General features: G+C 52.5%; 1 protein-coding gene across 2 annotated transcripts; it reads left to right on the forward strand.

Moving 5' to 3' along the window:
* Positions 1 to 308: 308 nt before the first annotated feature.
* On the forward strand, positions 309 to 37,717 carry DLG4 (discs large MAGUK scaffold protein 4). Of its 2 annotated transcripts, none has more exons than XM_075262071.1 (17): positions 309 to 427; positions 24,062 to 24,231; positions 26,788 to 26,924; positions 27,795 to 27,939; positions 28,020 to 28,158; positions 28,385 to 28,541; positions 30,681 to 30,783; positions 30,864 to 30,984; positions 31,091 to 31,261; positions 32,387 to 32,431; positions 34,924 to 34,943; positions 35,147 to 35,194; positions 35,284 to 35,385; positions 35,996 to 36,168; positions 36,248 to 36,357; positions 36,628 to 36,719; positions 36,879 to 37,717. In XM_075262071.1, exons 2-17 carry the CDS (start codon positions 24,171 to 24,173, stop codon positions 36,983 to 36,985), a joined length of 1,731 nt encoding a protein of 576 aa, XP_075118172.1. In that variant the 5' UTR covers positions 309 to 427; positions 24,062 to 24,170; the 3' UTR covers positions 36,986 to 37,717. The 2 variants fall into 2 exon arrangements, with proteins under 2 accessions (XP_075118172.1, XP_075118173.1); XM_075262072.1 differs by having other exon boundaries at positions 32,387 to 32,417; positions 34,916 to 34,943.
* The last annotated feature ends 14,614 nt before the right edge of the window (positions 37,718 to 52,331 follow it).

Here is a 52,331-nt window from a genome sequence, read left to right on the forward strand (position 1 = left end):
TACTATTTCCCTTCTTTCTGTCCACTATTTCCCCGCTCTCTCTGTCCACTATTTCCCCGCTCTCTCTCTCCACTATTTCCCCGCTCTCTGTCCACTATTTCCCTTCTTTCTGTCCACTATTTCCCCGCTCTCTCCACTATTTCCCCGCTCTCTCCACTATTTCCCCGCTCTCTGTCCACTATTTCCCCATTTCTTCTCATTTGCCTCGGTCTCCTCCATATAGTAACTCTGTTCCCCAGTATGGCCATACTTTCTTGCCTGTTACTTATGGGAACTCCGCCTCCCATGTCTCTCTTTTTCAGGGTAACTCAGGTTTGGGTTTCAGCATCGCAGGAGGAACCGATAACCCACATGTGGGAGATGACCCCAGTATTTTCATCACCAAGATCATTCCAGGTGGAGCAGCTGCACAAGATGGCCGACTCAGGTAGGTGCCGTTTTCCGTCCGTGCCTTCTGTGGCCCTTGTGGCCCCTACACTGTCGTGGCTTTCAGGGCCCTTTATGGTTTGCTTGCAGTCTGATAGTTTTATTGCACTGACGTCCGGCCATACACCAATAAGGTGTCCATGAATTGGTGGAGGAACATTGATGGAGTATAAAGATGTCTGACCCCATAGAGACCGGCCATGGAGAGACGTCAGCGTTACCGGAGGTTGTCCCAATGTATGGTTACCCTCTATAGAGACAACTCCTCCTCCTCAGTGTCCTCAGGGCAGTCTTAGGGCACAGCTTTCCTGCTTCTCGAAGGGTCTGGTTCCTCCATTACAGGGGTGCGGCAAAGATCCTCAAAATGTAGAGATACATATAGAAAAGTCCTATAGGAGACAGAACAATCTCACCAGGACAAGAGATGGATTAACCCCTTCCTGCAACGGACATTTTTCGATTTTCGTTTTCCACTTTTGACTCCCCCACCCCCTACCAAAGCCCATAAGTTTTTTTATTTTGGGGATTAATGTGTGGAAGACAAATTTTTCTTCTTGATGCTGCTATAATAATAATAATACATTTTATTTATATAGCGCCAACATATTCCGCAGCACTGTACAATGTGTAGGGTTCAGATACAGAAAGATACAAAACAAAGAACGTCATTTCACACAATGGGACTGAGGGCCCTGCTCGCAAGAGCTTACAATCTATGAGGTAGAGGGGGTGACACGAGGTAGCAGGGGCGGCATTGCTTATACAGGGGTCAGACAATTCTGTAATAGAGGTGACTGTCATTACACAGACAAAGCTTTATGGGCCGTCACCAGTCGTGTCCTGTAACATGTGGATGGAGCTCGGACAAATATGTTAGGCTGAAAAGGCATCAAGAACGGAAGGGTTAGCATTAGGAATTGTGATCGGCCGCTCTGATAAGATGCATCTTTAGTTTGCGTTTGAAACTGTAGAAGTTGGGAGTTAATCTGATTGTCGGGGGTAGAGCATTCCAGAGAAGTGGTGCAGCTCGGGAGAAGTCTTGTATACGAGCGGGGGAGGTTCTGATAAGAGAGGATGGAAGTGTTAGGTCATTGAGTGAGCGGAGAGCGGGGGTTGGGCGGTAGACAGAGATGAGGGAGGAGATGTAGGGAGGTGCGGCATTATGGAGAGCCTTGTGGGGGAGGGGGAGAACTTTATATTTTATTCTATATTGAATAGGCAGCCAATGTAGCGACTGGCACAGACCGGAGGCCTCGCTGTAGTGACCGGCACAGACCGGAGGCCTCGCTGTAGTGACCGGCACAGACCGGAGGCCTCGCTGTAGTGGCCGGCACAGACCGGAGGCCTCGCTGTAGTGGCCGGCACAGACCGGAGGCCTCGCTGTAGTGGCCGGCACAGACCGGAGGCCTCGCTGTAGTGGCCGGCACAGACCGGAGGCCTCGCTGTAGTGACCGGCACAGACCGGAGGCCTCGCTGTAGTGGCCGGCACAGACCGGAGGCCTCGCTGTAGTGGCCGGCACAGACCGGAGGCCTCGCTGTAGTGACCGGCACAGACCGGAGGCCTCGCTGTAGTGGCCGGCACAGACCAGAGGCCTCGCTGTAGTGGCCGGCACAGACCGGAGGCCTCGCTGTAGTGGCCGGCACAGACCGGAGGCCTCGCTGTAGTGGCCGGCACAGACCGGAGACCTCGCTGTAGTGGCCGGCGCAGACCGGAGGCCTCGCTGTAGTGGCCGGCGCAGACCGGAGGCCTCGCTGTAGTGACCGGCGCAGACCGGAGGCCTCGCTGTAGTGACCGGCGCAGACCGGAGGCCTCGCTGTAGTGACCGGCGCAGACCGGAGGCCTCGCTGTAGTGACCGGCGCAGACCGGAGGCCTCGCTGTAGTGACCGGCACAGACCGGAGGCCTCGCTGTAGTGACCGGCACAGACCGGAGGCCTCCCTGTAGTGGCCGGCACAGACCGGAGGCCTCGCTGTAGTGACCGGCACAGACCGGAGGCCTCGCTGTAGTGACCGGCACAGACCGGAGGCCTCGCTGTAGTGACCGGCACAGACCGGAGGCATCACTGTAGCGTCTAGCCTGATAGATGAGCCTGGCCGCTGCATTCAGAATAGATTGTAGAGGGGAGAGTTTAGTGAGGGGAAGACGGATTAGTAAGGAGTTACAGTAGTCAAGGCGAGAATGAATCAGAGAGACAATAAGTGTCTTTAGTGTATCTCTGGTAAGGAAAGGGCGTATTCTGGAGATGTTTTTGAGGTGGAGGTGACATGAACGTGCGAGTGATTCAATATGAGGGGTGAAGGTAAAGGTCTGAGTCACACATGACCCCGAGGCAGCGGGCCTACTGCCTAGGAGTTATAGTAAGGCCTGAGACTGCAATGGATATATCAGGGACAGATCTGTTAGAAAGTGGAAACAGTAGTAGCTCAGTCTTAGAGAGATTTAGTGTCAGATAGAGCGAGGACATGATATTAGAGACAGCAGAGAGACAGTCACTGGTGTTCTGTATGAGTGCAGGGGTGATGTCACGGGAAGATGTGTATAATTGGGTGTCATCAGCATAAAGATGGGACCTGAAGCCAAATCTGGCGATGGTTTGTCCAATGGGGGCTGTGTAGAGAGAAAAGAGCAGGGGGCCGAGGACCGAGCCCTGAGGAACCCCAACAGCAAGGGAAAGAGGGGAGGAAACAGAGCCCGCAAATGATAGACTGAAAGTGCGGTCTGAGAGATAAGAGGAGAACCAGGAGAGCGCAGTGTCATTGAGGCCGACTGAGCGGAGCAGAGTGAGGAGGAGATGATGGTCAACAGTGTCAGAAGCTGCAGAGAGGTCCAGAAGAATAAGAAGAGAGAAGTCACCATTGGATTTAGCCATTAGGAGATCATTGGAGACTTTTGTGAGAGCCGTGTCAGTAGAGTGCAGAGCGCGGAAACCAGATTGTAAGGGGTCAAGCAGAGAGTTAGCAGAGAGATAGCGGATTAACCGAGAATAGACCAGGCGTTCCAAGAGTTTAGAGATGAAGGGGAGGTTAGAGACAGGTCGATAGTTAGCAGCACAGGATGGGTCCAGGGAGGGTTTTTTCAGTAGCGGGGTTATAACAGCATGCTTGAAGGAGGATGGGAAGATTCCAGAAGAGAGAGAGAGGTTAAATATTTTAGTAAGGTAAGTAGTGACAGCAGGGGACAGAGATTGGAGAAGGTGTGAGGGGAAGGGGTCACTGCTGCAGGTTGTGAGGCGAGATGAAGAAAGTAGCTGGGAGACTTCCTCTTCTGTAACAGGTTCAAAAGATGAGAATGGACAGTCTGAAGTGCGGCTGGTGAGGGGATCAGTACTATTGTAGGTGGTGGGATCAATGCCACCTGGGGCTTGGGCAGTAATTTCCTGACGGATCTTATCAATTTTATCATGGAAATACATGGCCAGGTCATCAGCACTAAGGTCTGTGAATGGCGTCTGCACCTTGGGCTGCTATTTAATATTCTGTATAATGTCCCGGGAAGGTGGAAAATAACCCAGAGTCTGTGTCCCCCCCCTGTATTCTGTGTCCCTCCCCCATTCTATGTGTCCCCCCTGTATTCTATGTGTCCCCCTGTATTCTATGTGTCTCCCCCCTGTATTCTATGTGTCCCCCTGTATTCTATGTGTCCCCCTGTATTCTATGTGTCCCCCTGTATTCTATGTGTCCCCCTGTATTCTATGTGTCCCCCTGTATTCTATGTGTCCCCCTGTATTCTATGTGTCCCCCTGTATTCTATGTGTCCCCCTGTATTCTGTGTCCCCCCTGTATTCTATGTGTCCTCCTGTATTCTATGTGTCCCCCTGTATTCTATGTGTCCTCCTGTATTCTATGTGTCCCCCCCCGTATTCTATGTGTCCCCCCCGTATTCTATGTGTCCCCCCCGTATTCTATGTGTCCTCCCTGTATTCTATGTGTCCCCCCCCTGTATTCTGTGTCCCTCCCCCATTCTATGTGTCCTCCCTGTATTCTATGTGTCCTCCTGTATTCTATGTGTCCCCCCTGTATTCTATGTGTCCTCCTGTATTCTATGTGTCCTCCTGTATTCTATGTGTCCCCCCCTGTATTCTATGTGTCCTCCCTGTATTCTATGTGTCCCCCTGTATTCTATGTGTCCCCCTGTATTCTATGTGTCCCCCCTGTATTCTATGTGTCCTCCCTGTATTCTATGTGTCCCCCTGTATTCTATGTGTCCCCCTGTATTCTATGTGTCCCCCCCTGTATTCTATGTGTCCCCCCTGTATTCTATGTGTCCTCCCTGTATTCTATGTGTCCCCCCTGTATTCTATGTGTCCTCCTGTATTCTATGTGTCCCCCCTGTATTCTATGTGTCCTCCTGTATTCTATGTGTCCTCCTGTATTCTATGTGTCCCCCCCTGTATTCTATGTGTCCCCCCCCTGTATTCTATGTGTCCCCCCTGTATTCTATGTGTCCCCCTGTATTCTATGTGTCCCCCTGTATTCTATGTGTCCCCCTGTATTCTATGTGTCCCCCTGTATTCTGTGTCCCCCCTGTATTCTATGTGTCCTCCTGTATTCTATGTGTCCCCCTGTATTCTATGTGTCCTCCTGTATTCTATGTGTCCCCCCCGTATTCTATGTGTCCCCCCCGTATTCTATGTGTCCCCCCCGTATTCTATGTGTCCCCCCCGTATTCTATGTGTCCCCCCCGTATTCTATGTGTCCCCCCCCGTATTCTATGTGTCCCTCCCCCATTCTATGTGTGTCCTCCTGTATTCTATGTGTCCTCCTGTATTCTATGTGTCCCCCCCTGTATTCTATGTGTCCCCCCCTGTATTCTATGTGTCCCCCCTGTATTCTATGTGTCCCCCTGTATTCTATGTGTCCCCCTGTATTCTATGTGTCCCCCTGTATTCTATGTGTCCCCCTGTATTCTGTGTCCCCCCTGTATTCTATGTGTCCTCCTGTATTCTATGTGTCCCCCTGTATTCTATGTGTCCTCCTGTATTCTATGTGTCCCCCCCGTATTCTATGTGTCCCCCCCGTATTCTATGTGTCCCCCCCGTATTCTATGTGTCCCCCCCGTATTCTATGTGTCCCCCCCGTATTCTATGTGTCCTCCCTGTATTCTATGTGTCCCCCCCCTGTATTCTGTGTCCCTCCCCCATTCTATGTGTCCCCCCTGTATTCTATGTGTCCTCCTGTATTCTATGTGTCCTCCCTGTATTCTATGTGTCCTCCCTGTATTCTATGTGTCCCCCTGTATTCTATGTGTCCCCCCTGTATTCTGTGTCCCCCCTGTATTCTGTGTCCCCCCCCCTGTATTCTATGTGTCCCCCCCCTGTATTCTATGTGTCCCCCCTGTATTCTATGTGTCCCCCCTGTATTCTATGTGTCCCCCCTGTATTCTATGTGTCCCCCCTGTATTCTATGTGTCCCCCCCCCTGTATTCTATGTGTCCCCCCCCCTGTATTCTATGTGTCCCCCCCCCTGTATTCTATGTGTCCCCCCCCTGTATTCTATGTGTCCCCCCCCCTGTATTCTATGTGTCCCCCCCCCTGTATTCTATGTGTCCCCCCCTGTATTCTATGTGTCCCCCCTGTATTCTATGTGTCCTCCTGTATTCTATGTGTCCCCCTGTATTCTATGTGTCCTCCCTGTATTCTATGTGTCCTCCCCTGTATTCTATGTGTCCCCTCCTGTATTCTATGTGTCCCCCCTGTATTCTATGTGTCCCCCCTGTATTCTATGTGTCCCCCCTGTATTCTATGTGTCCCCCCTGTATTCTATGTGTCCCCCCTCCTGTATTCTATGTGTCCCCCCTGTATTCTATGTGTCCTCCTGTATTCTATGTGTCTCCCCCCTGTATTCTATGTGTCCTCCCTGTATTCTATGTGTCCCCCCCTGTATTCTATGTGTCCCCCCTGTATTCTATGTGTCCTCCCTGTATTCTATGTGTCCCTCCCTGTATTCTATGTGTCCTCCTGTATTCTATGTGTCCCCCCTGTATTCTATGTGTCCCCCCTGTATTCTATGTGTCCCCCCTGTATTCTATGTGTCCCCCTGTATTCTATGTGTCCCCCTGTATTCTATGTGTCCCCCTGTATTCTATGTGTCCCCCTGTATTCTGTGTCCCCCCTGTATTCTATGTGTCCTCCTGTATTCTATGTGTCCCCCTGTATTCTATGTGTCCCCCTGTATTCTATGTGTCCCCCCTGTATTCTATGTGTCCCTCCCTGTATTCTATGTGTCCTCCCTGTATTCTATGTGTCCCTCCCTGTATTCTATGTGTCCTCCTGTATTCTATGTGTCCCCCCTGTATTCTATGTGTCCCCCCTGTATTCTATGTGTCCCCCCCTGTATTCTATGTGTCCTCCTGTATTCTATGTGTCCCCCCTGTATTCTATGTGTCCCCCCCCTGTATTCTATGTGTCCCCCCTGTATTCTATGTGTCCCCCCTGTATTCTATGTGTCCCCCCTGTATTCTATGTGTCCTCCTGTATTCTATGTGTCCTCCCTGTATTCTATGTGTCCCCCTGTATTCTATGTGTCCCCCCTGTATTCTGTGTCCCCCCCCCTGTATTCTATGTGTCCCCCCCCCTGTATTCTATGTGTCCCCCCTGTATTCTATGTGTCCCCCCTGTATTCTATGTGTCCCCCCTGTATTCTATGTGTCCCCCCTGTATTCTATGTGTCCCCCCCCCTGTATTCTATGTGTCCCCCCCCCTGTATTCTATGTGTCCCCCCCCCTGTATTCTATGTGTCCCCCCCCCCTGTATTCTATGTGTCCCCCCCCCTGTATTCTATGTGTCCCCCCCCCTGTATTCTATGTGTCCCCCCCTGTATTCTATGTGTCCCCCCTGTATTCTATGTGTCCCCCCTGTATTCTATGTGTCCTCCCTGTATTCTATGTGTCCTCCTGTATTCTATGTGTCCCCCTGTATTCTATGTGTCCTCCCTGTATTCTATGTGTCCTCCTGTATTCTATGTGTCCTCCTGTATTCTATGTGTACCCCCCCTGTATTCTATGTGTCCCCCCTCCTGTATTCTATGTGTCCCCCCTGTATTCTATGTGTCCCTCCTGTATTCTATGTGTCCTCCTGTATTCTATGTGTCCTCCTGTATTCTATGTGTACCCCCCCTGTATTCTATGTGTACCCCCCCTGTATTCTATGTGTCCTCCCTGTATTCTATGTGTCCCCCTGTATTCTATGTGTCCTCCTGTATTCTATGTGTCCCTCCCTGTATTCTATGTGTACCCCCCCTGTATTCTATGTGTACCCCCCCTGTATTCTATGTGTCCTCCCTGTATTCTATGTGTCCCCCTGTATTCTATGTGTCCCCCTGTATTCTATGTGTACCCCCCCTGTATTCTATGTGTCCTCCCTGTATTCTATGTGTCCCCCCTGTATTCTATGTGTCCCTCCTGTATTCTATGTGTCCCCCCCCCTGTATTCTATGTGTCTCCCCCCTGTATTCTATGTGTCCCCCTGTATTCTATGTGTCCCTCCTGTATTCTATGTGTCCCCCCTGTATTCTATGTGTCCCCCCCCCTGTATTCTATGTGTCCCCCTGTATTCTATGTGTACCCCCCCTGTATTCTATGTGTCCTCCCTGTATTCTATGTGTCCTCCCTGTATTCTATGTGTCTCCCCCCTGTATTCTATGTGTCCTCCTGTATTCTATGTGTCCCCCCTGTATTCTATGTGTCCCCCCCTGTATTCTATGTGTCCCCCCCCTGTATTCTATGTGTACCCCCCCTGTATTCTATGTGTCCTCCCTGTATTCTATGTGTCCTCCCTGTATTCTATGTGTCTCCCCCCTGTATTCTATGTGTCCTCCTGTATTCTATGTGTCCCCCCTGTATTCTATGTGTCCCCCCCTGTATTCTATGTGTCCCCCCCTGTATTCTATGTGTCCCCCTGTATTCTATGTGTCCCCCTGTATTCTATGTGTCCCCCTGTATTCTATGTGTACCCCCCCTGTATTCTATGTGTCCTCCCTGTATTCTATGTGTCCCCCCTGTATTCTATGTGTCCTCCTGTATTCTGTGTCCCCCCTGTATTCTATGTGTCCTCCCTGTATTCTATGTGTCCTCCCTGTATTCTATGTGTCTCCCCCCTGTATTCTATGTGTCCTCCTGTATTCTATGTGTCCTCCTGTATTCTATGTGTCCCCCCTGTATTCTATGTGTCCCCCCCTGTATTCTATGTGTCCCCCCTGTATTCTATGTGTCCCCCTGTATTCTATGTGTCCTCCTGTATTCTATGTGTCCCCCCTGTATTCTATGTGTCCCCCCCTGTATTCTATGTGTCCCCCCTGTATTCTATGTGTCCCCCCTGTATTCTATGTGTCCCTCCTGTATTCTATGTGTCCTCCTGTATTCTATGTGTCCCCCCCTGTATTCTATGTGTCCCCCCTGTATTCTATGTGTCCCCCCTGTATTCTATGTGTCCCTCCTGTATTCTATGTGTCCCCCCTGTATTCTATGTGTCCCCTCCTGTATTCTATGTGTCCTCCCTGTATTCTATGTGTCCTCCTGTATTCTATGTGTCCTCCCTGTATTCTATGTGTCCCCCCTGTATTCTATGTGTCCCCCCTGTATTCTATGTGTCCCCCCTGTATTCTATGTGTCCCCCCTGTATTCTATGTGTCCCCCCTGTATTCTATGTGTCCCCCCTGTATTCTATGTGTCCCCCCTGTATTCTATGTGTCTATGAGTTCTGTCGTCAGCACTGTTGGTGGCTCAGTAGTCTGCACTGTTGGGGGCTCTGTAGTCAGCACTGTTGGGGGCTCTGTAGTCAGCACTGTTGGGGGCTCTGTAGTCAGCACTGTTGGGGGCTCTGTAGTCAGCACTGTTGGGGGCTCTGTAGTCAGCACTGTTGGGGGCTCTGTAGTCAGCACTGTTGGGGGCTCTGTAGTCAGCACTGTTGGGGGCTCTGTAGTCAGCACTGTTGGGGGCTCTGTAGTCAGCACTGTTGGGGGCTCTGTAGTCAGCACTCTAGGTGGCTCAGTAGTCAGCACTCTAGGTGGCTCAGTAGTCAGCACTCTAGGTGGCTCAGTAGTCAGCACTCTAGGTGGCTCAGTAGTCAGCACTCTAGGTGGCTCAGTAGTCAGCTCTGTGGGTGGCTCAGTAGTCAGCACTGTGGGTGGCTCAGTAGTCAGCACTGTGGGTGGCTCAGTAGTCAGCACTGTGGGTGGCTCAGTAGTCAGCACTGTGGGTGGCTCAGTAGTCTGCACTGTGGGTGGCTCAGTAGTCTGCACTGTTGGGAGCTCAGTAGTCTGCACTCTGGGTGGCTCAGTAGTCAGCACTCTAGGTGGCTCAGTAGTCAGCACTCTAGGTGGCTCAGTAGTCAGCACTCTAGGTGGCTCAGTAGTCAGCACTCTAGGTGGCTCAGTAGTCAGCACTGTGGGTGGCTCAGTAGTCAGCACTGTGGGTGGCTCAGTAGTCAGCACTGTGGGGAGCTCAGTAGTCTGCACTGTTGGGAGCTCAGTAGTCAGCACTCTAGGTGGCTCAGTAGTCAGCACTGTGGGTGGCTCAGTAGTCAGCACTGTGGGTGGCTCAGTAGTCAGCACTGTGGGTGGCTCAGTAGTCAGCACTGTGGGTGGCTCAGTAGTCAGCACTGTGGGTGGCTCAGTAGTCAGCACTGTGGGTGGCTCAGTAGTCAGCACTGTGGGTGGCTCAGTAGTCAGCACTCTAGGTGGCTCAGTAGTCAGCACTCTAGGTGGCTCAGTAGTCAGCACTCTAGGTGGCTCAGTAGTCAGCACTCTAGGTGGCTCAGTAGTCAGCACTGTGGGTGGCTCAGTAGTCAGCACTGTGGGTGGCTCAGTAGTCAGCACTGTGGGTGGCTCAGTAGTCAGCACTGTGGGTGGCTCAGTAGTCAGCACTGTGGGTGGCTCAGTAGTCAGCACTGTGGGTGGCTCAGTAGTCAGCACTGTGGGGAGCTCAGTAGTCTGCACTGTTGGGAGCTCAGTAGTCAGCACTCTAGGTGGCTCAGTAGTCAGCACTGTGGGTGGCTCAGTAGTCAGCACTGTGGGTGGCTCAGTAGTCAGCACTGTGGGTGGCTCAGTAGTCAGCACTGTGGGTGGCTCAGTAGTCAGCACTGTGGGTGGCTCAGTAGTCAGCACTGTGGGTGGCTCAGTAGTCAGCACTGTGGGTGGCTCAGTAGTCAGCACTGTGGGAGGCTCAGTGTCACAATACCCTTTCTATTTTCTAGAGACCAATGGCTGGGAACAGTGAGTCTAGCAATAGTAATACACAAATAGACTTACAGTCCGTTCTGTGGAAGGCAGGGAGGCTTGGCCGGAAGCAGCGGTCCTATACTCAGCAGGAGGGCTTGCTGGAGGCTGTAGTTCCACGGCTCCTGTGGACCGGGTGGATTGCAAGTCTTAGGTAGCAGGAGGACTTGCTGGGGGTAGTGGTTCCAGGTAGCAACCAACTTGCAGGTAATTAACCAACTTGGAACAGTCAGTTTGAGCTTGAGGACCTTGCAGAAGACAGGCTACTGAAACCAATACCCAGGCAACTGGGCAATCACAGCACACATGCTAAATAATCAAGAATCAGGAAATCAGGGGAAGTCACAGGCAGGAAACACCAAAAACTCCATCTTCACTGCTGGCAAAAAAAGAGTTCAATAAAATAAGATCCTGACTCTCAGTAGTCAGCACTGTTGGTGGCTCAGTAGTCAGCACTGTTGGGGGCTCTGTAGTCAGCACTGTTGGGGGCTCTGTAGTCAGCACTGTTGGGGGCTCTGTAGTCAGCACTGTTGGGGGCTCTGTAGTCAGCACTGTTGGGGGCTCTGTAGTCAGCACTGTTGGGGGCTCTGTAGTCAGCACTGTTGGGGGCTCTGTAGTCAGCACTGTTGGGGGCTCTGTAGTCAGCACTGTTGGGGGCTCTGTAGTCAGCACTGTTGGGGGCTCTGTAGTCAGCACTCTGGGTGGCTCAGTAGTCAGCACTGTTGGGAGCTCAGTAGTCAGCACTCTAGGTGGCTCAGTAGTCAGCACTCTGGGTGGCTCAGTAGTCAGCACTCTGGGTGGCTCAGTAGTCAGCACTCTGGGTGGCTCAGTAGTCAGCACTGTGGGAGGCTCAGTAGTCAGCACTGTTGGGGGCTCAGTAGTCAGCACTGTTGGGGGCTCTGTAGTCAGCACTGTTGGTGGCTCTGTAGTCAGCACTGTTGGGGGCTCTGTAGTCAGCACTGTTGGGGGCTCTGTAGTCAGCACTGTTGGGAGCTCAGTAGTCTGCACTGTGGGTGGCTCAGTAGTCTGCACTGTGGGTGGCTCAGTAGTCTGCACTGTGGGTGGCTCAGTAGTCTGCACTGTGGGTGGCTCAGTAGTCTGCACTGTGGGTGGCTCAGTAGTCTGCACTGTTGGGGGCTCAGTAGTCTGCACTGTTGGGGGCTCTAGTCTGCACTGTGGGAGGCTCAGTAGTCAGCACTGTGGGTGGCTCAGTAGTCAGCACTGTGGGTGGCTCAGTAGTCTGCACTGTGGGTGGCTCAGTAGTCTGCACTGTGGGTGGCTCAGTAGTCTGCACTGTGGGTGGCTCAGTAGTCTGCACTGTTGGTGGCTCAGTAGTCTGCACTGTTGGGGGCTCTAGTCTGCACTGTGGGAGGCTCAGTAGTCAGCACTGTGGGAGGCTCAGTAGTCAGCACTGTGGGTGGCTCAGTAGTCAGCACTGTGGGTGGCTCAGTAGTCAGCACTGTGGGTGGCTCAGTAGTCAGCACTGTGGGTGGCTCAGTAGTCTGCACTGTTGGGAGCTCAGTAGTCTGCACTGTTGGGAGCTCAGTAGTCAGCACTCTAGGTGGCTCAGTAGTCAGCACTCTGGGTGGCTCAGTAGTCAGCACTGTGGGTGGCTCAGTAGTCAGCACTGTGGGTGGCTCAGTAGTCAGCACTGTGGGTGGCTCAGTAGTCAGCACTGTGGGTGGCTCAGTAGTCAGCACTCTGGGTGGCTCAGTAGTCAGCACTCTGGGTGGCTCAGTAGTCAGCACTGTGGGTGGCTCAGTAGTCAGCACTGTGGGTGGCTCAGTAGTCAGCACTGTGGGTGGCTCAGTAGTCAGCACTGTGGGTGGCTCAGTAGTCAGCACTGTGGGAGGCTCAGTGTCACAATACCCTTTCTATTTTCTAGAGACCAATGGCTGGGAACAGTGAGTCTAGCAATAGTAATACACAAATAGACTTACAGTCCGTTCTGTGGAAGGCAGGGAGGCTTGGCCGGAAGCAGCGGTCCTATACTCAGCAGGAGGGCTTGCTGGAGGCTGTAGTTCCACGGCTCCTGTGGACCGGGTGGATTGCAAGTCTTAGGTAGCAGGAGGACTTGCTGGGGGTAGTGGTTCCAGGTAGCAACCAACTTGCAGGTAATTAACCAACTTGGAACAGTCAGTTTGAGCTTGAGGACCTTGCAGAAGACAGGCTACTGAAACCAATACCCAGGCAACTGGGCAATCACAGCACACATGCTAAATAATCAAGAATCAGGAAATCAGGGGAAGTCACAGGCAGGAAACACCAAAAACTCCATCTTCACTGCTGGCAAAAAAAGAGTTCAATAAAATAAGATCCTGACTCTCAGTAGTCAGCACTGTTGGGGGCTCTGTAGTCAGCACTGTTGGGAGCTCAGTCGTCAGCACTGTTGGTGGCTCAGTAGTCAGCACTGTTGGGGGCTCAGTAGTCTGCACTGTTGGGGGCTCAGTAGTCTGCACTGTTGGGGGTTCAGTAGTCTGCACTGTTGGGGGCTCAGTAGTCAGCACTGTTGGGGGCTCAGTAGTCAGCACTGTTGGGGGCTCAGTAGTCAGCACTGTTGGGGGCTCAGTAGTCAGCACTGTTGGGGGCTCTGTAGTCAGCACTGTTGGGGGCTCTGTAGTCAGCACTGTTGGGGGCTCTGTAGTCTGCACTGTGGGTGGCTCAGTAGTCTGCACTGTGGGTGGCTCAGTAGTCTGCACTGTTGGTGGCTCAGTAGTCTGCACTGTTGGTGGCTCAGTAGTCTGCACTGTTGGTGGCTCAGTAGTCTGCACTGTTGGTGGCTCAGTAGTCTGCACTGTTGGTGGCTCAGTAGTCTGCACTGTTGGTGGCTCAGTAGTCTGCACTGTGGGTGGCTCAGTAGTCAGCACTGTTGGGAGCTCAGTAGTCAGCACTGTTGGGAGCTCAGTAGTCAGCACTGTTGGGAGCTCAGTAGTCAGCACTCTGGGTGGCTCAGTAGTCAGCACTGTTGGGAGCTCAGTAGTCAGCACTGTTGGGAGCTCAGTAGTCAGCACTGTTGGGAGGCTCTGTAGTCAGCACTGTGGGTGGCTCAGTAGTCTGCACTGTTGGGAGCTCAGTAGTCAGCACTGTTGGGAGCTCAGTAGCCAGCACTGTTGGGAGCTCAGTAGTCAGCACTGTTGGGAGCTCAGTAGTCAGCACTGTTGGTGGCTCAGTAGTCAGCACTGTGGGAGGCTCAGTAGTCAGCACTGTTGGGGGCTCAGTAGTCAGCACTGTTGGGAGCTCAGTAGTCAGCATTGTGGGTGGCTCAGTAGTCAGCACTGTTGGGAGCTCTGTAGTCAGCACTGTTGGTGGCTCAGTAGTCTGCACTGTTGGTGGCTCAGTAGTCAGCACTGTTGGGAGCTCAGTAGTCAGCATCGTGGGTGGCTCAGTAGCCAGCACTGGGTAACTGATGACGTCCGGGCACCAGAGGTAAAATGGCGCCTCGGTCAGCTTTCACCAATGTGCCTGAGGGGTTAATGCTCTCAATCAGTGTGAGCCCTGATCACGGGCATTAGCACATAGTGTCTGCTGTATAAATCAGGAGCTACGGCTCCCGAGTGGCCGCTATTGTTAAACACCCGGCATCCGCCATACTAGTACAGCAGATTTCAGGAAGGGGTTAAGTATAACGAGAGTGAGAGTAGATGACACCAAATCATCAAAGGAGTCAGACTCCCACCCTAACAAGGGCAGTACCATTACTTGCCCTAAATACACCCCACCTGATGCGTTTCATAGCCCTTTGACCACTACTCATCAGGGGATATTAAAGGACGAACTCAATCATTCCAGGTATGCCCCAACCGTGAACGTAGGGGGAGCTCTCACACTGGTGAAAGATGCTCAGGATGATGAAAGAATGAACCTGGTCAATGTACTGGCTCAGTCATCAGCACTATTGGTTTCTCAGTGGTTATCATTCACTGTTGGAGGCTTAGTAGTCAGCACTGTGGGTGGCTCAGTAGTCAGCACTGTGGGTGGCTCAGTAGTCAGCACTGTTGGGAGCTCAGTGGTTATTATTCACCGTTTGTGGCTCAGTAGTCAGCATTGTTGGTGGCTCAGTAGTCAGCACTGTTGGTGGCTCAGTAGTCAGCACTGTTGGTGGCTCAGTGGTCAGCACTGTTGGTGGCTCCGTAGTCAGCTCTGTTGGTGGCTCAGTAGTCAGCTCTGTTGGTGGCTCAGTAGTCAGCTCTGTTGGTGGCTCCGTAGTCAGCACTCTGGGTGGCTCAGTAGTCAGCTCTGTTGGTGGCTCAGTAGTCAGCTCTGTTGGTGGCTCCGTAGTCAGCACTCTGGGTGGCTCAGTAGTCAGCTCTGTTGGTGGCTCAGTAGTCAGCTCTGTTGGTGGCTCGGTAGTCAGCACTGTTGGGAGCTCAGTAGTCTGCACTGTGGGAGGCTCTGTAGTCAGCACTGTTGGTGGCTCAGTAGTCTGCACTGTTGGGGGCTCAGTAGTCTGCACTGTTGGTGACTCTGTAGTCAGCACTGTTGGTGGCTCAGTAGTCTGCACTGTTGGGAGCTCAGTATTCAGCACTGTTGGGAGCTCAGTAGTCAGCACTGTTGGTGGCTCAGTAGTCAGCTCTGTTGGTGGCTCCGTAGTCAGCACTCTGGGTGGCTCAGTAGTCTGCACTGTTGGTGGCTCAGTAGTCAGCACTGTTGGTGGCTCAGTAGTCTGCACTGTTGGTGGCTCAGTAGTCAGCACTGTTGGGAGCTCAGTAGTCAGCACTGTGGGAGGCTCAGTAGTCTGCACTGTTGGTGGCTCAGTAGTCAGCACTGTTGGGAGCTCAGTAGTCAGCACTGTTGGTGGCTCAGTAGTCTGCACTGTTGGGAGCTCAGTATTCAGCACTGTTGGGAGCTCAGTAGTCAGCACTGTGGGAGGCTCAGTAGTCTGCACTGTTGGTGGCTCAATAGTCAGCACTGTTGGTGGCTCAATAGTCAGCACTGTTGGTGGCTCAGTAGTCTGAACTGTTGGTGGCTCAGTAGTCTGCACTGTGGGTGGCTCAGTAGTCAGCACTGTTGGTGGCTCAGTAGTCAGCTCTGTTGGTGGCTCAGTAGTCAGCACTGTTGGTGGCTCAGTGGTCAGCACTGTGGGTGTCTCAGTAGTCAGCAATGTGGGTGCCTCAGTAGTCAGCACTGTTGGTTGCTCCGTAGTCAGCTCTGTTGGTGGCTCAGTAGTCAGCTCTGTTGGTGGCTCAGTAGTCAGCTCTGTTGGTGGCTCCGTAGTCAGCACTCTGGGTGGCTCAGTAGTCAGCTCTGTTGGTGGCTCAGTAGTCAGCTCTGTTGGTGGCTCGGTAGTCAGCACTGTTGGGAGCTCAGTCGTCAGCACTGTTGGTGGCTCAGTAGTCAGCACTGTTGGGAGCTCAGTAGTCTGCACTGTTGGTGGCTCAGTAGTCTGCACTGTTGGTGACTCTGTAGTCAGCACTGTTGGTGGCTCAGTAGTCTGCACTGTTGGTGGCTCAGTAGTCAGCAACGGTGGGAGGCTCTGTAGTCGGCACTGTTGGGAGCTCAGTAGTCAGGACTGTTGGAGGCTCTGTAGTCAGCACTGTGGGTGCCTCAGTAGTCAGCACTGTTGGTGGCTCAGTAGTCAGCTCTGTTGGTGGCTCCGTAGTCAGCACTCTGGGTGGCTCAGTAGTCTGCACTGTTGGTGGCTCAGTAGTCAGCACTATTGGGAGCTCAGTAGTCTGCACTGTTGGTGGCTCAGTAGTCTGCACTGTTGGTGGCTCAGTAGTCAGCACTGTTGGGAGCTCAGTAGTCAGCACTGTGGGAGGCTCAGTAGTCTGCACTGTTGGTGGCTCAATAGTCAGCACTGTTGGTGGCTCAATAGTCAGCACTGTTGGTGGCTCAGTAGTCTGCACTGTTGGTGGCTCAGTAGTCTGCACTGTTGGTGGCTCAGTAGTCTGCACTGTTGGTGGCTCAGTAGTCAGCACTGTTGGGGGCTCTGTAGTCAGCACTGTTGGGGGCTCTGTAGTCTGCACTGTTGGGGGCTCTGTAGTCAGCACTGTTGGGGGCTCTGTAGTCAGCACTGTTGGGGGCTCTGTAGTCAGCACTGTTGGGGGCTCTGTAGTCAGCACTGTTGGGGGCTCTGTAGTCAGCACTGTTGGTGACTCTGTAGTCAGCACTGTTGGTGGCTCAGTAGTCTGCACTGTTGGGAGCTCAGTATTCAGCACTGTTGGGAGCTCAGTAGTCAGCACTGTTGGGGGCTCTGTAGTCAGCAACGGTGGGAGGCTCTGTAGTCAGCACTGTTGGGAGCTCAGTAGTCAGGACTGTTGGTGGCTCAGTAGTCTGCACTGTGGGTGGCTCAGTAGTCAGCACTGTTGGTGGCTCAGTAGTCAGCACTGTTGGGGGCTCAGTAGTCAGCACTGTTGGGGGCTCTGTAGTCAGCACTGTTGGGGGCTCTGTAGTCAGCACTGTTGGGGGCTCTGTAGTCTGCACTGTGGGTGGCTCAGTAGTCTGCACTGTGGGTGGCTCAGTAGTCTGCACTGTGGGTGGCTCAGTAGTCTGCACTGTTGGTGGCTCAGTAGTCTGCACTGTTGGTGGCTCAGTAGTCTGCACTGTTGGTGGCTCAGTAGTCTGCACTGTTGGTGGCTCAGTAGTCTGCACTGTTGGTGGCTCAGTAGTCTGCACTGTGGGTGGCTCAGTAGTCAGCACTGTTGGGAGCTCAGTAGTCAGCACTGTTGGGAGCTCAGTAGTCAGCACTGTTGGGAGCTCAGTAGTCAGCACTCTGGGTGGCTCAGTAGTCAGCACTGTTGGGAGCTCAGTAGTCAGCACTGTTGGGAGCTCAGTAGTCAGCACTGTTGGGAGGCTCTGTAGTCAGCACTGTGGGTGGCTCAGTAGTCTGCACTGTTGGGAGCTCAGTAGTCAGCACTGTTGGGAGCTCAGTAGCCAGCACTGTTGGGAGCTCAGTAGTCAGCACTGTTGGGAGCTCAGTAGTCAGCACTGTTGGTGGCTCAGTAGTCAGCACTGTGGGAGGCTCAGTAGTCAGCACTGTTGGGGGCTCAGTAGTCAGCACTGTTGGGAGCTCAGTAGTCAGCATTGTGGGTGGCTCAGTAGTCAGCACTGTTGGGAGCTCTGTAGTCAGCACTGTTGGTGGCTCAGTAGTCTGCACTGTTGGTGGCTCAGTAGTCAGCACTGTTGGGAGCTCAGTAGTCAGCATCGTGGGTGGCTCAGTAGCCAGCACTGGGTAACTGATGACGTCCGGGCACCAGAGGTAAAATGGCGCCTCGGTCAGCTTTCACCAATGTGCCTGAGGGGTTAATGCTCTCAATCAGTGTGAGCCCTGATCACGGGCATTAGCACATAGTGTCTGCTGTATAAATCAGGAGCTACGGCTCCCGAGTGGCCGCTATTGTTAAACACCCGGCATCCGCCATACTAGTACAGCAGATTTCAGGAAGGGGTTAAGTATAACGAGAGTGAGAGTAGATGACACCAAATCATCAAAGGAGTCAGACTCCCACCCTAACAAGGGCAGTACCATTACTTGCCCTAAATACACCCCACCTGATGCGTTTCATAGCCCTTTGACCACTACTCATCAGGGGATATTAAAGGACGAACTCAATCATTCCAGGTATGCCCCAACCGTGAACGTAGGGGGAGCTCTCACACTGGTGAAAGATGCTCAGGATGATGAAAGAATGAACCTGGTCAATGTACTGGCTCAGTCATCAGCACTATTGGTTTCTCAGTGGTTATCATTCACTGTTGGAGGCTTAGTAGTCAGCACTGTGGGTGGCTCAGTAGTCAGCACTGTGGGTGGCTCAGTAGTCAGCACTGTTGGGAGCTCAGTGGTTATTATTCACCGTTTGTGGCTCAGTAGTCAGCATTGTTGGTGGCTCAGTAGTCAGCACTGTTGGTGGCTCAGTAGTCAGCACTGTTGGTGGCTCAGTAGTCAGCACTGTTGGTGGCTCAGTAGTCAGCTCTGTTGGTGGCTCAGTAGTCAGCACTGTTGGTGGCTCAGTAGTCAGCACTGTTGGTGGCTCAGTGGTCAGCACTGTTGGTGGCTCCGTAGTCAGCTCTGTTGGTGGCTCAGTAGTCAGCTCTGTTGGTGGCTCAGTAGTCAGCTCTGTTGGTGGCTCCGTAGTCAGCACTCTGGGTGGCTCAGTAGTCAGCTCTGTTGGTGGCTCAGTAGTCAGCTCTGTTGGTGGCTCCGTAGTCAGCACTCTGGGTGGCTCAGTAGTCAGCTCTGTTGGTGGCTCAGTAGTCAGCTCTGTTGGTGGCTCGGTAGTCAGCACTGTTGGGAGCTCAGTAGTCTGCACTGTGGGAGGCTCTGTAGTCAGCACTGTTGGTGGCTCAGTAGTCTGCACTGTTGGGGGCTCAGTAGTCTGCACTGTTGGTGACTCTGTAGTCAGCACTGTTGGTGGCTCAGTAGTCTGCACTGTTGGGAGCTCAGTATTCAGCACTGTTGGGAGCTCAGTAGTCAGCACTGTTGGTGGCTCAGTAGTCAGCTCTGTTGGTGGCTCCGTAGTCAGCACTCTGGGTGTCTCAGTAGTCTGCACTGTTGGTGGCTCAGTAGTCAGCACTGTTGGTGGCTCAGTAGTCTGCACTGTTGGTGGCTCAGTAGTCAGCACTGTTGGGAGCTCAGTAGTCAGCACTGTGGGAGGCTCAGTAGTCTGCACTGTTGGTGGCTCAGTAGTCAGCACTGTTGGGAGCTCAGTAGTCAGCACTGTTGGTGGCTCAGTAGTCTGCACTGTTGGGAGCTCAGTATTCAGCACTGTTGGGAGCTCAGTAGTCAGCACTGTGGGAGGCTCAGTAGTCTGCACTGTTGGTGGCTCAATAGTCAGCACTGTTGGTGGCTCAATAGTCAGCACTGTTGGTGGCTCAGTAGTCTGAACTGTTGGTGGCTCAGTAGTCTGCACTGTGGGTGGCTCAGTAGTCAGCACTGTTGGTGGCTCAGTAGTCAGCTCTGTTGGTGGCTCAGTAGTCAGCACTGTTGGTGGCTCAGTGGTCAGCACTGTGGGTGCCTCAGTAGTCAGCAATGTGGGTGCCTCAGTAGTCAGCACTGTTGGTTGCTCCGTAGTCAGCTCTGTTGGTGGCTCAGTAGTCAGCTCTGTTGGTGGCTCAGTAGTCAGCTCTGTTGGTGGCTCCGTAGTCAGCACTCTGGGTGGCTCAGTAGTCAGCTCTGTTGGTGGCTCAGTAGTCAGCTCTGTTGGTGGCTCGGTAGTCAGCACTGTTGGGAGCTCAGTCGTCAGCACTGTTGGTGGCTCAGTAGTCAGCACTGTTGGGAGCTCAGTAGTCTGCACTGTTGGTGGCTCAGTAGTCTGCACTGTTGGTGACTCTGTAGTCAGCACTGTTGGTGGCTCAGTAGTCTGCACTGTTGGTGGCTCAGTAGTCAGCAACGGTGGGAGGCTCTGTAGTCGGCACTGTTGGGAGCTCAGTAGTCAGGACTGTTGGAGGCTCTGTAGTCAGCACTGTGGGTGCCTCAGTAGTCAGCACTGTTGGTGGCTCAGTAGTCAGCTCTGTTGGTGGCTCCGTAGTCAGCACTCTGGGTGGCTCAGTAGTCTGCACTGTTGGTGGCTCAGTAGTCAGCACTGTTGGGAGCTCAGTAGTCTGCACTGTTGGTGGCTCAGTAGTCTGCACTGTTGGTGGCTCAGTAGTCAGCACTGTTGGGAGCTCAGTAGTCAGCACTGTGGGAGGCTCAGTAGTCTGCACTGTTGGTGGCTCAATAGTCAGCACTGTTGGTGGCTCAATAGTCAGCACTGTTGGTGGCTCAGTAGTCTGCACTGTTGGTGGCTCAGTAGTCTGCACTGTTGGTGGCTCAGTAGTCAGCACTGTTGGGGGCTCTGTAGTCAGCACTGTTGGGGGCTCTGTAGTCTGCACTGTTGGGGGCTCTGTAGTCAGCACTGTTGGGGGCTCTGTAGTCAGCACTGTTGGGGGCTCTGTAGTCAGCACTGTTGGGGGCTCTGTAGTCAGCACTGTTGGGGGCTCTGTAGTCAGCACTGTTGGTGACTCTGTAGTCAGCACTGTTGGTGGCTCAGTAGTCTGCACTGTTGGGAGCTCAGTATTCAGCACTGTTGGGAGCTCAGTAGTCAGCACTGTTGGGGGCTCTGTAGTCAGCAACGGTGGGAGGCTCTGTAGTCAGCACTGTTGGGAGCTCAGTAGTCAGGACTGTTGGTGGCTCAGTAGTCTGCACTGTGGGTGGCTCAGTAGTCAGCACTGTTGGTGGCTCAGTAGTCAGCTCTGTTGGTGGCTCAGTAGTCAGCACTGTTGGTGGCTCAGTGGTCAGCACTGTGGGTGCCTCAGTAGTCAGCAATGTGGGTGCCTCAGTAGTCAGCACTGTTGTTTGCTCCGTAGTCAGCTCTGTTGGTGGCTCAGTAGTCAGCTCTGTTGGTGGCTCAGTAGTCAGCTCTGTTGGTGGCTCCGTAGTCAGCACTCTGGGTGGCTCAGTAGTCAGCTCTGTTGGTGGCTCAGTAGTCAGCTCTGTTGGTGGCTCGGTAGTCAGCACTGTTGGGAGCTCAGTCGTCAGCACTGTTGGTGGCTCAGTAGTCAGCACTGTTGGGAGCTCAGTAGTCTGCACTGTTGGGGGCTCTGTAGTCAGCACTGTTGGTGGCTCAGTAGTCTGCACTGTTGGTGGCTCAGTAGTCAGCAACGGTGGGAGGCTCTGTAGTCGGCACTGTTGGGAGCTCAGTAGTCAGGACTGTTGGAGGCTCTGTAGTCAGCACTGTGGGTGCCTCAGTAGTCAGCACTGTTGGTGGCTCAGTAGTCAGCTCTGTTGGTGGCTCCGTAGTCAGCACTCTGGGTGGCTCAGTAGTCTGCACTGTTGGTGGCTCAGTAGTCAGCACTGTTGGGAGCTCAGTAGTCTGCACTGTTGGTGGCTCAGTAGTCTGCACTGTTGGTGGCTCAGTAGTCAGCACTGTTGGGAGCTCAGTAGTCAGCACTGTGGGAGGCTCAGTAGTCTGCACTGTTGGTGGCTCAATAGTCAGCACTGTTGGTGGCTCAATAGTCAGCACTGTTGGTGGCTCAGTAGTCTGCACTGTTGGTGGCTCAGTAGTCTGCACTGTTGGTGGCTCAGTAGTCTGCACTGTTGGTGGCTCAGTAGTCTGCACTGTTGGTGGCTCAGTAGTCTGCACTGTTGGTGGCTCAGTAGTCAGCACTGTTGGGGGCTCTGTAGTCAGCACTGTTGGGGGCTCTGTAGTCTGCACTGTTGGGGGCTCTGTAGTCAGCACTGTTGGGGGCTCTGTAGTCAGCACTGTTGGGGGCTCTGTAGTCAGCACTGTTGGGGGCTCTGTAGTCAGCACTGTTGGGGGCTCTGTAGTCAGCACTGTTGGGGGCTCTGTAGTCAGCACTGTTGGGGGCTCTGTAGTCAGCAACGGTGGGAGGCTCTGTAGTCAGCACTGTTGGGAGCTCAGTAGTCAGCACTGTTGGTGGCTCAGTATTCAGCACTGTTGGGGGCTCTGTAGTCAGCAACGGTGGGAGGCTCTGTAGTCAGCACTGTTGGGAGCTCAGTAGTCAGGACTGTTGGAGGCTCTGTAGTCAGCACTGTGGGTGCCTCAGTAGTCAGCAATGTGGGTGCCTCAGTAGTCAGCACTGTTGGTTGCTCCGTAGTCAGCTCTGTTGGTGGCTCAGTAGTCAGCTCTGTTGGTGGCTCAGTAGTCAGCTCTGTTGGTGGCTCCGTAGTCAGCACTCTGGGTGGCTCAGTAGTCAGCTCTGTTGGTGGCTCAGTAGTCTGCACTGTTGGTGGCTCAGTAGTCTGCACTGTGGGTGGCTCAGTAGTCAGCACTGTTGGTGGCTCAGTAGTCAGCTCTGTTGGTGGCTCAGTAGTCAGCACTGTTGGTGGCTCAGTGGTCAGCACTGTGGGTGCCTCAGTAGTCAGCAATGTGGGTGCCTCAGTAGTCAGCACTGTTGGTTGCTCCGTAGTCAGCTCTGTTGGTGGCTCAGTAGTCAGCTCTGTTGGTGGCTCAGTAGTCAGCTCTGTTGGTGGCTCCGTAGTCAGCACTCTGGGTGGCTCAGTAGTCAGCTCTGTTGGTGGCTCGGTAGTCAGCTCTGTTGGTGGCTCGGTAGTCAGCACTGTTGGGAGCTCAGTCGTCAGCACTGTTGGTGGCTCAGTAGTCAGCACTGTTGGGAGCTCAGTAGTCAGAACTGTTGGTTGCTCCGTAGTCAGCTCTGTTGGTGGCTCAGTAGTCAGCTCTGTTGGTGGCTCAGTAGTCAGCTCTGTTGGTGGCTCAGTAGTCAGCTCTGTTGGTGGCTCCGTAGTCAGCACTCTGGGTGGCTCAGTAGTCAGCTCTGTTGGTGGCTCAGTAGTCAGCTCTGTTGGTGGCTCGGTAGTCAGCACTGTTGGGAGCTCAGTCGTCAGCACTGTGGGTGGCTCAGTAGTCAGCACTGTGGGTGGCTCAGTAGTCAGCACTGTTGGTGGCTCAGTAGTCTGCACTGTTGGTGACTCTGTAGTCAGCACTGTTGGTGGCTCAGTAGTCTGCACTGTTGGGAGCTCAGTATTCAGCACTGTTGGGAGCTCAGTAGTCAGCACTGTGGGAGGCTCAGTAGTCTGCACTGTTGGTGGCTCAATAGTCAGCACTGTTGGTGGCTCAATAGTCAGCACTGTTGGTGGCTCAGTAGTCTGCACTGTTGGTGGCTCAGTAGTCTGCACTGTTGGTGGCTCAGTAGTCTGCACTGTGGGTGGCTCAGTAGTCAGCAACGGTGGGAGGCTCTGTAGTCAGCACTGTTGGGAGCTCAGTAGTCAGGACTGTTGGAGGCTCTGTAGTCAGCACTGTGGGTGCCTCAGTAGTCAGCAATGTGGGTGCCTCAGTAGTCAGCACTGTTGGTTGCTCAATAGTCAGCACTGTGGGTGGCTCAGTAGTCGGCACTATTGGGAGCTCAGTAGTAAGCACTGTTTGGAGCTCAGTAGTCAGCACTGTGGGTGGCTCAGTAATCAGCACTGTGGGTGGCTCAGTAATCAGCACTGTGGGTGGCTTAGTAGTCAGCACTGTTGGTTGCTCAATAGTCAGCACTGTGGGTGGCTCAGTAATCGGCACTATTGGGATCTCAGTAGTCAGCACTGTTGGGAGCTCAGTAGTCAGCACTGTGGGTGGCTCAGTAATCAGCACTGTGGGTGGCTCAGTAATCAGCACTGTGTGTGGCTCAGTAGTCAGCACCGTGGGTGGCTCAGTAGTCAGCACCGTGGGTGGCTCAGTAGTCAGCACTGATGCCTTTCCTCCATTATTCAGTTCCATCAGTGGTATTTTGCATGTTTTTGGCCCTTGATTGCGGGGGTTTGTCCTGGATCCTCTGGATTCTTCCCACACTTTCTTACTGTATGGTTGTAGATGGTTAGCCCCAGTGGGTCAGTGGCCAATGATGAATGTTGGTAGTCCCTGTACTGTGCTGTGGAATATGTCGGCGCTATAGAGATAAAATAACTAATCACAATGAACCTGAAGGTGTTAGCCACTGACTAGCTGTCTCTTTCTTTCCACCATTTCCTCACCATCACTCCTCAGGGTAAACGACAGTATCCTGTTTGTGAATGAGGTGGACGTGCGGGAGGTGACACACAGCACCGCGGTGGAAGCTCTGAAGGATGCAGGCTCCATTGTCCGTCTCTACGTGATGCGCAGGAAGCCGGCATCGGAGAAAATCATAGAGATCAAACTGATCAAAGGTCCAAAAGGTGACTAAGTGTGACCACCAGGGTGATAAGATGCTCCTCTGTCCATGTCCCCATGTTCTCCTCACAGCCTACTTCTATGTTATCTACAATCCTTCTTCTATTGCCATTCTTCTTTAATCTTGTCCTCACATTCCCAGTCATTCGTCTTCTATCTCACCACCACGCCACTGGCCATCCGTCTTCTATCTCCAGTCATCCTTCTTCTATCTCACCATCACACCACTGGCCATCCTTCTTCTATCTCCAGTCATCTGTCTTCTATCTCACCATCACAACACTGGCCATCCTTCTTCTATCTCCAGTCATCTGTCTTCTATCTCACCATCACACCACTGGCCATCCTTCTTCTATCTCCAGTCATCCGTCTTCTATCTCACCATCACACCAGTGGCCATCCTTCTTCTATCTCCAGTCATCCGTCTATCTCACCATCACACCAGTGGCCATCCTTCTTCTATCTCCAGTCATCCGTCTATCTCACCATCACACCACTGGCCATCCTTCTTTTATCTCCAGTCATCCGTCTTCTATCTCACCATCACACCATTGGCCATCCTTCTTCTATCTCCAGTCATCCATCTTCTATCGCACCACCACACCACTGGCCATCCTTCTTCTATCTCCAGTCATCCATCTCCTATCTCACCATCACACCACTGGTCATCCTTCTTCTATCTCCAGTCATCCTTCTTCTATCTCACCATCACACCACTGGTCATCCTTCTTCTATCTCCAGTCATTCGTCTTCTATCGCACCACCACACCACTGGCCATCCTTCTTCTATCTCCAGTCATCCATCTTCTATCGCACCATCACACCACTGGCCATCCTTCTTCTATCTCCAGTCATCCTTCTTCTATCTCACCACCACGCCACTGACCATCCGTCTTCTATCTCCAGTCATCCATCTTCTATCGCACCACCACACCACTGGCCATCCTTCTTCTATCTCCAGTCATCCTTCTTCTATCTCACCATCACACCACTGGCCATCCTTCTTCTATCTCCAGTCATCCGTCTTCTATCTCACCATCACACCACTGACCATCCTTCTTCTATCTCCAGTCATCCGTCTTCTATCTCACCATCACACCACTGACCATCCTTCTTCTATCTCCAGTCATCCGTCTTCTATCTCACCATCACACCACTGACCATCCTTCTTCTATCTCCAGTCATCCGTCTTCTATCTCACCATCACACCACTGGCCATCCTTCTTCTATCTCCAGTCATCCGTCTTCTATCTCACCATCACACCACTGACCATCCTTCTTCTATCTCCAGTCATCCGTCTTCTATCTCACCATCACACCACTGACCATCCTTCTTCTATCTCCAGTCATCCGTCTTCTATCTCACCATCACACCACTGGCCATCCTTCTTCTATCTCCAGTCATCCGTCTTCTATCTCACCATCACACCACTGACCATCCTTCTTCTATCTCCAGTCATCCGTCTTCTATCTCACCATCACACCATTGGCCATCCTTCTTTTATCTCCAGTCATCCTTCTTCTATCGCACCACCACACCACTGGTCATCCTTCTTCTATCTCCAGTCATCCTTCTTCTATCTCACCATCACACCACTGGTCATCCTTCTTCTATCTCCAGTCATCCGTCTTCTATCTCACCATCACACCACTGGTCATCCTTCTTCTATCTCCAGTCATCCTTCTTCTATCTCACCATCGCACCACTGGCCATCCTTCTTCTATCTCCAGTCATCCTTCTTCTATCTCACCATCACACCTCTGGTCATCCTTCTTCTATCTCCAGTCATCCATCTTCTATCTCACCATCACACCACTGGTCATCCTTCTTCTATCTCCAGTCATCCTTCTTCTATCTCACCATCACACCTCTGGTCATCCTTCTTCTATTTCACCATCACACCTTTGGTCATCCTTCTTCTATCTCATCATCACACCACTGGTCATCCTTCTTCTATCTCCAGTCATCCGTCTTCTATCTCACCATCACACCTCTGGTCTTCCTTCTTCTATCTCACTATCACACGTCTGGTCATCCTTCTTCTATCTCATCATCACACCTCTGGTCTTCCTTCTTCTATCTCACTATCACACCTCTGATCATCCTTCTTCTATCTCATCATCACACCTCTGATCATCCTTCTTCTATTTCACCATCACACCTCTGGTCATCCTTCTTCTATCTCACTATCACACGTCTGGTCATCCTTCTTCTATCTCATCATCACACCTCTGGTCTTCCTTCTTCTATCTCATCATCACACCTCTGGTCATCCTTCTTCTATCTCATCATCACACCTCTGGTCTTCCTTCTTCTATCTCATCATCACACCTCTGGTCATCCTTCTTCTATCTCATCATCACACCTTTGGTCATCTTCTATCTCATCATCACACCTTTGGTCATCTTCTATCTCATCATCACATCATTGGTCATCTTCTATCTCATCATCACATCATTGGTCATCTTCTATCTCATCATCACACCACTGGTTTTCTTCTTCTTCTGGTCATCCTTCTTCTCCCTTGCCCTCACTTTCCTGTCTTCTTTTGGTCCTGCAGGTCTTGGGTTCAGCATTGCCGGTGGTGTTGGTAATCAGCACATTCCCGGTGATAATAGTATATATGTTACCAAGATCATTGAAGGTGGCGCTGCACATAAGGACATGCGACTGCAAATTGGAGACAAAATTCTTGCGGTGAGATGACATCCCACAATACAGTATGTTCCTGTAGAAATTGTGTCCATAGAGAAAGGACACGTGACAACAGAAGTCTTCAGCCTCAGACTATTGTCCTCATCCTTCCTACACTCCCGTCATCCTCAGTCTCATGTGCACATTTCTGATATTCTGATTTATTGAGGTTTTGGTGGGGTCATAGATGTGATGGTGAGGGCCTGAAGGATATTAGTCCAGGCATTGCTCCAGATAGAGCAGGTCTTGTTCTTCCAGCCTCATATTTGCTGTATCATTAGGGAAACGAGCGGCAATCTCATTCCAGACCCACCTAAAATTAGACTCCTCCTGAAACAGAAGGCAGATCTAGGCCAAGTCCTAAACACACAGAACAGCAAAGTACATGTAGGACATATTAGTACCTGGGGGAATGGCTTCCTCTATGGGGTGGATGTTTTCGTGGTGTGGGAGATACAAGGAGTCTTGACCATTGATGATGATATAACTGCGGGAGAGGGAATCTTCATGATGGCCTATGCTCATAATGCTCCTGTGGGGCTTGCCATCCTTTAAGGGCACATCAACATATCCTTACTGGGCACAGGAGAGGACCTTTTTCTTGGGAGATCCTAGGTCAATGTAGATTGAGCGACATTGGCTGTGGTACTGGCGACCATTGGTATCTGTAGACTTTCCTGGAGTCTAAGATGACATAGAAGTGACAGTACAGTCATGGAGGGATTGGAGGTCTCCTTGTACATAGCTTGCAATGTACTCTTAGTGGAGACTTATTGTGGAGGACATTATTGTGTCTTACTCGTCCCAGTACATGAATACGTTCATGTGATCTAGATAAGACGTCGCTCCTTACTGCTCTCTGCCATCTTGCAGGTGAACCATGTCAGTCTGGAGGATGTGATGCATGAAGATGCGGTGGCAGCATTGAAGAATACATCAGACATTGTCTACCTGAAAGTGGCCAAACCTACCAATGTCTATCTGAATGACTCCTACGCTCCCCCAGACATCACCACATGTAAGGAGCCTTGGCGTTTTCAGTAATATGGCCTCCCCTTCTGTACACGGCAACAACTATCTTCCTTTCTATCTCTGCAGCCTACTCGCAGCAGCTGGACAGTGATCTGTGTCACCCAAGTTATCTGGGCCCCGAATACGCTCCAGTAATGACACCAACCTCGCCCCGCAGATATTCCCCAATCCCCAAAGAACTTATGGGAGAAGAGGAGGTGCCACGGTAAGTCCTAGAAGACATAGATGAGATGGGAGCATAGGAAGTAAGACCAGCCAGATAGACCATCCGGCATAGAAGAAGATAGATCTGGCCGGTTGGATGTAGGATGGAGGACACGAGATGGAGGAGGAACTGATGGACAGATATCATAGTCCATACATGGCAGAATGAGGAGACTAGAGCCAGGTCAGATAAGCTGTATGAGCTTTACATTGGACTTCTATTACAGGGAGCCTCGCAGGATTGTGATACACCGAGGGTCTACAGGGCTGGGCTTTAATATTGTTGGTGGAGAAGATGGAGAAGGAATATTCATCTCATTCATCTTGGCGGGAGGTCCAGCTGACCTGAGCGGAGCTTTACGGAAGGGAGATCAAATCTTGTCAGTGAGTACCATGACAGTAATGCTTATATGGTTATTATATGTCGTCTTCAAGTAGAGAAGATGGAATTAGGCTTTAATAATGTTAGTTAGTGTCAGAAGATAATCCATGATGTAGGGTGAACTAAAACTGAGGGGAAATTGTCCAGGCCCAGGCTAAAATACCATTGCAGACCCATTACCATGGTAGGCCCAAGGTGAAATGCCAAGGCAGTGATCCCAAAGTCTCTGTAAGTGAAGCACCAAGAAGGATGAGGTCTAACACAGTGGTCACAAACACAAAAATGAGTGCTGATATCAGATGGTCTACTATGTGATCAAACCTAATTCCAGCCATCTATAGTCCAGATGTGGTCTACAACGTGACCAAACCCAAGTACGGCCATCTATAGACCAGATGTGGTGTACAATGTGACCAAACCCAAGTACGGCCATCTATAGTCCAGATGTGGTGTACAATGTGACCAAACCCAAGTAAGCCATCTATAGTCCAGATGTGGTCTACAGTGTGACCAAACCCAAGTACGGCCATCTATAGTCCAGATGTGGTCTACTACGTTACCCAACCCAAGTACGGCCATCTATAGTCCAGATGTGGTCTACTACGTTACCCAACCTAAGTACGGTCATCTATAGTCCAGATGTGGTCTACAGTGTGACCAAACCCAAGTATGGCCATCTGTAGTCCAGATGTGGTCTACTACGTTACCCAACCCAAGTACGGCCATCTATAGTCCAGATGTGGTCTACTACGTTACCCAACCTAAGTACGGTCATCTATAGTCCAGATGTGGTCTACAGTGTGACCAAACCCAAGTATGGCCATCTGTAGTCCAGATGTGGTCTATTAGGTGACCAAACCCAAGTACGGCCATCTATAGACCAGATGTGGTCTACAGTGTGACCAAACCCAAGTACGGTCATCTATAGTCCAGATGTGGTCTACAACGTGACCAAACCCAAGTACGGCCATCTATAGTCCAGATGTGGTCTACAACGTGACCAAACCGAAGTACGGCCATCTATAGTCCAGATGTGGTCTACAACGTGACCAAACCCAAGTACGGCCATCTATAGTCCAGATGTAGTCTACAGTGTGACCAAACCCAAGTATGGCCATCTATAGTCCAGATGTGGTCTACAGTGTGACCAAACCCAAGTATGGCCATCTGTAGTCCAGATGTGGTCTACAGTGTGACCAAACCCAAGTACGGCCATCTATAGTCCAGATGTGGTTTACTACGTGATCAAAACTAAGTACGGCCATCTATAGTCCAGATGTGGTCTACAACGTGACCAAACCCAAGTACGGCCATCTATAAACCAGATGTGGTCTACAACGTGACCAAACCCAAGTACGGCCATCTATAAACCAGATGTGGTCTACAACGTGACCAAACCCAAGTACGGCCATCTATAGACCAGATGTGGTCTACAACGTGACCAAACCCAAGTACGGCCATCTATAGACCAGATGTGGTCTACAGTGTGACCAAACCCAAGTACGGCCATCTATAGACCAGATGTGGTCTACAACGTGACCAAACCGAAGTATGGCCATCTATAGTCCAGATGTGGTCTACAGTGTGACCAAACCCAAGTAAGCCATCTATAGTCCAGATGTGGTCTACAACGTGACCAAACCCAAGTATGGCCATCTATAGTCCAGATGTGGTCTACAACGTGACCAAACCCAAGTACGGCCATCTATAGTCCAGTTGTGGTCTACAACATGACCAAACCCAAGTACGGCCATCTATAGTCCAAATGTGGTCTACTACGTTACCCAACCCAAGTACGGCCATCTATAGTCCAGATGTGGTCTACAGTGTGACCAAACCCAAGTATGGCCATCTATAGTCCAGATGTGGTCTACAACGTGACCAAACCGAAGTATGGCCATCTATAGTCCAGATGTGGTCTACAGTGTGACCAAACCCAAGTAAGCCATCTATAGTCCATTCTACATGAGTGCAGAGTAAAGCTCTTCTATGTGAGGTCCTCTATCATAATTGGAATAAGGACCCATTGTACATCTGCAGGAGAATAGTCCAGGTCTTCCATTGGCCATTTACTGGCCACTGTTGGAGGTTGTCGGAGTATTTTCTGGTGATTGTCAGCTGTCATGGCTGTAACTTTTCAGGTGAATGGGGTGGATCTGAGGAACGCGACCCACGAACAGGCAGCGCTGGCTCTGAAGAATGCAGGTCAGACTGTCACCATCATTGCCCAGTACAAGCCTGAGGGTAAGGGTTCTCCTGTAATATGAGGTGGTGGGTGATGTCTATGAGGACCCTCCACTGATGACATGCCATTGACCTGACAGAGTACAGCAGATTTGAAGCCAAGATCCACGACCTGCGGGAGCAGCTGATGAACAGTAGCCTGGGCTCCGGGAGCGCGTCGCTGCATAATGCCAATGGTGGCAAGAGAGGCTTCTACATCAGGTAAGGAGCCCACTGGAGGGACATCCCTCCCCATCCTGCTTAGAAGGTCAGTGGGCACATTCGTCAGCTCTCTAACCCTTCCCACCCTTTCATGTCCTGCTCTCAGGGCTCTCTTTGACTATGACAAGACCCGGGACTGCGGATTCCTCAGTCAAGCTCTCAGCTTCAAGTTTGGAGATGTCCTCCATGTTATAGATGCCACCGATGAAGAGTGGTGGCAGGCAAGACGCGTCCAACCGGAAGGAGAAGAGGTCGGCTTCATCCCCAGTAAGAGAAGGTGAGATATCATACAGGCCCGAAGAGCTATTGATGGATCTACCCTGCATGGAGATATCAGTATATACACCTCCTACTAGTATATACACCATGTTATATACACCTCCTACTAGTATATACACCATGATATATACACCTCCTACTAGTATATACACCATGTTATATACACCTCCTACTAGTATATACACCATGTTATATACACCTCCTACTAGTATATACACCATGTTATATACACCTCCTACTAGTATATACACCATGTTATATACACCTCCTACTAGTATATACACCATGTTATATACACCTGACATAGACACGCTGACAATATTTGGGTTCCCTGAAGTCTGACTAGGTTGCCGCCACAAAGGGCCATAGGAGGCGCTACAGATTGGCTAGTGTCTCGGAGAGCAGAGGAGGGGAAGGCGCCGCTTGTCTTGCTCCACACTGAGCAGCTCTTGTACCAAGTACACAGGATAGAGCATGTCACCCCTATATCCTTGCTGTGCGCCCTTCGTGTAGGATACAGCTACACACAACACACGGCTTATTCTAGGGGCGGGAGGAAAATGATTAACAAGGCCATCGGCCAATCTGACTATATGGAAAAGAGGTGAGTGAGGTGAAGACACCGACCAATCCCAAACTGCAGGACTCCCTCAGGCCTTCTTCTAGAAGTCTTCTCCACCCAGATTGCCCCGCTAATATCCAGCTGGAGACGGCATGTTCTGCTCTGTCTATTTGGTACAACCAATGTTTGATACTGAGGAGGATAAGTGGTGCCTTTCCCTTCTTGGTCCTCTGAGTGAGGATGGGGAGTTGTTCAGCCATTAGCGCCTCCTATGGTGGCTGCTACCAGTCGCACTGTTCAGGCCTCCAGGATTGGTGCTTGTCCTTAGCCACCCGGCATATGTGGTATTCACAGTATTGGTCGTAGTAGATGGGCTGTCCTGTGGCCCTCCTCGGGGTCATCTAGGGGCTCCCCTGTTATTTCTCAGTGGACTTACTGCTATGTGGCCAGTCCCCCGCTGTATTTCTATCCCTCTGTAGTCCCTACTGGCAGAACAATGGAGTGACCTCCACTATCCCCCCCTTATCTCTCTTCACTGACACTGGTTATTTCTCTCCATAGGGTCGAGAGACGGGAATGGTCTCGGTTAAAGGTAAAGATGAGACTGTCGTGTCAGATCAGTGTGTGACGGGAGGCTGTGTGGATGATGGGATCTTCATTCTTGGGGTGTGTGGATGATGGGCTCTTCATTCTTGGGGTGTGTGGATGATGGGCTCTTCATTCTTGGGGTGTGTGGCTGAGGAGCTCTTCATTCTTGTGGTGTGTGGATGATGGGCTCTTCATTCTTGGGGTGTGTGGCTGAGGAGCTCTTCATTCTTGTGGTGTGTGGATGATGGGCTCTTCATTCTTGTGGTGTGTGGATGATGAGCTCTTCATTCTTGGGGTGTGTGGATGATGAGCTCTTCATTCTTGGGGTGTGTGGATGATGAGATCCTCATTCTTGGGGTGTGTGGATGATGAGCTCTTCATTCTTGGGGTGTGTGGCTGATGAGCTCTTCATTCTTGGGGTGTGTGGATGATGAGCTCTTCATTCTTGGGGTGTGTGGATGAGGAGCTCTTCATTCTAGGGGTGTGTGGATGATGAGATCCTCATTCTTGGGGTGTGTGGATGATGGGATCTTCATTCTTGGGGTGTGTGGATGATGGGCTCTTCATTCTTGGGGTGTGTGGATGATGGGCTCTTCATTCTTGGGGTGTGTGGCTGATGGGCTCTTCATTCTTGGGGTGTGTGGATGAGGAGCTCTTCATTCTAGGGGTGTGTGGATGAGGAGCTCTTCATTCTAGGGGTGTGTGGATGATGAGATCCTCATTCTTGGGGTGTGTGGATGATGGGATCTTCATTCTAGGGGTGTGTGGATGATGGGATCTTCATTCTTGGGGTGTGTGGATGATGGGCTCTTCATTCTTGGGGTGTGTGGATGATGAGATCCTCATTCTTGGGGTGTGTGCATGATGGGATCTTCATTCTAGGGGTGTGTGGATGATGGGATCTTCATTCTTGGGGTGTGTGGATGATGAGATCCTCATTCTTGGGGTGTGTGGATGATGGGCTCTTCATTCTAGGGGTGTGTGGATGATGGGATCTTCATTCTTGGGGTGTGTGGATGATGGGATCTTCATTCTAGGGGTGTGTGGATGATGAGCTCTTCATTCTTGGGGTGTGTGGATGATGAGATCCTCATTCTTGGGGTGTGTGGATGATGAGATCCTCATTCTAGGGGTGTGTGGATGATGAGATCCTCATTCTTGGGGTGTGTGGATGATGAGCTCTTCATTCTTGGGGTGTGTGGATGATGAGATCCTCATTCTAGGGGTGTGTGGATGATGGGATCTTCATTCTAGGGGTGTGTGGATGATGGGATCTTCATTCTTGGGGTGTGTGGCTGATGAGCTCTTCATTCTTGGGGTGTGTGGATGATGAGATCCTCATTCTTGGGGTGTGTGGATGATGGGATCTTCATTCTTGGGGTGTGTGGATGATGGGATCTTCATTCTTGGGGTGTGTGGATGATGGGATCTTCATTCTTGGGGTGTGTGGATGATGGGATCTTCATTCTTGGGGTGTGTGGATGATGGGATCTTCATTCTTGGGGTGTGTGGATGATGGGCTCTTCATTCTTGGGGTGTGTGGATGATGAGATCCTCATTCTTGGGGTGTGTGGATGATGGGATCTTCATTCTTGGGGTGTGTGGATGATGAGCTTTTCATTCTTGGGGTGTGTGGCTGATGAGCTCTTCATTCTAGGGGTGTGTGGATGATGGGCTCTTCATTCTTGGGGTGTGTGGATGATGAGATCCTCATTCTTGGGGTGTGTGGATGATGAGATCCTCATTCTTGGGGTGTGTGGATGATGGGATCTTCATTCTTGGGGTGTGTGGCTGATGAGCTCTTCATTCTAGGGGTGTGTGGATGATGGGCTCTTCATTCTTGGGGTGTGTGGATGATGGGATCTTCATTCTAGGGGTGTGTGGATGATGGGATCTTCATTCTTGGGGTGTGTGGCTGATGAGCTCTTCATTCTTGGGGTGTGTGGATGATGAGCTCTTCATTCTTGGGGTGTGTGGATGATGGGATCTTCATTCTTGGGGTGTGTGGCTGATGAGCTCTTCATTCTAGGGGTGTGTGGATGATGGGCTCTTCATTCTTGGGGTGTGTGGATGATGACTTCTTCATTCTTAAGGTCTTTGTGTGTTCTTTCAGTCTTCAGTGATCTCTCCGTTTCTTGCGTCTGTGACCTCCAGCTTCCCGGCTCTTAGTGATCAGCTGCTCGGCCACCAGTTACTTTGGTGTCTGGGCCTACCTTGGGTCCCCATCTGACCGTCTTTAGCCCCCTCAGTCACCAGTTTGTACTGGGATTATCACAACATTACCAGTTTTTAGTGTGAGGATATTGGTGACTCTCCATAGAATTTGTTATTGAGAAAGTGGAGTGTGACTGATGTGGCCTATGCAGGGGCAAGGACAACATTGTCCACATGTGACCATTGTGGGAGACGTTCTCTCCATGTATGATGTTCCACTCATGGTCATGTAGTTGTCTGGGATGTATGGCAGTCATTCTCTTCTCACTTCTCTCCTCTGCTGCACAGGACCGAAGCAGCACAACAGGTTCTCAGAGTAGGTATCTTCTTACCATCTACCACTCCCCCCATCATGGTGTCTAGTCCTCTGACTCCTTCATCCTCCTCTAATACACTGGCATTTCTCCACTCCTCCTTTGTCCTCATACATACGGCTCTACACTACGCCGCAGCATGTTGCTCTGCTATTCCTGTGCACTGGTGCCTGGTCTGACGTGTCCCCTCTTTGTCTTGGTGCAGGTCGGGAAGACACGGTGCTCAGCTATGAGACGGTTGTACATATGGAAGGTTGGTGACGTTCATTCTGGTTACAGGAGAAGGCCTTTCCTCCTCCATTATGTTCTTACCATGGACTCTCTTCTTTCCCTCATGTGCAGTGCACTATGCCCGTCCTATCATCATCCTGGGTCCCGGGAAGGACAGGGTGAACGATGACCTTCTCTCTGAATTTCCTGATAAGTTTGGCTCCTGCGTTCCTCGTGAGTATTCTTGGTGTTGGATGGGCAGATATTGGTCGCCTCCGTGTTTATGTGGTGTAGGATCAGTGTAGATCGGTCATTGAGGTAGACTCCTTGTTTGCCTATATAACTAGAGATGGTTGGGTAGGAATTTGTCATACAACCTCATGAATAATTTGACAACTAGAGCGGCCCACAGGCAAGGAACGATTAATCCGAGTCTCACTTGGAGCCCATGAAACCTGGAGAGGTAATCCAGTCTGGTCAGTGGGAAGTTTTCCGATCCGCAAGACGGACGTATCTAGAAATCACTTTCCTGAAGACAAAATTGGTGAAGAACTAATTTCAAGACAGACTCTAATTGACCATCAAGGTTTCCTTGATCCCTTGGTGGACGACTCCAGTAGATGCCATGTGACGTTGTTCTATGTGCAGGTGATGCAGGATAATCTTATTGTCATGGACAGCCCACTAGAAGTATCCAAGAGAAGATCCTCTTCATTGCCATAAAACATGGAGGACGACCACTGATGACTTTGTAGTTCTTGGCCCCAACTACGACTATCTGTTTGTGTAACGTGCGCCGATTAGGTCGGCCAAAGACTGGCACTGACCACATTCTACTTTGCAGATACGACGCGTCCAAAGCGAGATTACGAGGTGGATGGAAGAGATTATCACTTTGTGTCATCTCGAGAAAAGATGGAAAAAGACATTCAAGGTCATAAATTTATTGAGGCCGGACAATATAATGGGCACCTTTATGGGACAAGTGTGCAGAGCGTCAGGGAAGTGGCCGAGCAGGTAATTATGGCGTCCACCTCCATGAGTCCCTACTCTTACTTATGTTATATCGTCATAACCCCTGGTCATCTCTTCTCAGGGTAAACACTGTATCCTGGACGTCTCTGCCAATGCTGTCCGGCGTCTTCAGGCAGCGCAGCTCCAGCCCATCGCCATCTTTATACGGCCCAAGTCACTGGAAAACATTCTGTAAGTCCTGACCTATAATGTCAGTATAATGAGGATCTGCTGGTGATTTTGGTCCATACGATGTTGTTCCAGCATTGAGCATTGTATAGTTCAGTGATGATCTAACCCAGTGTCTGGTATAGATCTGGATGGCCTGTTGATGCAGCAGATACATGGATTTATTAACCAATCAGCGAGTGATCACACATGGGGATTGTAGAATACCTTCGGATTTGCTCCGGCGTTGCGATGGTTGTCGCCACTCACATCTATTGTCTCTTTACTTGGCAGAGAAATTAACAAACGTCTAACCGAGGAACAAGCCAGAAAAACATATGAGAGGTCCACAAAGCTGGAACAAGACTTTACTGAGTGCTTCTCAGGTGGGCCCCGACTGTGTGTATGATGGGGGGGTATATTGTACTACAGTACGGGAGGCTATTCTTCACGTGTAGACTTGGGTTTACCAGGATATGCAAATGTTGTGACAGAAGGTGGGACATCCCCCTATAAACAATCAATATTTGTCTTTTTCTCCGCAGCGGTGGTCGAGGGGGACAGCTTTGAAGAGGTCTATCATAAAATTAAGGGGATCATCGAGGATCTCTCAGGGCCCTACATCTGGGTTCCCTCCCGAGAAAGACTTTAAAACCACCAGCCTCTCTCTCCAATCCCACCATGAAATAGCGGAGACTTCTCTGTCCTGGAGCATTGTATATCGGGAGGCAATAAGGCACTCCGGCACCTCCCTGGCCTCATGTTGCCACCCCCACCTGGAGTGCCTGATTACTTCTGAATGGGGCTGACATCTCCTCCAGCAGGAGACCTTCACCATTGTGTCTCTAGAAGTGTTTCTGTGTGTATCTTGTACATGCACAAACACTCTAGAGACCACAATGTGGCTGTTCTGCTCTTGCTCGGCTCCTCGTGGGAGGGGTTTCCTCGTGAGCCGGCCCTTGCTGTGGGTTGAGCCTGTTGTATAAAAAAGACTTTTAGTCCTGGTTTTTTATCTCGCTGTCTGCGTTTACTTTGTGCATGCGTCTTATACTGGAAGAGGGAGGACTTGGAATTAATGGACAAATACCCCATTATTTCCCCCCATCCCCACGCACATGCCCTAAGAGCACGGGGCAATATGGACAATAACTTCCCCTCTCAGGGGCAGTAGATTTATGGATGTCTCCTTAGCTCTCAAACAAAGCCATGGAGGGGTTAAGTGTGCAATGTTCTGCAGGCCCTGTCACATGAGAGGTGTTAGAAGCGATGCTCTTCAGGACACAAGGTGAGAGTGCTGCGGGGCCTGGAAGGTGAAGGGTTACATACCGTACAGTAATAAAAAATAAAACTATTTTATGTGGATAAATAAAATGTTATATATTTACCTGTCGTCTTGTGGTCTCTGCTCCGCGCTGACCAAGAGGGGGCGACTCCTCATAGTCTCACACCGTGTAGGTGAGCGGTGTCCTGTGATTACAGAAGCCGGGGTGCTACAGTAGTGGGCGGTCATACAGAAGCCGGGGTGCTACAGTAGTGGGCGGTCATACAGAAGCCGGGGTGCTACAGTAGTGGGCGGTCATACAGAAGCCAGGGTGCTACAGTAGTGGGCGGTCATACAGAAGCCGGGGTGCTACAGTAGTGGGCGGTCATACAGAAGCCAGGGTGCTACAGTAGTGGGCGGTCATACAGAAGCCGGGGTGCTACAGTAGTGGGCGGTCATACAGAAGCCGGGGTGCTACAGTAGTGGGCGGTCATACAGAAGCCAAGGTGCTACAGTAGTGGGCGGTCATACAGAAGCCGGGGTGTTACAGTAGTGGGCGGTCATACAGAAGCCGGGGTGCTACAGTAGTGGGCGGTCATACAGAAGCCAAGGTGCTACAGTAGTGGGCGGTCATACAGAAGCCAAGGTGCTACAGTAGTGGGCGGTCATACAGAAGCCAAGGTGCTACAGTAGTGGGCGGTCATACAGAAGCCAGGGTGCTACAGTAGTGGGCGGTCATACAGAAGCCAAGGTGCTACAGTAGTGGGCGGTCATACAGAAGCCAAGGTGCTACAGTAGTGGGCGGTCATACAGAAGCCAAGGTGCTACAGTAGTGGGCGGTCATACAGAAGCCAAGGTGCTACAGTAGTGGGCGGTCATACAGAAGCCAAGGTGCTACAGTAGTGGGCGGTCATACAGAAGCCAGGGTGCTACAGTAGTGGGCGGTCATACAGAAGCCAAGGTGCTACAGTAGTGGGCGGTCATACAGAAGCCAGGGTGCTACAGTAGTGGGCGGTCATACAGAAGCCAAGGTGCTACAGTAGTGGGCGGTCATACAGAAGCCAAGGTGCTACAGTAGTGGGCGGTCATACAGAAGCCAAGGTGCTACAGTAGTGGGCGGTCATACAGAAGCCAGGGTGCTACAATAGTGGGCGGTCATACAGAAGCCAGGGTGCTACAGTAGTGGGCGGTCATACAGAAGCCAAGGTGTTACAGTAGTGGGCGGTCATACAGAAGCCAAGGTGCTACAGTAGTGGGCGGTCATACAGAAGCCGGGGTGCTACAGTAGTGGGCGGTCATACAGAAGCCAAGGTGCTACAGTAGTGGGCGGTCATACAGAAGCCGGGGTGCTACAGTAGTGGGCGGTCATACAGAAGCCAAGGTGCTACAGTAGTGGGCGGTCATACAGAAGCCAGGGTGCTACAGTAGTGGGCGGTCATACAGAAGCCGGGATGCTACAGTAGTGGGCGGTCATACAGAAGCCAAGGTGCTACAGTAGTGGGCGGTCATACAGAAGCCAAGGTGCTACAGTAGTGGGCGGTCATACAGAAGCCAAGGTGCTACAGTAGTGGGCGGTCATACAGAAGCCAGGGTGCTACAGTAGTGGGCGGTCATACAGAAGCCAAGGTGCTACAGTAGTGGGCGGTCATACAGAAGCCAATGTGCTACAGTAGTGGGCGGTCATACAGAAGCCAAGGTGCTACAGTAGTGGGCGGTCATACAGAAGCCAAGGTGCTACAGTAGTGGGCGGTCATACAGAAGCCAGGGTGCTACAGTAGTGGGCGGTCATACAGAAGCCAGGGTGCTACAGTAGTGGGCGGTCATACAGAAGCCAAGGTGCTACAGTAGTGGGCGGTCATACAGAAGCCAAGGTGCTACAGTAGTGGGCGGTCATACAGAAGCCAGGGTGCTACAGTAGTGGGCGGTCATACAGAAGCCAAGGTGCTACAGTAGTGGGCGGTCATACAGAAGCCAGGGTGCTACAGTAGTGGGCGGTCATACAGAAGCCAGGGTGCTACAGTAGTGGGCGGTCATACAGAAGCCAGGGTGCTACAGTAGTGGGCGGTCATACAGAAGCCAGGGTGCTACAGTAGTGGGCGGTCATACAGAAGCCAGGGTGCTACAGTAGTGGGCGGTCATACAGAAGCCAGGGTGCTACAGTAGTGGGCAGTCATACAGAAGCCGGGGTGTTACAGTAGTGGGCGGTCATACAGAAGCCAGGGTGCTACAGTAGTGGGCGGTCATACAGAAGCCAAGGTGTTACAGTAGTGGGCGGTCATACAGAAGCCAAGGTGTTACAGTAGTGGGCGGTCATACAGAAGCCAAGGTGCTACAGTAGTGGGCGGTCATACAGAAGCCAAGGTGTTACAGTAGTGGGCGGTCAAACAGAAGCCGGGGTGCTACAGTAGTGGGCGGTCATACAGAAGCCAGGGTGCTACAGTAGTGGGCGGTCAAACAGAAGCCGGGGTGCTACAGTAGTGGGCGGTCATACAGAAGCCAGGGTGTTAAAGTAGTGGGCGGTCATACAGAAGCCAAGGTGCTACAGTAGTGGGCGGTCATACAGAAGCCAAGGTGCTACAGTAGTGGGCGTTCATACAGAAGCCAGGGTGCTACAGTAGAGGGCGGTCATACAGAAGCCAAGGTGCTACAGTAGTGGGCGGTCATACAGAAGCCAAGGTGCTACAGTAGTGGGCGGTTATACAGAAGCCAGGGTGCTACAGTAGTGGGCGGTCATACAGAAGCCGGGGTGCTACAGTAGTGGGCGGTCATACAGAAGCCAAGATGCTACAGTAGTGGGCGGTCATACAGAAGCCAAGGTGCTACAGTAGTGCGCGGTCATACAGAAGCCGGGATGCTACAGTAGTGGGCGGTCATACAGAAGCCAAGGTGCTACAGTAGTGGGCGGTCATACAGAAGCCGGGGTGCTACAGTAGTGGGCGGTCATACAGAAGCCAAGGTGCTACAGTAGTGGGCGGTCATACAGAAGCCAAGCTGTTACAGTAGTGGGCGGTCATACAGAAGCCAAGGTGCTACAGTAGTGGGCGGTCATACAGAAGCCAAGGTGCTACAGTAGTGGGCGGTCATACAGAAGCCAGGGTGCTACAGTAGTGGGCGGTCATACAGAAGCCAAGGTGCTACAGTAGTGGGCGGTCATACAGAAGCCGGGGTGCTACAGTAGAGGGCGGTCATACAGAAGCCGGGGTGCTACAGTAGTGGGCGGTCATACAGAAGCCAGGGTGCTACAGTAGTGGGCGGTCATACAGAAGCCGGGGTGTTACAGTAGTGGGCGGTCATACAGAAGCCAGGGTGCTACAGTAGTGGGCGGTCATACAGAAGCCGGGGTGCTACAGTAGTGGGCGGTCATACAGAAGCCAGGGTGTTACAGTAGTGGGCGGTCATACAGAAGCCAAGGTGCTACAGTAGTGGGCGGTCATACAGAAGCCAAGGTGCTACAGTAGTGGGCGGTCATACAGAAGCCAGGGTGCTACAGTAGTGGGCGGTCATACAGAAGCCGGGGTGCTACAGTAGTGGGCGGTCATACAGAAGCCAGGGTGCTACAGTAGTGGGCGGTCATACAGAAGCCAAGGTGCTACAGTAGTGGGCGGTCATACAGAAGCCAAGGTGCTACAGTAGTGGGCGGTCATACAGAAGCCAAGGTGCTACAGTAGTGGGCGGTCATACAGAAGCCAGGGTGCTACAGTAGTGGGCGGTCATACAGAAGCCAGGGTGCTACAGTAGTGGGCGGTCATACAGAAGCCGGGGTGCTACAGTAGTGGGCGGTCATACAGAAGCCAGGGTGCTACAGTAGTGGGCGGTCATACAGAAGCCGGGGTGCTACAGTAGTGGGCGGTCATACAGAAGCCGGGGTGCTACAGTAGTGGGCGGTCATACAGAAGCCGGGGTGTTACAGTAGTGGGCGGTCATACAGAAGCCAGGGTGCTACAGTAGTGGGCGGTCATACAGAAGCCAAGGTGCTACAGTAGTGGGCGGTCATACAGAAGCCAAGGTGCTACAGTAGTGGGCGGTCATACAGAAGCCGGGGTGCTACAGTAGTGGGCGGTCATACGGAAGGCTGGGTGCTACAGTAGTGGGCGGTCATACAGAAGCCAAGGTGCTACAGTAGTGGGCGGTCATACAGAAGCCGGGGTGTTACAGTAGTGGGCGGTCATACAGAAGCCGGGGTGCTACAGTAGTGGGCGGTCATACAGAAGCCAGGGTGCTACAGTAGTGGGCGGTCATACAGAAGCCAGGGTGCTACAGTAGTGGGCGTTCATACAGAAGCCAGGGTGCTACAGTAGTGGGCGGTCATACAGAAGCCAAGGTGTTACAGTAGTGGGCGGTCATACAGAAGCCAGGGTGCTACAGTAGTGGGCGGTCATACAGAAGCCGGGGTGCTACAGTAGTGGGCGGTCATACAGAAGCCGGGGTGCTACAGTAGTGGGCGGTCATACAGAAGCCAGGGTGCTACAGTAGTGGGCGGTCATACAGAAGCCGGGGTGCTACAGTAGTGGGCGGTCATACAGAAGCCAAGGTGCTACAGTAGTGGGCGGTCATACAGAAGCCAAGGTGCTACAATAGTGGGCGGTCATACAGAAGCCAGGGTGCTACAGTAGTGGGCGGTCATACAGAAGCCAAGGTGCTACAGTAGTGGGCGGTCATACAGAAGCCAGGGTGCTACAGTAGTGGGCGGTCATACAGAAGCCAGGGTGCTACAGTAGTGGGCGGTCATACAGAAGCCGGGGTGCTACAGTAGTGGGCGGTCATACAGAAGCCGGGGTGTTACAGTAGTGGGCGGTCATACAGAAGCCAAGGTGCTACAGTAGTGCGCGGTCATACGGAAGCCGGAGTGCTACAGTAGTGGGCGGTCATACGGAAGGCTGGGTGCTACAGTAGTGGGCGGTCATACAGAAGCCAAGGTGCTACAGTAGTGGGCGGTCATACAGAAGCCGGGGTGTTACAGTAGTGGGCGGTCATACAGAAGCCAGGGTGCTACAGTAGTGGGCGGTCATACAGAAGCCAAGGTGTTACAGTAGTGGGCGGTCATACAGAAGCCAAGGTGCTACAGTAGTGGGCGGTCATACAGAAGCCGGGGTGCTACAGTAGTGGGCGGTTATACAGAAGCCAAGGTGCTACAGTAGTGGGCGGTCATACAGAAGCCAGGGTGCTACAGTAGTGGGCGGTCATACAGAAGCCGGGATGCTACAGTAGTGGGCGGTCATACAGAAGCCAAGGTGCTACAGTAGTGGGCGGTCATACAGAAGCCAAGGTGCTACAGTAGTGGGCGGTCATACAGAAGCCAAGGTGCTACAGTAGTGGGCGGTCATACAGAAGCCAAGGTGCTACAGTAGTGGGCGGTCATACAGAAGCCAGGGTGCTACAGTAGTGGGCGGTCATACAGAAGCCAAGGTGCTACAGTAGTGGGCGGTCATACAGAAGCCAGGGTGCTACAGTAGTGGGCGGTCATACAGAAGCCAGGGTGCTACAGTAGTGGGCGGTCATACAGAAGCCAAGGTGCTACAGTAGTGGGCGGTCATACAGAAGCCAAGGTGCTACAGTAGTGGGCGGTCATACAGAAGCCAAGGTGCTACAGTAGTGGGCGGTCATACAGAAGCCAAGGTGCTACAGTAGTGGGCGGTCATACAGAAGCCAGGGTGCTACAGTAGTGGGCGGTCATACAGAAGCCAAGGTGCTACAGTAGTGGGCGGTCATACAGAAGCCAGGGTGCTACAGTAGTGGGCGGTCATACAGAAGCCAGGGTGCTACAGTAGTGGGCGGTCATACAGAAGCCAGGGTGCTACAGTAGTGGGCGGTCATACAGAAGCCAGGGTGCTACAGTAGTGGGCGGTCATACAGAAGCCAGGGTGCTACAGTAGTGGGCGGTCATACAGAAGCCAGGGTGTTACAGTAGTGGGCGGTCATACAGAAGCCAAGGTGCTACAGTAGTGGGCGGTCATACAGAAGCCAAGGTGCTACAGTAGTGGGCGGTCATACAGAAGCCGGGGTGTTACAGTAGTGGGCGGTCATACAGAAGCCAGGGTGCTACAGTAGTGGGCGGTCATACAGAAGCCAGGGTGCTACAGTAGTGGGCGGTCATACAGAAGCCAAGGTGTTACAGTAGTGGGCGGTCATACAGAAGCCAAGGTGTTACAGTAGTGGGCGGTCATACAGAAGCCAAGGTGCTACAGTAGTGGGCGGTCATACAGAAGCCGGGGTGTTACAGTAGTGGGCGGTCATACAGAAGCCAGGGTGCTACAGTAGTGGGCGGTCATACAGAAGCCGGGGTGTTACAGTAGTGGGCGGTCATACAGAAGCCAAGGTGCTACAGTAGTGGGCGGTCATACAGAAGCCAAGGTGCTACAGTAGTGGGCGGTCATACAGAAGCCAGGGTGCTACAGTAGTGGGCGGTCATACAGAAGCCAAGGTGCTACAGTAGTGGGCGGTCATACAGAAGCCGGGGTGCTACAGTAGTGGGCGGTCATACAGAAGCCAAGGTGCTACCCTAGTGGGCGTTCATACAGAAGCCAGGGTGCTACAGTAGTGGGCGGTCATACAGAAGCCAAGGTGCTACAGTAGTGGGCGGTCATACAGAAGCCGGGGTGCTACAGTAGTGGGCGGTCATACAGAAGCCAAGGTGCTACCCTAGTGGGCGTTCATACAGAAGCCAGGGTGCTACAGTAGTGGGCGGTCATACAGAAGCCAAGGTGTTACAGTAGTGGGCGGTCATACAGAAGCCAAGGTGCTACCCTAGTGGGCGTTCATACAGAAGCCAGGGTGCTACAGTAGTGGGCGGTCATACAGAAGCCAGGGTGCTACAGTAGTGGGCGGTCATACAGAAGCCAAGGTGCTACAGTAGTGGGCGGTCATACAGAAGCCGGGGTGCTACAGTAGTGGGCGGTCATACAGAAGCCAAGGTGCTACAGTAGTGGGCGGTCATACAGAAGCCGGGGTGCTACAGTAGTGGGCGGTCATACAGAAGCCAAGGTGCTACAGTAGTGGGCGGTCATACAGAAGCCAGGGTGCTACAGTAGTGGGCGGTCATACAGAAGCCGGGATGCTACAGTAGTGGGCGGTCATACAGAAGCCAAGGTGCTACAGTAGTGGGCGGTCATACAGAAGCCAAGGTGCTACAGTAGTGGGCGGTCATACAGAAGCCAAGGTGCTACAGTAGTGGGCGGTCATACAGAAGCCAGGGTGCTACAGTAGTGGGCGGTCATACAGAAGCCAGGGTGCTACAGTAGTGGGCGGTCATACAGAAGCCAAGGTGCTACAGTAGTGGGCGGTCATACAGAAGCCAATGTGCTACAGTAGTGGGCGGTCATACAGAAGCCAAGGTGCTACAGTAGTGGGCGGTCATACAGAAGCCAAGGTGCTACAGTAGTGGGCGGTCATACAGAAGCCAGGGTGCTACAGTAGTGGGCGGTCATACAGAAGCCAGGGTGCTACAGTAGTGGGCGGTCATACAGAAGCCAAGGTGCTACAGTAGTGGGCGGTCATACAGAAGCCAAGGTGCTACAGTAGTGGGCGGTCATACAGAAGCCAGGGTGCTACAGTAGTGGGCGGTCATACAGAAGCCAAGGTGCTACAGTAGTGGGCGGTCATACAGAAGCCAGGGTGCTACAGTAGTGGGCGGTCATACAGAAGCCAGGGTGCTACAGTAGTGGGCGGTCATACAGAAGCCAGGGTGCTACAGTAGTGGGCGGTCATACAGAAGCCAGGGTGCTACAGTAGTGGGCGGTCATACAGAAGCCAGGGTGCTACAGTAGTGGGCGGTCATACAGAAGCCAGGGTGCTACAGTAGTGGGCAGTCATACAGAAGCCGGGGTGTTACAGTAGTGGGCGGTCATACAGAAGCCAGGGTGCTACAGTAGTGGGCGGTCATACAGAAGCCAAGGTGTTACAGTAGTGGGCGGTCATACAGAAGCCAAGGTGTTACAGTAGTGGGCGGTCATACAGAAGCCAAGGTGCTACAGTAGTGGGCGGTCATACAGAAGCCAAGGTGTTACAGTAGTGGGCGGTCAAACAGAAGCCGGGGTGCTACAGTAGTGGGCGGTCATACAGAAGCCAGGGTGCTACAGTAGTGGGCGGTCAAACAGAAGCCGGGGTGCTACAGTAGTGGGCGGTCATACAGAAGCCAGGGTGTTAAAGTAGTGGGCGGTCATACAGAAGCCAAGGTGCTACAGTAGTGGGCGGTCATACAGAAGCCAAGGTGCTACAGTAGTGGGCGTTCATACAGAAGCCAGGGTGCTACAGTAGAGGGCGGTCATACAGAAGCCAAGGTGCTACAGTAGTGGGCGGTCATACAGAAGCCAAGGTGCTACAGTAGTGGGCGGTTATACAGAAGCCAGGGTGCTACAGTAGTGGGCGGTCATACAGAAGCCGGGGTGCTACAGTAGTGGGCGGTCATACAGAAGCCAAGATGCTACAGTAGTGGGCGGTCATACAGAAGCCAAGGTGCTACAGTAGTGCGCGGTCATACAGAAGCCGGGATGCTACAGTAGTGGGCGGTCATACAGAAGCCAAGGTGCTACAGTAGTGGGCGGTCATACAGAAGCCGGGGTGCTACAGTAGTGGGCGGTCATACAGAAGCCAAGGTGCTACAGTAGTGGGCGGTCATACAGAAGCCAAGCTGTTACAGTAGTGGGCGGTCATACAGAAGCCAAGGTGCTACAGTAGTGGGCGGTCATACAGAAGCCAAGGTGTTACAGTAGTGGGCGGTCATACAGAAGCCAAGGTGCTACAGTAGTGGGCGGTCATACAGAAGCCAAGGTGCTACAGTAGTGGGCGGTCATACAGAAGCCAGGGTGCTACAGTAGTGGGCGGTCATACAGAAGCCAAGGTGCTACAGTAGTGGGCGGTCATACAGAAGCCGGGGTGCTACAGTAGAGGGCGGTCATACAGAAGCCGGGGTGCTACAGTAGTGGGCGGTCATACAGAAGCCAGGGTGCTACAGTAGTGGGCGGTCATACAGAAGCCGGGGTGTTACAGTAGTGGGCGGTCATACAGAAGCCAGGGTGCTACAGTAGTGGGCGGTCATACAGAAGCCGGGGTGCTACAGTAGTGGGCGGTCATACAGAAGCCAGGGTGTTACAGTAGTGGGCGGTCATACAGAAGCCAAGGTGCTACAGTAGTGGGCGGTCATACAGAAGCCAAGGTGCTACAGTAGTGGGCGGTCATACAGAAGCCAGGGTGCTACAGTAGTGGGCGGTCATACAGAAGCCGGGGTGCTACAGTAGTGGGCGGTCATACAGAAGCCAGGGTGCTACAGTAGTGGGCGGTCATACAGAAGCCAAGGTGCTACAGTAGTGGGCGGTCATACAGAAGCCAAGGTGCTACAGTAGTGGGCGGTCATACAGAAGCCAAGGTGCTACAGTAGTGGGCGGTCATACAGAAGCCAGGGTGCTACAGTAGTGGGCGGTCATACAGAAGCCAGGGTGCTACAGTAGTGGGCGGTCATACAGAAGCCGGGGTGCTACAGTAGTGGGCGGTCATACAGAAGCCAGGGTGCTACAGTAGTGGGCGGTCATACAGAAGCCGGGGTGCTACAGTAGTGGGCGGTCATACAGAAGCCGGGGTGCTACAGTAGTGGGCGGTCATACAGAAGCCGGGGTGTTACAGTAGTGGGCGGTCATACAGAAGCCAGGGTGCTACAGTAGTGGGCGGTCATACAGAAGCCAAGGTGCTACAGTAGTGGGCGGTCATACAGAAGCCAAGGTGCTACAGTAGTGGGCGGTCATACAGAAGCCGGGGTGCTACAGTAGTGGGCGGTCATACGGAAGGCTGGGTGCTACAGTAGTGGGCGGTCATACAGAAGCCAAGGTGCTACAGTAGTGGGCGGTCATACAGAAGCCGGGGTGTTACAGTAGTGGGCGGTCATACAGAAGCCGGGGTGCTACAGTAGTGGGCGGTCATACAGAAGCCAGGGTGCTACAGTAGTGGGCGGTCATACAGAAGCCAGGGTGCTACAGTAGTGGGCGTTCATACAGAAGCCAGGGTGCTACAGTAGTGGGCGGTCATACAGAAGCCAAGGTGTTACAGTAGTGGGCGGTCATACAGAAGCCAGGGTGCTACAGTAGTGGGCGGTCATACAGAAGCCGGGGTGCTACAGTAGTGGGCGGTCATACAGAAGCCGGGGTGCTACAGTAGTGGGCGGTCATACAGAAGCCAGGGTGCTACAGTAGTGGGCGGTCATACAGAAGCCGGGGTGCTACAGTAGTGGGCGGTCATACAGAAGCCAAGGTGCTACAGTAGTGGGCGGTCATACAGAAGCCAAGGTGCTACAATAGTGGGCGGTCATACAGAAGCCAGGGTGCTACAGTAGTGGGCGGTCATACAGAAGCCAAGGTGCTACAGTAGTGGGCGGTCATACAGAAGCCAGGGTGCTACAGTAGTGGGCGGTCATACAGAAGCCAGGGTGCTACAGTAGTGGGCGGTCATACAGAAGCCGGGGTGCTACAGTAGTGGGCGGTCATACAGAAGCCGGGGTGTTACAGTAGTGGGCGGTCATACAGAAGCCAAGGTGCTACAGTAGTGCGCGGTCATACGGAAGCCGGAGTGCTACAGTAGTGGGCGGTCATACGGAAGGCTGGGTGCTACAGTAGTGGGCGGTCATACAGAAGCCAAGGTGCTACAGTAGTGGGCGGTCATACAGAAGCCGGGGTGTTACAGTAGTGGGCGGTCATACAGAAGCCAGGGTGCTACAGTAGTGGGCGGTCATACAGAAGCCAAGGTGTTACAGTAGTGGGCGGTCATACAGAAGCCAAGGTGCTACAGTAGTGGGCGGTCATACAGAAGCCGGGGTGCTACAGTAGTGGGCGGTTATACAGAAGCCAAGGTGCTACAGTAGTGGGCGGTCATACAGAAGCCAGGGTGCTACAGTAGTGGGCGGTCATACAGAAGCCGGGATGCTACAGTAGTGGGCGGTCATACAGAAGCCAAGGTGCTACAGTAGTGGGCGGTCATACAGAAGCCAAGGTGCTACAGTAGTGGGCGGTCATACAGAAGCCAAGGTGCTACAGTAGTGGGCGGTCATACAGAAGCCAAGGTGCTACAGTAGTGGGCGGTCATACAGAAGCCAGGGTGCTACAGTAGTGGGCGGTCATACAGAAGCCAAGGTGCTACAGTAGTGGGCGGTCATACAGAAGCCAGGGTGCTACAGTAGTGGGCGGTCATACAGAAGCCAGGGTGCTACAGTAGTGGGCGGTCATACAGAAGCCAAGGTGCTACAGTAGTGGGCGGTCATACAGAAGCCAAGGTGCTACAGTAGTGGGCGGTCATACAGAAGCCAAGGTGCTACAGTAGTGGGCGGTCATACAGAAGCCAAGGTGCTACAGTAGTGGGCGGTCATACAGAAGCCAGGGTGCTACAGTAGTGGGCGGTCATACAGAAGCCAAGGTGCTACAGTAGTGGGCGGTCATACAGAAGCCAGGGTGCTACAGTAGTGGGCGGTCATACAGAAGCCAGGGTGCTACAGTAGTGGGCGGTCATACAGAAGCCAGGGTGCTACAGTAGTGGGCGGTCATACAGAAGCCAGGGTGCTACAGTAGTGGGCGGTCATACAGAAGCCAGGGTGCTACAGTAGTGGGCGGTCATACAGAAGCCAGGGTGTTACAGTAGTGGGCGGTCATACAGAAGCCAAGGTGCTACAGTAGTGGGCGGTCATACAGAAGCCAAGGTGCTACAGTAGTGGGCGGTCATACAGAAGCCGGGGTGTTACAGTAGTGGGCGGTCATACAGAAGCCAGGGTGCTACAGTAGTGGGCGGTCATACAGAAGCCGGGGTGTTACAGTAGTGGGCGGTCATACAGAAGCCAAGGTGCTACAGTAGTGGGCGGTCATACAGAAGCCAAGGTGCTACAGTAGTGGGCGGTCATACAGAAGCCAGGGTGCTACAGTAGTGGGCGGTCATACAGAAGCCAAGGTGCTACAGTAGTGGGCGGTCATACAGAAGCCGGGGTGCTACAGTAGTGGGCGGTCATACAGAAGCCAAGGTGCTACCCTAGTGGGCGTTCATACAGAAGCCAGGGTGCTACAGTAGTGGGCGGTCATACAGAAGCCAAGGTGCTACAGTAGTGGGCGGTCATACAGAAGCCGGGGTGCTACAGTAGTGGGCGGTCATACAGAAGCCAAGGTGCTACCCTAGTGGGCGTTCATACAGAAGCCAGGGTGCTACAGTAGTGGGCGGTCATACAGAAGCCAAGGTGTTACAGTAGTGGGCGGTCATACAGAAGCCAAGGTGCTACCCTAGTGGGCGTTCATACAGAAGCCAGGGTGCTACAGTAGTGGGCGGTCATACAGAAGCCAGGGTGCTACAGTAGTGGGCGGTCATACAGAAGCCAAGGTGCTACAGTAGTGGGCGGTCATACAGAAGCCAAGGTGCTACAGTAGTGGGCGGTCATACAGAAGCCAGGGTGCTACAGTAGTGGGCGGTCATATAGAAGCCAAGGTGCTACAGTAGTGGGCGGTCATACAGAAGCCAAGGTGCTACAGTAGTGGGCGGTCAAACAGAAGCCGGGGTGCTACAGTAGTGGGCGGTCATACAGAAGCCAGGGTGTTAAAGTAGTGGGCGGTCATACAGAAGCCAAGGTGCTACAGTAGTGGGCGGTCATACAGAAGCCAAGGTGCTACAGTAGTGGGCGGTCATACAGAAGCCAAGGTGCTACAGTAGTGGGCGGTCATACAGAAGCCAGGGTGCTACAGTAGTGGGCGGTCATACAGAAGCCGGGGTGCTACAGTAGTGGGCGGTCATACAGAAGCCGGGGTGTTACAGTAGTGGGCGGTCATACAGAAGCCAAGGTGCTACAGTAGTGCGCGGTCATACGGAAGCCGGGGTGCTACAGTAGTGGGCGGTCATACGGAAGGCTGGGTGCTACAGTAGTGGGCGGTCATACAGAAGCCAAGGTGCTACAGTAGTGGGCGGTCATACAGAAGCCGGGGTGTTACAGTAGTGGGCGGTCATACAGAAGCCAAGGTGCTACAATAGTGGGCGGTCATACAGAAGCCAGGGTGCTACAGTAGTGGGCGGTCATACAGAAGCCAAGGTGCTACAGTAGTGGGCGGTCATACAGAAGCCAGGGTGCTACAGTAGTGGGCGTTCATACAGAAGCCAGGGTGCTACAGTAGTGGGCGGTCATACAGAAGCCAAGGTGTTACAGTAGTGGGCGGTCATACAGAAGCCAGGGTGCTACAGTAGTGGGCGGTCATACAGAAGCCGGGGTGCTACAGTAGTGGGCGGTCATACAGAAGCCAAGGTGCTACAGTAGTGGGCGGTCATACAGAAGCCAGGGTGCTACAATAGTGGGCGGTCATACAGAAGCCAAGGTGCTACAGTAGTGGGCGGTCATACAGAAGCCAGGGTGCTACAGTAGTGGGCGGTCATACAGAAGCCGGGATGCTACAGTAGTGGGCGGTCATACAGAAGCCAAGGTGCTACAGTAGTGGGCGGTCATACAGAAGCCAAGGTGCTACAGTAGTGGGCGGTCATACAGAAGCCAAGGTGCTACAGTAGTGGGCGGTCATACAGAAGCCAAGGTGCTACAGTAGTGGGCGGTCATACAGAAGCCAGGGTGCTACAGTAGTGGGCGGTCATACAGAAGCCAAGGTGCTACAGTAGTGGGCGGTCATACAGAAGCCAGGGTGCTACAGTAGTGGGCGGTCATACAGAAGCCAGGGTGCTACAGTAGTGGGCGGTCATACAGAAGCCAAGGTGCTACAGTAGTGGGCGGTCATACAGAAGCCAAGGTGCTACAGTAGTGGGCGGTCATACAGAAGCCAAGGTGCTACAGTAGTGGGCGGTCATACAGAAGCCAGGGTGCTACAGTAGTGGGCGGTCATACAGAAGCCAAGGTGCTACAGTAGTGGGCGGTCATACAGAAGCCAGGGTGCTACAGTAGTGGGCGGTCATACAGAAGCCAGGGTGCTACAGTAGTGGGCGGTCATACAGAAGCCAGGGTGCTACAGTAGTGGGCGGTCATACAGAAGCCAGGGTGCTACAGTAGTGGGCGGTCATACAGAAGCCAGGGTGCTACAGTAGTGGGCGGTCATACAGAAGCCAAGGTGTTACAGTAGTGGGCGGTCATACAGAAGCCAAGGTGCTACAGTAGTGGGCGGTCATACAGAAGCCAAGGTGCTACAGTAGTGGGCGGTCATACAGAAGCCGGGGTGTTACAGTAGTGGGCGGTCATACAGAAGCCAGGGTGCTACAGTAGTGGGCGGTCATACAGAAGCCAAGGTGTTACAGTAGTGGGCGGTCATACAGAAGCCAAGGTGTTACAGTAGTGGGCGGTCATACAGAAGCCAAGGTGCTACAGTAGTGGGTGGTCATACAGAAGCCAGGGGTGTTACAGTAGTGGGCGGTCATACAGAAGCCAGGGTGCTACAGTAGTGGGCGGTCATACAGAAGCCGGGGTGTTACAGTAGTGGGCGGTCATACAGAAGCCAGGGTGCTACAGTAGTGGGCGGTCATACAGAAGCCAGGGTGCTACAGTAGTGGGCGGTCATACAGAAGCCAAGGTGCTACAGTAGTGGGCGGTCATACAGAAGCCAAGCTGTTACAGTAGTGGGCGGTCATACAGAAGCCAAGGTGCTACAGTAGTGGGCGGTCATACAGAAGCCAAGGTGCTACCCTAGTGGGCGTTCATACAGAAGCCAGGGTGCTACAGTAGTGGGCGGTCATACAGAAGCCAGGGTGCTACAGTAGTGGTCGGTCATACAGAAGCCAAGGTGCTACAGTAGTGGGCGGA

Source organism: Leptodactylus fuscus, unplaced genomic scaffold (genome assembly GCF_031893055.1).
Source record: "Leptodactylus fuscus isolate aLepFus1 unplaced genomic scaffold, aLepFus1.hap2 HAP2_SCAFFOLD_876, whole genome shotgun sequence".
NCBI classification, from domain to species: domain Eukaryota; kingdom Metazoa; phylum Chordata; class Amphibia; order Anura; family Leptodactylidae; genus Leptodactylus; species Leptodactylus fuscus.

What these genes read in the sequence shown, in the direction of transcription:
- DLG4 (XM_075262071.1), top strand. Translation starts at nt 24,171, where the DNA reads ATGCGCAGGAAGCCGGCATCGGAGAAAATCATAGAGATCAAACTGATC. An exon ending in TTCATCCCCAGTAAGAGAAG is followed by an intron (nt 31,262 to 32,386) that starts GTGAGATATCAT and finishes TTCTCTCCATAG; the next exon opens with GGTCGAGAGACGGGAATGGT. An exon ending in TTAAAGGTAAAGATGAGACT is followed by an intron (nt 32,432 to 34,923) that starts GTCGTGTCAGAT and finishes ACAGGACCGAAG; the next exon opens with CAGCACAACAGGTTCTCAGA.